This window comes from Mytilus edulis, chromosome 13 (genome assembly GCF_963676685.1).
Source record: "Mytilus edulis chromosome 13, xbMytEdul2.2, whole genome shotgun sequence".
Lineage (NCBI taxonomy): Eukaryota > Metazoa > Mollusca > Bivalvia > Mytilida > Mytilidae > Mytilus > Mytilus edulis.
In genome coordinates this window covers 57,308,371-57,380,459 of record NC_092356.1, presented here as the reverse complement: position 1 = coordinate 57,380,459, position 72,089 = coordinate 57,308,371, and the positions used below count along the sequence as shown (strand labels likewise).

The following is a 72,089-nucleotide window of genomic DNA, read 5'->3' as shown; positions in this document are numbered from 1 at the left end:
TATGTTGGGTTTTGTATACTGTTGCTTGTCTTGTTCGTTTTTTGCCGATTTTCATTACTGCAAGTTAATGTCTTCAAAGTAAAATAATACTAAAGGGACAATCAATATCTCAAACCATGAATCAAATAAACTTTATTAAAACAATGAACAAAATTAAATTAAAGTCAAAGAGACGAACAACAGTCCACAAAACACAGCACACCATGAAAACGATCACTGCCTAAAACAGCGAATGATCTTATGAGGTCAGGAAGGGTATTCATTTTTTATTTCACAACTGCTTATAGTGTTTAACATACACAATGACCTGCATTTGTATTTTAAAAGCTTATGTTGAAAATGATCAAAGCATCTTTAATTCAAACAATTAAAGCGATTAAACTTCTAAACACATTAATATGACTAACACGATTTTAAACTAAATAAGAAGCAGCAGAATTCTATTTAGTTCGTTTACATCCCGCTTTGGACAAGCAAGTGTTTCTTTACAAGGTTACTTATTTCAATGTTGCCTACGATTCAGTCGCAAAGTCATGTTTACATTTAAACATGATTACAAAAAGTAAATAAGTTTGACTTCGTAAAAAACATATTTTTACCACAATTAGCTCGTATATATTCTTTTCGAACTTTAAATACCCCTTCTTTTATTATGAAAATCATTCTCCTCCCTGATATTGACAATAATCGATGTGCTATCTTAACATAGAATAACAAAATGATCACTATTTGCAGATGGCAGATTTTTAGGCAACTGCAAACACTTCAATACAAGGCTGTTCTATGAACAATAATTAATAATTGCATCTTAAAATTACAAAACAAATATTCCTTGACCTAAAACATATACATTTATCTATTTTTTTAGCATACAAATATCGATTCCCCAAGATATATTTTGCTTTTGGAACAATTTTTCATTTTTTTAGGATTTATGATAAATTTCAATTTTTCGGGAAATACTGCGCATCTAACCTCTTATGTTTTGTTTGATTTGGAAATAATGTATCATGTTCCATAAAGTTCATATGATCTTTTGGAAAATTTTATGGTACAAGAATTAGAAAATGGCTTTTTGTTTAGTAATCGCAAAAATTGGAATGTTTATTCATGACCTTTGACCTTGATTTAACAGAAAATGCACCGTACGATTTTTTTACGACCGGGCAAAACAGAAAGTACAGGTTATTAGCTTTCGAATGATATATAATACAGCCGTGTGTTAGGTGGGTGCATTAAAGTCGTTAACTAAGCGTCTTTTTAAAATAAGTCACTCGCCTAGTTGTTATCCATTCGTTTGATGTGTTTAAGCTTTTGCTTTTGCATTTTGAATGATTGATTAGGGACTTTCTTATTTATATTTCCTCGGAATTCAATATTTTTGTGTTTTTATTTTTTTCTATGTAGTCATTGTTTTTAACATTAAATCGATTATTATTCAACCAATTCCAACAAATATTTATGCCTTTCTGTCTTTAATTTATTTTTTTAGCTAAATGCAGTTATAGGTTGAAAAAGTAGTATGTTGACTTCATGGTTAAATGAACCGGGTTATTTTCCTGTCATTTAACTTAGCGATTCAATTTGGAAAAAAAAACACGTTGCCATTCATTCAAGTGTAAATTTGTTAAAATCCACCTGTCCCCTGGTGACCGTTAGCAATAAATTGACAGATAGATAAATAGATAGACATTGTTCTCTTAAAATTAAAATCAATTTACACCTAATCATACAATATCGATAAGGAAAAAAAACCTATAAAGTTGAAGGTATGCAAAATATTATCACACTTCCATGCTGTTTTCCTTCAGGCAAGTTGATTTTATTTTATTTTATTTATTTTTTTTGTATTTTGTCTTCATTTTCTTTAATTCATTGAGTAAGGAGATCTATTTTAATGAATTGGTGTCGATATCAACAAATCGGCAAGTTTTAAATATGAATATGTTAACTTAGGAAGTATGATTAAATGTTATATGACTCAATCAAACAACATTGATTTCGTGCATAAAAATTATCAATTCAAATCTTTGCACGTTAAAGATCCTTCTCAACAAACTATGTTTGAGTGGTCCAGATGTGACCAGTTGTTTGTCAAAATTATTGCATACTAGTTTTTACTTTGATATATTTTATTGTGGATTTTAATATAACTCTGGTACTTGGTTTTCATCGAAAATATAACTTTTGTCTAAAGTCTGTTAGTATTCATACTTTGATGAGTTGAGCTTTTGTTCAATTAATGTTTCATATCGTACTGGTACAGCACTGTTTCAGGTAAGGGTGTAGGTTGGCGCTAGATAAAACGTTCTAACCCGATGAATTTGTTTGCCCCTATCGGGATCCTGATGTTCAGTGGTTGTCGTTTGTCGTCTTTTTTTATAAAGAAATGACTGTTGGTTTTTCTGTTTGAATTCGTTTTTGTGGCTCTTTATATCTTACTGCTTGGTGGATGCCAATGCTCCAAGTTAGTGGCCGTACTTTAACCTATAATTGTTTACTTTTACAAATAATGACTTTGATAGAAAGATAACTCATACCATATCTTCTTATATCTATATGCGACAAACTATGACAAAAAATAAATTCTTAATTTCGAATATAAGAATTGGATACTAGTATACATTTTACAATTTATTAGTTTGAATGCCCTTTTGGCATCTTTCGCTTCATAGTATATATCTAATTGATGGTACTTAATTGTCTCGCTTGTGATACCAAAAGACTATTTTCTTGGCTAGTCTTGCATTGCCATAATAGTCAAATTTTTTAATTCACAGTATAAATTAACTGATTACAAATTGTTTGAATTATTTGAAATACTAAGGCTTTTCTACCTCAGGAATAGATTACCTCAGCTGTGTTTGGTAAAACTTTAAGGAGTTTTGGTCCTCAATGCTCTTCAACTTCGTACTTTATTTGGCCTTTTTTACTTTTTTGGATTCGAGCATCACTGACAAGTCTTTTGTAGACAAAACGCTGGTATCTATGATGAGTTTATTTACAAACACTGGGTCGAGGCCACTGTTGGTGGAGATTTATTTCCCTAAGGGTATCAAAAGCCCAGTAGTCAGCACTTTTTGTGCTGAAATGAGTTATCATTGATATGGTTATATTTATATATTTACTGTCTACAAAATTTTGATTTTTTTTTAAATATTAAGGCTTTTCTACCTCAGGAATAGATTACCTTAGCTGTGTTTGGCAAAGCTTTTAGGAATTTTGGTCCTCAATGCTCTTCAAATTCGTACCTTATTTGGCCTTTTTATTTTTTTTTGGATTTGAGCGTCACTGATGAATCTTTTGTTGACGAAACGCGTGTCTGGCGTATATACAAAATTTAGTCCTGGTATATATGATGAGTTTATCTATTTACAGTTCGTTTCCATGTATGGTGGTGTTTGCTTTTGTTGTATATCAATGTTTTTGTTGTTCTGGTGTATTGCCCTTATAATTGACGTGTTTCAATCGGTTTAAGTTTGTGACACGGATTTGTTTTTGCTTAGCTGAATTATGATTGTCCAACAGCGGAATACTACTTTGCCTTATTCATCGTTCTTGTGGTAATCATTGATAGTGTAAATGTTTCATTTATGAACATAAAACTAGTATATGATTACAAACAGTGCTCCACTTCCTGTCGATATCTTTAAATGAGCTTCTCACGAAGAATGAATGAAAATCCAATTATATTTATTTACACGTTCCACTATACAGATTATATACTACCACCTGATGATTCATGCTTTGATGACTACTAGTATGTTGAAGGAATCTATTGAAAAACCAGAACTAGAAATAAAACAAAATAACATACATGGCTTCCTATGCATCATTTTTAGACTTGTTACACGAATTTAACATTGCCGTTTGTTGCACTTCAGTGTTTCTGTTGTTTCGTTGTCTTCCTCTTACATATGATGTGTTTCTCTCGGATTAAGTTTGTATTCCGAATTTGTTTTCTCTCAGTCGATTTATGACTTTCGAACAGTGGTATACTAATGTTCCATTTATATCAAACAATGTTTACTGCTGTTCACGTTAAATTTGTCGTTGTCAGCAAATTTTTGTTCGTTGAGTTTTTTCGTCCTTGTCTATGTCTAAATAAACTCATCATAAATACCAGGACTAAATTTAATATATACGTCAGACGCGTAAAAAGTTAAAAAGGTCAAATAAAGTACAATGTTGAAGAGCATTGAGGACCAAAGTTCCTTAAAATTTTGCCAAATACAGCTAAGGTAATCTATGCCTGAGGTAGAAAAGCCTTAGGGGAGGGTTTGGATCCCGCTAACATGTCTAACCCCGCCATATTAATTATGTATGTGCCTGTCCCAAGTCAGGAGCCTGTAATTCAGTGGTTGTCGTTTGTTTATGTGTTACATATTTGTTTTTCGATCATTTTTTTACATAAATAAGGCCGTTAGTTTTCTCGTTTGAATTGTTCTACATTCAATTTGTCTTATCGAGGCCTTTTATAGCTCACTTTGCAGTATGATCTTTGCTCATTGATGAAGGCCGTACGGTGACCTATAGTTGTTAATGTCTGTGTCATTTTGGTTTTTGTGGATAGTTGTCTCATTGGCAATCATACCACATCTTCTTTTTTATATTAGTTTTTCAAAAAATTCAAAAACTTGTGTAAACAGTCGTGGTAATACGTTTTTCACATTTCATTTGTGTTTTATTTTATCTTAAAATAAAATGTTGATTGAATAGAAGTATATATTAAAAACTATATTAAAAGGTTTTGTTCCAGACCTTGTTTGATATCAATAATTGACAATACCTCTGCTAATTATCACTATAAAAAATGTCTATTTTCATTGTTTGAAATACATTGAAAACTTCATAGGAAAATGATTTAGATTTCAAATTAATGTTGGTCATAACTATTTTTTTATAGAAAATTAATTCTATGGAGTACTCCTTTACATTTCATTATTTCATTCCCATGAAATGTAAATGATCGTTTAAAAAAATCACTAGTTATTATTAAATTGTCTCTAGATCAAGGATGAAAGTTGTAATATTGATTTTTGTTCTACCCTGAGATTTGTTAAAACATACAAAATGGCAAAACTGATATTTGTTTCTAGTTTCATTGTTATCCTGACATACAAAATATTCATTTTCTCAAACAATCCTTAAGTTTGCATTTTAATGTGAATATGTTGAACAGATTGGTCCCCTGATGAATCACTGAGATAGATATCTATACTAGTATTTGTTATAGAACAATGCTGTTTTATCCAGGCATTTATATTTTTTCTGTCTTAAACTTTAATTGAATAAAAATGCTTGTCTCTTTTTTAAAAGTAGCTTGAATTAAAATTATGTGACAAGTAAACTTGTCAGATATACACGTCAACTTGTAAAATACATAAGTCGACTTTTCAGATTCATAAGTCGACTTGTCACATAATAACTAGTAAGTCTACTTTTCACTTGATTATGTTTACTTTTCACTTTGCACTTGTCAGACATATAAGTCTGTTTTTACATGTCATGAAATAGGCAAAAACTCTTGTACTTATTTTTTACCAAATAATTTCTTTACTATCTGATAAGAAGACTCAGTTAACCATGTTAACTGACAGGTCGAATGTTTTAGCTTATTAATGTAAAAAAGAAGATGTGGTATGATTGCCAATGAGACAACTATCCACAAGAGACAAAATGACACAGAAATTAACAAATAGGTCACCGTATGGTCTTCAACAATGAGCAAAACACATACCGCATAGTCAGCTATAAAAGGCCCCAAAATGAAAAATGTCAATTTAAACGAGAAAACTCATCAGATGGATAAAAAAAAGAAATACTACACAGAGTGGATGTGTTCGGGTACTTGTATATCCCACAACAAAAAAGACATTAGGTGCAGATCTGAGAGTACTCGCAGTTACTGACAGCGAGTTAAAAGCCACTTACAACACAACAAAATCATGCATCTAGGACAGAATTTCCGTCAGTACACATCCAACATATAATGGGTTTAGTGTAAAGACGTCATAAACAGTCTGAGAAAAACATGACCTTGTGCAATGCCAAGATACAGGTATCGACAGATTGTAGATTCGTGAATGTGTATTTGTATATAACAATAATATTTAGTTTGGTTTTAATTTACTGATAACAAAATCAATAGTAATACCAATAAAAGCAAGTTTAATGATCTAATAATAGTGTTGAATTGGTAAACTTTTAGAATAAGTTCATTTAAAGGATCGATAAGTTCATTAGGATTGTTTCCAAAATTCCGAGCACGGTCAACAATATTTCCGTAAAATGAGGATATGCTAACCCGTTTGAAATAAGACACAACCAAACTTCAAAACCAAATCTTTATATCTGTTGAAGAATTTAGTAAATGTTTTAAGTAATTTGTGGTAACGAAATCCCTGGTTTAGTAATTTGCCAGTAATACATAAATTATGTTCGTTAAAATCAAAAACATCACAACAGACATGGGCATAGCGAACGATTTGGGAAATATAAACACCGTAAGATGGTGCCAAAGGAAATTTACCATCCAAAAAGGAAAAATTACCGTTATGGAACGAAAATAAAGCACCATCCAAAAAGGAAAAATTAACAATGTAGAACGAAAAGAAAATCACAATCCAGAAAGGATTAATTAACAATATAGAACGAAAAAAATCGTCCCTTTTGTCGTAAATGTTAGTGTGGAGTTTCCTGCGTAAAACCGAAATATCTAACTCTAGGAATGGACTGCTATTACCGTATACAGTCGATTTATTTGAAGCAAGTTCCTTTGGGTATATTTTGGCAGTATATTTAGAAAAATTCTTGATTATTTAACGACTATTCTTGATTATTTAACGACTTATCTTGAATATTTAAGACGACTTAACTAAGTGACAAGAAGGGGCAGATATTTGACACCATACATAGATTTCTTGACAGATGTTTTTTTATTAAGTTAACTTAACATTTTAAGTAATATTCGCTGATTTAATCTTTTTGCAATACTTAACAAGAGGAAAGCTAAATAAGTGTGTAATACTAGTTAACCATTTTGTTTTTCTTTAAACCAGGAGATAACAGTCATTACAGCGTACAACGCATTCACTAAAGATAGTATTTTGAACTAAATATGGCAAAGATAGTTTGGTTCCTTGTAGCATTTACGTATCATGTGTTTGTTTGTTTGGGTAATTCACAAGAATTGGACGGATATCAGAAAGTGCGACAACTAAAAAGCACCCTCATGGAAAAGTATTCTAACCAGCTCATACCAAGAAAAAGTTTATCTGATGAAGTAATTGTCAGAGTTTCACCGTACATTGATCTTTTATTAGATTTTAATGAAAACGTTGGAACATTTTCAGTAATTGTACGCTTCAAGTTGATGTGGGATGATCATCTTATAAAATGGAATGTAACTGAAAACAACATATATGTAATTCATTTCCCAGTGGAGGAGGTCTGGTTACCAAAGATGATGATAAGAAATACAATAGAAAAACGGTCCATTTTTACTTTCGATGATCGCTTGGACCAAAAGACTACTTATGTTAGTCATTCATATGATGGTTATGCCTCGGTTAAGGCTGGCGGTATAGTGGAAGCCATTTGCATTACTAGTATGTATTACTTCCCTTTTGATTCCCATGTGTGCACAATTGAATTATATTTTGAGAGCAATCAAGTATACATTGGAGACTACACCTACGGCGATCAAACTAAGCCAGCATTGCAAGGGTTTATGCCACATGATGGGTGGGACATTACAAATGTTACAGCTGTACAAGACGGTTATGATCGAGCAACGTATTACCTGCAAATCAAACTTGAGCGGAAACCATTATTTCTGTTCGTTAGTCTTGTCCTTCCTGTTTTACTTGTAGGTTTTGTCAATATATTTGTGTTTTGTTTACCAATAGAATCTGGAGAAAGGATATCACTTTCAGTAACCTTATTTTTAACATTTGTAGTTATAATGACAATGGTTGATGAAAATCTTCCTGAGAGTAGCGAGGTTAGTATTTTCATCTTGATTTTGTTACTGAAAGTGATAATCAGTGTCCTGACAACTGTGATGGCTATAATCACTATAACTTTATATTACCGACATGATGATATAAAAATAATTGAAAATAAGTCACTGTTGAAATGGTTTACATGTGCTCAGATATGTAGACATAAGGGAAATGTTAAAGACGAGCAGATAAGCCAAACGCCGTTGCCCTCTATAGCTGGTAACAACATGGGCTGGAAAGAAATCGTACAGATTATAGATCGATTCTGTATAGTTGTGTTAGGCTTGGAATTTGTATGTGAAATTGTAGCTGTGTTAATTTTATTACGGGGTCGAGAGTTGTAATAATAAGTGTTAATTATTCGTATATTTGTGTCACGAAATAGAGGTAGATTTGTTCCACCTAAAAGAAGTTCAACTGCAAAATTTGTTCTAAACAATGTAATAGTATCTGTTCCTGGTTTTTTTTCAATGTGGAACAAACATTATGAAAGGAACTTCTATTTCGTGTCATAGACCCCATATAGCCATATATCTTAAAATAGGAGTCGTGTGTTATTGCTTCACAAAATATAGTTTTTCATTTGTTAACGTACCAAAAACATGAAATTCCTTTCGAAATTGAAACATGTCAGGAAAATATACTCACTGAATTTATAATAACCACATCTAATGAGTATAAAGAAATTCTATAAGACCTTTGAAAAGTTGACATAAACATAGTTGAAAAATAACTGGGTAGCTTGCTTTTAAACATAATTGTATGCAGTAGATAGCTATAGCCTTCTTTTTTTTAAAATTATAACATTTTAATAAGAAGATGTTATTTCACATCACATCATAGCGCTACTAATTCACCTCATCATTTACGTCATGTTAAATTAAATTGAATGTTTACTTTGACAAACTAGAATATGGAGTCGAGGGACTACACAAATTAAAATAATATTCATTCAAAAGTTAATTTATTATTATTGAGTTTTGTGACTATGTCATTATGTACCTTCATTCGAGTGAATTTGTACGTTCTTTTCACTTGTTATATGCATGAGTCATGAGGAGAACAACTAATGGGAATAATCTCATAAAATATATAGCTAGTTATGAATGACCTCCCCTTGAAGACCTCTCCATTGTTGTGATGTAAAGTCCCTCGCTGCTGTGCACTGGTCACGAGGAGAATTACTATAAAATGAGAAACTATATTGCTGGTTCTATTATTTCCTAGTTAATATCTATTTCTTCCAAAAAAAAATTAAATGGACCTCAAAAATAAGGTTAGTGAAATACATGTAAAAGTGAGTTGTTTTCAGATCTCAGTACAAATATAAATTTAAAAGTAAGGTAGAAATATAGTTGCATTACTACTGTTAACAGTAATAGAAGAATTTGATTACGATGATATTTTTAACTATATAAATAGTTTTGTCTGGGGACAGAGATGTAGTTGTTGATTATATGGAAATCAGATAAATCATAGCATAACAATATATTGGAACAAAAGCATGTTAAACAGCTGGATAGTTTTTACCTGTGAAATGTTATATGTCTTATTAAATCAAGTTGTAAGTCATCTTTTTATATAAATGAATATATAAAAAATAAGATTCAAGGAAAAATTTCACTATAAAATAGATCCAGAAATATATTATATTAATATCTTTAAAATATAAATTGCTCATAATTACCTCCCTTTGATAAATTATGCAAATTTGGTCTACCTTTGTGAAACATTTTATAATTATAGTCAGGTATATATTGATTGTGAGTAACTTGCATAGTAGTTAATGGGACTCTATTTTACACGGTTCTGTGAAATATAGTATGGCAAATATATATACCGGTACATACTAGCCGCATAACACAGATAGATTTTCACTCCTCTGGAAAAAATCAACCTGTGAAATACCATGCCTGGAAAAAAATTACTGGGACAAATTATCCTCAGGATAAAATATCCCAGAGGAAGAAATAAACCGTTACAATTACACTTAATGCTTTATATATATGGTAACAATATGATCACTGCTCATATTTTCACTTTACTTCTTTGTGCATTGTGTATTATCAAGGCCGTAGCATCCATTGAGGCAAATGACCAAGTATGGTATTGATGTTTAAAAAAAAATCATTTATATATCCAAATAATGAGCGATGACCAAAACTAATCCTAAAAAACGTGTATTTCACTAAAACATTGCATGTTTTTTTCTTATAATCATTGTATTATGATGTACAAAATGTATGTATCTTGCCCGACAAGGGCCTATGGTTGGTAAAATAAAATAATGTCTATTGTCAAAACTGGACTGTCACAACTTCATGATAATGGTTCATCTAATATTGAAGTCAAACATCACTTGAAAAGTACCATAAAATTTGTATGAGTCGTGCACTTACGCCCCTTATAGTCACAGGGGCGGTTTCAGCCATTTAAAAAGGGAAGGGGGGGGTCCAACTACATGCTCTCATTCAAATGCATTGATCGTCTAAAAAAAGGGTGGTTCGTCCCTGAACCCAACCCCCTGGATCCGCCACTGAGTCAGCTACATTAGAATATATTTTAGAAAATCATACAAAGAGAGGCAACAGACTCAAAAGAAATATTCAAACTGATAACACACGAAAACAAACTGACACAATCATGGAAAAACACGAAAATCATATAAAACAACATAGACAAGTAGAGACTGAGTAACATGAACCCAATCAAAAACCAGGGACAATATCATGTATTCCGGAAACTGCAAATAATTTGTTGTTAGCTTCAAGTTGGGCATTGATCACACCATGAAAGTTGGCAATACATACAGAATAAATGTATTGTCAAGCAAGAAATGTATAACTTATATGAGGAGTTCAATCCTGTAAGTGACATGTACGTGCGACAGTCTTATTTGACTTTAATTGTAAGTTTTCGGTGGTTCTCTTATCACTCAGATTGCCTCTACCAATAAAAACTGACCGCGTTGCCAATAGTGCAGAAAATGACGTTCAATATAAACTAATCCAAGTTTCAATCAAATATCCACGCACGTATAATAATGTATAAATATGAAATTCTAGAGCCGTACTATATTGAATTGCATGAGTCTTAAACATTGAAACATTACATCGAATGTTTCTAAAATTATAAAACATAATTTAATACTATTTAAACAAGAAGAATGATGTGGTATGATTGTAAATTGTAAAAAGTGGCAAAACAGTACAATATAATTATAATATAAAATATTTCTACGTCTATGAAAGAAAACCGTTTTATATTGATGAACAAAAACATTTAAGTTTAATGTCGGTAAATAGAAACACTAATTTCTGTTTTTCACATTCGACTTTGAAAAGCTCTCCTTTCCATTGGAACACTTTGGGGAATTATCTTTTTATTCCTATGCATGATAAATGGAACGAAAACAATTCTTTAGAAGGTATCTACCATATCGTATTACAGAATTCTGATGAAAAGACTAATATTTTCTGCAAGTACAAAGTATTCCCTAATGACTAATACCGACTCCTTCATTTAATGGTTACTAGTAAATACGGTTATGAAATGCAGCAAGTCAAATATTTGTATTGACTCAATTTGAAACAATTTATATTACTTTAAAGTATTTATTCATAACAAACATTGAATATTGATCAATATTCCGGTTGGAATATTTAGACTGAGTAGCCTTTCTTTTTGTAAGGCTTTATGAAATAATAAATACTGAAAACGTTTTAGTAGCAGGCACACTAAATTTGTATTAGGGAATAATATTTCAAAAGAGAAGAAACTATTTACACAGTGTAGATACTATTCTGTACGCTATCCGCAATTTTATTTGAATCGACCATTGAACAGTTTATACCAGTCATATGTAACTAAATTAATTTTTTTTTTGTTAAATGTACATTTTTTTTTCCGTATTAATAAACTTTATATCATATTCTTTTAATATTAAATCGATCTCATTGCACTCAATGCCTCTTACCTTAATTATATCCTACATTGCTCATATTATCAATTTATTATTTGTGTATTACTTATTGTGTATTTCACTAATGTTTATATAATCATTTTATTGTGATGTTTATTGTATCTTGCCCGACAAGGGCCCATGATTGGTTTAATAAAATAATGTCTAATGTCTAATGTCTAATGTACCTTTATTACCAATGTAAATTGTATGCCACACTCCGCTATATATTAATGCTGTATAAGTATATGTAAACTGTATAATTTGTGTATGTATTTAATCCTACGAGCTGTATATTTGCTTACGGAATAAAGAATTATTATTATATAAATTCACGTAGAAAAAAATTTAGTGTATATGCTCTGATTCGAACTCAAGACCAATCCACGACACATACCACTACACCAGGACGACTTGATACGAACTATCAGTAATTTAACATACTTAAAGGAAGCAAGATAATTTTATAAGTTGGACGAGTTGGCAGACCTTTTATTCAGTGGGGTTTAAACCCTTTTCGTTAATAAGCGAGTTGTCAGACTGATTGTTAAATTTGATTTTACACTTTTTCAAAAGTTGGGCGAGTCGGTAAACAAGAGTGGGGCGATTTTTTTTATAAAGTGGCGATATAGTGTGGGCCGATTAGCCAGTGGGGCGAGTTGATATTGTTTGATATCTACTCATCGTGTTCGGGGGTTATAAAGGGTATACATCATATAGTAATATATAAAGTATATTATAATGGTTGTGTAGCGTTCTAACTAGATTTTATGAATTTTAAATGGTTTTTCGTCTAATCTAAAACAGCTGGGATGTAAAATACATGTAGTTATCCCATTCGGACTTGGTGTGTCAGTGGTAGATCATCATCTGGCCTCCGGCCATCGGGGTGATCTTACACTGACACACCGCGTCCTCGTGGGATAACTATTAAAGACATGCTTGCTTTATGTTATCATCTATTGGTCAGCGGCGGACGGTGTAAATAATCTTTAAAAATGTAATAGCTAATTACAGATAACTGCAACGATTCAATATTACAAAGTCCACAAGCGAATCATGTATTGCTTTTTAGGCATTTGATTTTAAATAAGACTGACGGAATAAAAATACAATTATTTTGCCTTCTACAAAAATCATCAGAAATATATGTGTATTGCCTGATGAAAAAAATGGACAGTTCATAATATCACATAGACACGTATATGCCTTCAAATAGCTATTTTTTCTTTCAAAGTCACGACTGGCCATACAGTCAAAAAATCTGAAATCGCTTCTAGAATACAGTCAGTTCTAGACTGATCGTACAGTAATTTATTTTGGGATCCTCAAGGAAAATATATCTTTTTTATGGGAAATACGAAAAGAATATTGAATCAGTATATATTTAACTGTAATCTGATGCAAATATTTGTAATAAAAGATTATAGCTTTGTACTACGAGAGCAGAATTGTCCATCGATTTCACTTTTTTTCTATCAAGTTGGTGTGATGCACACGTATATTTTATATTTTTATGCATGTTTTTATTACAGTTACTCATATTTATGATGCTTTACATACCTTGCAGATGTTAAAAGCACTTTATAGATATACGAGTGAACAAATGATGAGAAAAGTCACCGTAGGCAAAACCGTTCTGTTAGCCAGTTGGAAATCATCGCTTCGAAAATCGCGAATTCCGGATAGCGTAGAGAATAGTATCTACACTGTGATTTGTATTATAGCTTCCTGTGTCGTACTTAATGGGTCTAATCGTTCTCAGTTACACAATCTAATTAAAATATTGATCTCTCTGATTACGTTATACTACATATGCTCATATGCTCATATGTAGTATAACGTAATCAGAGATCAATATTTTAATGCTCATATGTAGTATAACGTAATCAGAGATCAATATTTTAATGCTTATATGTAGTATAACGTAATCAGAGATCAATATTTTAATGCTCTTATGTAGTATAACGTAATCAGAGAGATCAATATTTTAATTAGATTGTCAGTTACACAAAGTAGAAACTATTTACCAATAAAGTTGAGTACTGTGCATCTTTTGCTCCCTGACCCATTGACGATAACCCTCTATATCTTATAATTTATTAAATAACACCCTCTGGGTCCCTGGTTATCTAATAAAAATAAAGGACAGACAGTAGAGCTATAGATTTATATATCGTACCCTCAGAAATGGAAGAGACTCTATAATCATGGGTTTAAAAAGCATACCCTAGGCATCAGGGTTTCAGAATCATAAACAGATAACAGATTGTTTGAATATGGATTTGTACACCGTACCTTCTAGGTCTCTGCTTAACTAACACTGATAGATGAGGGAAGGTACAACCTTGGATTTATAAATTGTACCCTTTTGGGTCCCCGTTATATTAACACTTACAGAGAAGACACGTATAACCATGTATTTATCCATTAAACTATAGGACTTCACGAACACAATAGAGAAGATACTGTATTGCCATAAATGTATAATTTGTACTCTTTTGGGTCCCCGTTATACAAGGACCGTATAACCATGGCTACATCAAACGTAACATAGGTACAACAGAGAGAGTTAGTGGGGGAACTACATGTGAAAAATATAGTTTGTTAATTATTTGTACCTCCATTTCGAATACATTGTACAATGTTTCTGAGTTTATGATCATAGTAAAATTGAGAATGGAAATGGGGAATGTGCCAAAGAGACTACAACCCGACCATAGAGCAGACAACAGCAGAAGGTCACCAACAGGTCTTCAATGCAACGAGAAATTCTCGCACCCGGAGGCGTCCTTCAGTTGACCCCTAAACAAATATATACTGGTTCAGTGATAATGAACACCATACTAAACTCCAAATTGTACACAAGAAACTAAAAGTTAAAATGATACAAGACTAACAAAGGCCAGAGGCTCCTGACTTGGGACAGGCGCAAAAATGCGGCGGGGTTAAACATGTTTGTGAGATCTCAACCCTCCCCCTATACCTCTAGCCAATGTATGCTGGATTGTTGTTTCTCTGCATGTACTATGCAAACTTTTATTCGTACTGAAATCTGAATATGTCAAATTAAGTCGCCGATTTCTCAATACCAAGCAAGAAAACGGATTTCCTTAAAGATAGATAGATAATTTATCCCACTGGTTAAATTCTTGTACCTTTAGATAAAAAAGTGAAGGGGCTTCACGTAAAAGTAATTTTAAAACATCAAACATTTCTACGTGCACTCATCTCTATAGGGGTGATAAGATATGAAAAATATTCGTACTAGTGTACGTGTATCATGTTCAAAATTGATATCACATGATAACGTTTAACACATGATTATAGATACATGTATTTACTACATATTAAAAATTACAGTAATAATTATTGTGATCTAAAATGTTTAACGTTAAGAAACATCTTCCGCGTGTCTTGGCGTTGGTTGCAGGATGTTTAGGAATGGCGATTGCAGGATCGGTCTATGCATATGGTGCCTATATAGTGGCAGTAAAGAAACATTTCAACTATACCCAGCCTGAAGGTATTGCCATTTTACTTTTATGTTAATTTCTGCGTGTATCTTGATACAAACTAAATGTTTTTAAAGGAAGACTGTTGATTGATTGACCGATTGTGGTTTAACGCTGTGTCATTACAAATAGTTTACTTTTGCGAACAAACTCAATTTCAAAAAGAAATAAAACAAAAGTATAATGTCAGATAATTTCCAACGAAATAGATTCATTGTTGACAAAGAGATTTTACTTTTAAAATTTAAAATAAAATTTTATAGAAAAACAAACCTTAAAACATAGGAAAATATTAAATAACAGCAACCGGAAGATGGACTCTATATCAATTAATATCGAATATTTACCGGATACAAGTTGATTAAAAGATAGACTGTGTTCAACGAATATTTCGAATATCATATTTATATTTAATATAAATTGAAAACGTCATACTAAGTTGGGAAAAAGCAAGAATATGCTTAAAATTCAAATAAAACTAAAAAAACTACATATTTGAAATATATTAACATCAAAAGTGTCCACTTTTTCTTCGTAAAATGAACATTATCTGTTATACGTGAGGTTCCCCAAGGGTGACTGGGGAAACGAAATATGGTCACTTGGTCTTTATATACCCTCATTTTCCAGTGGCAGTCCAAATTTCTCCGACCATCATCCCGAATGGCCTCTATTATGACAAGACCTACCTATTGTATTTATTGTTAACCTGTTCTCGTCCTGAACATGCATGAAATATTTGCCACTGGATGAAAAGCAACTAACAACAAATCAAATAATGTCATATGTGTTTTTTTTTTGTACGTTCTGTTGTGAATTAGGCCGTTAAATTTTCACATCTTTCTTACTGTCGGGACTTTAAACAGATGACCATACGATATGCTGTTTTTAACATTGTTGAAGGCCGTACGGGTGCCTAAAGTTGCTAACATTTATTTCATTCTATCTCAGTGTGATAATTGTCTCATTTGCAATCGTTCCACATTTACTTACTTTTATATTGATATATGTTTTTCTTAAATATGTACATGTATACAACCCAATTTAATTATTCGTTCAGACGATTATTGTATCGTACACTGTACTATATATTTGTATTACAGTTGAATTATTTGGTTCGATGTCAAACTTTGGAATATCTCTAGGATTTCCTGCTGGTATTGTTTGTGAAAAGTTCGGACCTAGAATAGCATCTTTATGTGGGCTTATCATAGCTTCGGCTGGGTTTACATTATTATGGAGTGCTACATTAACGGAGGAGTTTTATTCTAACAAAGCAGGATTACAAGATATATACTATTTCATTTCAGGTAAGTGGTATACTTAGTACTGTATGGAATAATTATAATTAAAGGGAGCCACCATTTAACTTTAAAAAAAGGGGATGTTATGGTTTTTCTTCTCGGTTTGATTTGTTTTTAGTTTTTCGACGCAATCAATCAGATTATTTTTTCAAAATTTACCACTACAAGGTATGGGGGAATTTGCAAGCAGAATATTTTTTTTTTTTTGTCATCTGCTTGATGAATAATCGAAAAGAAATATATATCGTATAAGTTTTTGACACAATTAAAGTTCATACTCTTACTTGTCAAAACAAATTAATCAAAAGAACAATCACTGTTCTTAAACTCAAAACTTACAGTGAGACCTTTAATCCCGAGCAAAAGTTCAAACCTCACTACAAGTTCAAGACGAACCAATAGTAAAATTGCGAATAGAAATGGGGAATATGTCAGAGACAACCACCCGATCAAAGATCAGATAACAGCTTAAGACTACCAAACAAGTACCGATTTGAACGCAATTTGTTGCTAGATTCCTCTCATGTTGCAACGCTATCTTATACAACTGCTCGTTAATACCAATACATATTGTATTTTTTCTGAAAATCTCACAAAAAAGTACACCAACAAATCTAACACTTAGACAATCAAAGGCACCACAACAATATATGTGTAAGATAATTTGAATTAATGTATAAACAGTTTTATAATTCTTATGGACTGCATGTAGTATGTGGCGTAAAATTATTAACACATTAACATAGGGAGGGTGAATGTAAGTAAACAGATAAGAACCACTAAATTCAAGATTTATTTTTTGAATTAAGCAAAAGTTTTTTTTTCTCGTTAGGATATTTAACAAGAAATCGTGTTTTTCTAAATGTGGCAGTTACATACATGTATTTTATAATCTCATATTCTGATCAAATTGTGTAATAAAGTACATGTCCGACATACAGGATTGTTACACAAAAGAGTATACTTGTATTTCGCAATATTCCATAGCATACTATAGATAATATAACCAGGTATTACAGCCTCATCAATTTCGTCATTGCAGAATCGTTTTGTATTATCATTACCTTTCAAAAAAAAATCTTTCAAAGGATATTTACTGTTTGCTCTATATAGACAGTATATTCTGCATTTTATGGGTTGTTAATTCTATTTTCAGGTTTTGGAGCAATATTCTTGTATATGGCTGCCATGACAACTAACGTCATCAACTTTAGTCCGAAACATCGTGGCAAAATAATTGGTTTATTAGACGCTTCATTTAGTGGAGGACCCGCAGTGATGTCATTTCTGTACGGTGTTATTTTTGCAAAAGGGCGTAATGCTGAGGACCAAAATCTAACAGGTTTTTATCTGACATCAGCAATATGTTTTGCCGTTATAGGAATATTCGGAACAGTTTTTCTCAGATTTTATCCATATAACCCGGACCCAGATGAAGAGATCATAATTAATACGGATGATTCTATCAAACCAATGACACAAGAACACGTCATCGAAGACCTCACTGGATTGTCTCTTCTTAAGAGATTTGACTTTCATTTTATAGCATGGGGGTATATTATGTGTGCTGGATTACAACTGATGTTCCAGAATAATATTGGAACTTATTTAGCGTCATACGACATTTCAAAGTTTACGACGGTGTTTACTACAATCAATCCAATTTGTGGTATATTTTCCAAATTTTTTGCCGGTTTTTTATCGGATGCTCTTGTAGATAGATATCCTAGGGTCGTCGTTCTTTTTGGATTTAACATCATGCAGACAATATTTTTAGCGCTTTCTATATTCTTTTCTGACAAGTTTGCCATGATTCTAGTCGTCAATTTAGTCATTGGTTTTTCAAATGGTGCTCTTTGGTGTCTAACGCCGACCATGATCAGCGAATTTTATGGATTGAAATATTTTGGGCGCAACTGGGGTTCTATTATGCTTGGTAACGCATTTGGTGGACTTCTATTACAACAAGCTTTTGGGTGGTTGTATGATAGTAGTATTCGGTTTAAAGGCCAAACAGACTGCAGTGGTTTGCATTGCTTTACGCTAAGTTTTACCTTGGCTGCAGTGTTATCGTTCTGTTCCTGTATATTTAACCTTGGTCTTCTGCAAGGTGAATTAGACAAAAAACACAAACGCAAACCAGAAGCAAATTAAAATTTTCATATTAAAAAACACGATAATTACTCATAGGAAGATGCCAGAATTTACAGACCTTTGTTCCGAATGAAAACTGAAGTTCGTGCGTCTGGTTCATTCTGTATTGGAGGAATTTACTGTGGAAAAGATATACATATGAGCACGGCTGGACCTTGATTGATATGAATTATATTCACTTAAATGAAATCTAGAAGACCTTGAGGTGCAAGATGTATTGCCAAGGCTGTTAAAGTGATTTTTTTAATTGTTTTATATCCTCGGTGAGTCCTTAAAACAAACCTCCTATAGAACGGCCATTTAACTTCAAACGGATGGTAGGTGAGGTTGGGAGAAATGTGTTTTTCCTACAATAATATTCTGATCCCCATTTTGATGCAAAAAAAAATATTGTGGCCGAGCAGATTACAAATAAAAAAAAATATTCTGAATCCTGATTTTCCCAATACTTTATAATGTTAAATCTTGAGAAAAAATATATCATTTGTTCGATAGCGTCGAAAGATTAAAAAGTTCGCATTTTGCGAGAAAACTATTTCTGATACAGACAAAAATCAACAACAATTCCCCCCTTTTGAAGTTAAATGGTTGCTCCCTTATAATGTCTGATATTGCTCAAATCCGTCCTGTGATGATCATATATGATGTGTCTTTTTTGTTTTAATGAAATAAAATGTGATTGAATAGTACAATTAATTATAGTTACTTCAATTCATATTGCCTACATGTGAATAAAATGGTTTGAAACTATTAATTCATATAAATATAGAAATTATAATTTCATTTTTATGAGCTTTTCAGTTCGTCTTCGACTTACACTGTACGAGTTTTGATATACACTGACTTCGTCCTTCCCTTTACATATAGTTATGATCAGTTATGCATGCTATATGTGCATTTCCCTCTCATATAACTAGAATGTTACAAACTTTGTTGGATTTGCAGATAAACAAAAAAGTGTAACGGATTCACAGTGTGTTGAGAAAAAAGAACTGTAAGCTTTACAAGTTAAACATGCGAATACATTTGTCCCTCATGATAAGGTTTCGACTTCGTAAAAATTTCTATTTTGTAAAAGCTATTGTTGCTAGGTGTGGATATTTAAGATTTTTCTTTTCAAAGTAGAGTTTTAAGTTTGTGCTATTGATTATAAATCCAGATATGATTAGAGTTTAAAGTCATATGAAACGAGTGACCGGTGAAAAATAATGTTATTCCAATTCTTGAACCAATGCATACACACATAATAAACTTAATCTTCTGTGCAAGATTTAATCATTTTTTCGCATAAATTTCGTATAATCGTCATTTTTTTATTCTCAATCGGTCAGTATTGTTGTGAAAATATGGCAGGTAATTAAAATTCGTGTTTTGAAGCCGATGTTTAACGATTGTCACCTGTTTGTCAACAATCAACAAAAAAGCATGGATATTGAGCACGTGTTTAACATGTACAATTAGATAATAGTTTATACTAAGGACATCCATGCGTATTGCGATGACCTGATTTTTACGAGATGGGTCACACTGAGGTCACTTTGCATACGGAAAATATGTCGGGGAATTGCTTCGAAGGAAGCAATTAGAATAAAGTAAACTTCTTCTAAATATGAACAAATTAAAGAATTTTCTTCAAAAAAAAGTATATATACATAAGTTTTATAATGAAAACTTTCCGTGAGTTATAAAAAAAAACATATTTTTCCATTATTTTATTTTAATTTGAGGTTTTTTATGACTTTAAATTAGCACAGCGACAACAAGCAATCTAGGTTAAGAAAGAAAAAGATGTAAGTTGCTAAGTATTTAGCTTTCTATGATGTGTTTGTCTGTTTGTTTATCTCTTTAGTAACAAAGGCGCTGTCAATGATGTGTATGTCAGTTTGCTTTTTCTCTTTGGTAACCGAGGCGCTGTCAGTTTGTTCTTCTCTTTAGTAACCAAGGCGTTGTCAGTTTGTTCTTCTCTTTAGTAACCAAGGCGCTGTCAGTTTGTTTTTCTCTTTAGTAACCAAGGCGCTGTCAGTTTGTTCTCTTTAGTAACCAAGGCGCTGTCAGTTTGTTTTTCTCTTTAGTAACCAAGGCGCTGTCAGTTTGTTTTTCTCTTTAGTAACCAATGCGCTGTCAGTTTGTTTTTCTCTTTAGTAACCAAGGCGCTGTCAGTTTGTTTTTCTCTTTAGTAACCAAGGCGCTGTCAGTTTGTTCTTCTCTTTAGTAACCAAGGCGTTGTCAGTTTGTTTTTCTCTTTAGTAACCAAGGCGCTGTCAGTTTGTTTTTCTCTTTAGTAACCAAGGCGCTGTCAGTATGTTTTTCTCTTTAGTAACCAAGGCGCTGTCAGTTTGTTTTTCTCTTTAGTAACCAAGGCGCTGTCAGTTTGTTTTTCTCTTTAGTAACCAAGGCGCTGTCTGTTTGTTCTTCTCTTTAGTAACCAAGGCGTTGTCAGTTTGTTTTTCTCTTTAGTAACCAAGGCGCTGTCAGTTTGTTCTTCTCTTTGTAACCAAGGCGTTGTCAGTTTGTTTTTCTCTTTAGTAACCAAGGCGCTGTCAGTTTGTTTTTCTCTTAAGTAACCAAGGCGTTGTCAGTTTGTTTTTCTCTTTAGTAACCAAGGCGCTGTCAGTTTGTTCTTCTCTTTGTAACCAAGGCGCTGTCAGTTTGTTTTTTCTCTTTAGTAACCAAGGCGCTGTCAGTTTGTTTTTCTCTTAAGTAACCAAGGCGCTGTCATTTTAATGTCTTCTCTTTAGTAACAAAGGCGCTGTCAGTTTAATTTCTTCTCTTTAGTAACCAAGGCGCTGTCAGTTTGTTTTTCTCTTTAGTATCCATGGCGCTGTCAGTTTGTTCTTCTCTTTAGTAACCAATGCGCTGTCAGTTTGTTCTTCTTTTTAGTAACCAAGGCGCTGTCAGTTTGTTTTTCTCTTTAGTAACCAAGGCGCTGTCAGTTTGTTTTTCTCTTTAGTAACCAAGGCGCTGTCAGTTTGTTTTTCTCTTTAGTAACCAAGGCGTTGTCAGTTTGTTCTTCTCTTTAGTAACCAAGGCGCTGTCAGTTTGTTCTTCTCTTTAGTAACCAAGGCGCTGTCAGTTTGTTCTTCTCTTTAGTAACCAAGGCGTTGTTAGTTTGTTCTTCTCTTTGTAACCAATGCGCTGTCTGTTTGTTTTTCTCTTTAGTAACCAAGGCGCTGTCAGTTTGTTTTTCTCTTTAGTAACCAAGGCGCTGTCAGTTTGTTCTTCTCTTTAGTAACCAAGGCGCTGTCAGTTTGTTTTTCTCTTTAGTAACCAAGGCGCTGTCAGTTTGTTTTTCTCTTTAGTAACCAAGGCGCTGTCAGTTTGTTTTTCTCTTTAGTAACCAAGGCGCTGTCAGTTTGTTCTTCTCTTTAGTAACCAAGGCGTTGCCAGTTTGTTCTTCTCTTTGTAACCAAGGCGCTGTCAGTTTGTTTTTCTCTTTAGTAACCAAGGCGCTGTCAGTTTATTTTTCTCTTTAGTAAACAAGGCGCTGTCAGTTTGTTCTTCTCTTTAGTAACCAAGGCGCTGTCAGTTTGTTTTTCTCTTTAGTAAACAAGGCGCTGTCAGTTTGTTTTTCTCTTTAGTAACCAAGGCGCTGTCAGTTTGTTTTTCTCTTTATTAACCAAGGCGCTGTCAGTTTAATGTCTTCTTATTAGTTTGAATGTTTCTTTCTCTGGTATATTTCGCCTCTCTTTTCTTTAAAAACATAGACTAAGGTTATGTATTATTTGTCTATATAACGACTCAGTGCTATTTAAAGTTCTAACTTTGACCTGCATATTATTTTTTTCAATTCGAACTCGCATATCTATTTAACGATTAACTTACATTACAACACAAACTCATATACCAACTCGAACAAGTACTCAAATTTTTCAACTATATGATCTAAGTTATCTGCTAATCTAACTGAACAAGAAATTATTATAGTCTAGGAGAACGCAGGTCAATGTTAATATACTTATAATCTTTTCTTGGGTATAAAATTCTTCTGTGGGAAGAAAGTAGCGAGAACACAATGACGATTAACGAATGAGTGGCAGTACAGAAGGGAGATTAGCGAATGAGTGGCAGTACAGAAGGGAGATTAGCGAATGAGTGGCAGTACAGAAGGGAGATTAGCGAATGAGTGGCAGTACAGAAGGGAGATTAGCGAATGAGTGGCAGTACAGAAGGGAGACGAAAGAAACCAAAAGGATATTCAAACTCATAAGTCAAAAATAACATCGACATGGCTAAACTGGACAAAAACAGACATAAAACAGTTACACAAAACATAGCTTGTTTTCGTCGTTGTTATAATTTGACTTCATAATAATTGTCATCTGAAGATTATGCTAAGCTGGTCATATATATAATGGCAATTAAGTCTTAAATCTGTTATAACAATGAACAATTTTGTCTTCATTTGACTTTTAATACTGTTGTTTTCGGTTGTATACATTGTACAAGTGATATCCCCAGTTGTAAATCATGTCTGTGTTGCTTTGTTTTTTGGTTTTCGATGTTGTTGTTTTGTACTGTTAGTTGTTTTTCTGTTCCTTTTCTGTCATGACGTTGCCAGTTTATTTTCGCCTCTCTTTGAGTAATCAAATGATTCAGAATGTATTATTTTTTCAAATATAGCCGACACGGACAAGGATTCACAGCTATGTACGGAGGCTGGTTAGTGACAGGGTGGATTTATATTTTTAAGTCGTTGTAACGACCCAGCTGAGGTTAACAAGTTAAATTACTTCGGACACCAACCATTCAGAAAAGTCAGAGAGACTTACGTCAAATAATAACATGGCCATTTGAAAACTCAGACAAACAGAAAATTACATAATTGGTATATTCATTTGATGTTATAAATCATTTTATTGTCGTGGCGGTTGAGTATCATTAAACTTTTGGGTCAGGCCGGGTACATTAAAATAACGGACAATTTGAAAACAGATAATCCAGTGATGTAGCCTTTTTTTATAATTTTATAGATTATAAAGTTGAGATGACCAATGATAATATTCTGTTTATCACTATTTTACCTATGACGACGTTGCCAATTTCATGTCAATTTCATTAGCCACGCCACGTGCGTCCTTAGTTTCTAACGATAATTTTCCATCTCAAGCGAGTAACATGATATGAAAGATTATCACAAAAAAAATATCAAAGGACAAATGCACAAAATAGCGAGAAATATATATATAGGTAGGTATTTCACAATTATTCAATATATGAATAAGGGGTGGGTTGTTTGTTTTTAAATCCCAGCTGCACAACTGTACCCAAAATCCCATGTTGTTCAATAACAGTTTCCTACAAAATTGATGGCAAATGTAAAACCTGATGGGCTTTAATAACTAAGAACAAATTAAAAAAAGTAATGTGCCTCATCCTAGTATAAAATAGTTGAAAGATAATTGATTCTTTATTTCAAATTTAGCGTCACTTTCTACATACGTAATGGTATCATATTCAATTACAAAACACATAATTTTACTTAGATAATAAATAAACGAACAAAAAAAGAGAAATAAAAGACAACACTTATGTGAAATTTGTGAACGCTTAATGTTTTATCATTTTGAATTTGAGCTAAAATGAACATTATTTTCGAGCTTCTGCATAAAAAACCAATAGCATCCAACATTGAATGAAAACTCTATGAGGCTTAAATTAAAATATTGTTTGTTTGCCCTTTTCCGACCGACCCTATAAATTCGTTCCGCCTGAAAATCTTTTATTTGTATTTACCAGCAAGATTTAATTTTATTTTATTTTTTCGTTCCGACCAAAAATTTTATATTTGTATTTCCCGCTCAAAACATTTTTACCGGAATCCTCGGGTTTTATCTTTAACGGATAAGGTCCGGTCCGTTTGGTATCACCTGAGCGTTTGACATGAACACTTGCATTTGAAGTTTCAATGCATTTGTTTGAAATCGATGTCGAACGCTTCCTGAAATCATGATATGACGTACGTTACTTTGTACCTTTATACTTTAAGAGCAGGGTTCATTTACAAAAAAGTTCGTTTGATACAATATTATCAACGTGTGTACAAACTAATTTGTAAACGGACGTTGTGTTCTATGTTGGGATTGCCTTTTGTAATTAGCAGATCAGGATGATTATGTTAACGATGCTGATATATTATTTATATCTGACATGAACCAAAAGAGACAAAACCCTGTAAAGTGGAGAATATCTGGCAGTAAAATCGCCAAGTTTTCCATACAGATCATTTATAAATGTGATGTAAAATACGTGAGTTTTAAGTCTTTTTATTGGAAACCAACTTTTAGGCACACATGAAATTTTTAACACTCTAGGGACTTTTTCTACTAGTAATGTATGACTTCCCGGACTTATCTTACCAGTACAAAGTTATCTCTTACAGAAAACCTTAAGGTAAGTGTACAAGGTACGTAGTACAGAATATGAGTGCAAGTTCAAACTCTTCAAAGTTCCAGGCATATAAACGTTGAAGATATGCGGCACAGGTCTATATTTTGATATTTGAAAACAAAATAGTAGTGCATATGAATTAGCTTCACATTCTACGTGATATTTTTTTTTCAAAACTAATAGTCCCAGAAAACTTATTTGCAAAAACAAAACGGACCAAAATGACATTATGCAGATTTTGTATCTATAAAATAAAATATAATACCTACCTGCCTACCCATGACAAATAATATACCGAGCCAAGTTATTTTATTGGGGAAAAAAATAAAATATTTTACCTACCTACCTACCCTGTTTCAAAACATAGGGTCGGAAAAAGGCAAACAAACAATATTTTAATTTAGGCCTGATAAGGTACCAATAGTTTTTTAGTTTTTTCTTGATAAAACAAAAGTTTTGAAAACGAGTGACAGGGCACAAAATGTAATAGGCTATCAGTTGTATATCTACACATTACATACTGAAAGATAAATATCTGATAAAATTTGTCACTATAAACTACCCTATATTGATACTAGATATATACTATTATCATTTAGAAATAATTTGTATATTTAATAGTGTATATTGTTATAATAATAAAATCATATAAAATGGTACAAATAACTGCGAACGTACAGCGGGCTGTTGCCTTGGTGGTAGGATGTCTTTGTATGGCTATCGCTGGGTCTGTGTATTGTTATGGAGTATACATTGTGTCTGTAAAGAAGCATTACAACTATACCCAGTCGGCAGGTAACAAATAATATTTTGATTATATTACGCTGAAAAATCTGTCAAAACTGCATCCTTTTTCTGATTTTCTGAGACAGTTTTCAGTGTATCTTTTTTAAATGCAAATGAACGAATCGTTCGCACTAGAAACTCATAAATCTATCATATTCTTAAAAACCATTGAAATTGCTTTTGAAGTCAAATAAGAATATCGCAATATATGAATCAAAAGCATAAAAAAAACATTATGTCCAAAACAAAAAAGACGGAACAGACTAGCATCAGTCTACAAACCACCACTTTTTATTGAGTCCACTAAAAACAGGGATGAAATCGCTTGCATCGTTAAAGAGAGAAAAAAAGCCCATCCTGATATTGATGCATGCGTCCCATTGCAATATAACCCTATTGATATTTCACATTTAGATATTCAGTGATGGATAAACAACAGCATCAGTAGACTACTAGTATACCGCTGTTCAAATGTTTATAAGATAACAACTGACATATTCCTGACTTGGTACAGGACATTTAAAGTAAGTTAACCCTGGTTTTGTGGCTAGCCAAACCTCGCGCTTTATGGCAATGTTAAATATACCGCTAAAGTGACAACATAACATGAGAGGAATACAGTACAAATAAATACAAGAATACATTATTTACCATTCTTATCTATTATTTTGTTTACCAGGGAAATGGGCTGATAATTGCAGGATTATCCAGGATATTTCACTACAGTTATATATATGCAGTATATAAGCCATTTGTAGTTGTTTAATAAAAATTTAAAGTTCACGATATAAAGGTTGAATTAAACTGGGGTTTTTTTTTATAAAGGAAGTATTTTTTATCGAACCTTACCATCGATTTAACAATGTTGATGTAAGTCATAGAGTGCTTATATATAGTAAGTTGTTGACTGGTTGTAGTACCTTTTATAAGAAAATTCAGGGGTTTTACTTACTTTGATACGAAAATTAGAAAATGTAGTATGATTGCAAATAAGACAACAATCAATATAAGACCAAATAATGTTGATGTAAGAATCTACAGGGATAGAACTTTTTGGCCATTGATGTTAACAAAACTTTCGAATTGTTTTACAATGTGGGTTCTTTATGGACATGATATAACAGTTGACCATTCCATAGTATATACCTACATGTATATCCACAATCCCTTCATGTATATAAACAATGCAATTTGTTGGTACAAACTAACTTCAGTTTTTACATTCTTAACTGTTCCTGGTCTCTTTCTTTCCTCTTCCACCGTTTTTTTTTAAATTAATTTTGTTGTTCATTTAATCACAATCCTTTATGTCTGTTTAGTTCACGCATCATTTGTAAATATAACGGAATTTCATGACACTGTCGTACAAAGTGAGAGGTTTAGCGCTATAAAACCAGGTTTAATTCACCATTTTTCTGTGTTTTTTTGTCATTTGATATTGCCATGTGATTATGGAATTTCCGATTTGATTTTCCTCTGAGTTCAGTATTTTTGTGATTTTACTTTTTAGGTATATAATTTTTACCTATTTTACCTTGTCTTTATTTTGATGTTTTCATCGGAAAGGAAAATTGATAAGCAAAGAAAGACAATTCACTTCCAATGTTTCAATAAGTTCACTGCACACACCTCTATTTATTTTCCATTTTCAGTTGAGCTGTTTGGTTCTACGTCAAACTTTGGGATATCTTTAGGTTTCCCTGCTGGAATGATGTGTGAACGATTCGGCGGACGTTGGGCATCCCTCGCAGGGCTATTGATATCATCATTGGGCTATATGTTGTTATGGAGCACCACTCTAATGAGTCATTTCTATTCTACAAAGTCCGCTCTTCAAGCGGTTTACTTTTTTGTTGCAGGTATATTATAAATTGTTTTAAGATATAAAAAATCGGATTTGAATATTTAATTACATGCATTTATTTTTACCAGTATTAAATACGATATTCTAAGTGCCCGCTGTCTCATATAAATCTATGCAAATTCACACAGAACCAAGGTTACATGATCATCTTCGTACTCTTGTTGCAAGGGAGATCTATTTATGTAACAGATTGAGAAAAAAATCCCAAAACTTTGAGGATTTGCCTTTTAAATTCAATTTACTAGGTTCAATATGTTCACGAATACAATTCTCGTTTCCTTTTTTTTCTGCTGTGAAATGTCAATATGTAATTCGGTAAAAATCCGCAAGAAACTAAAACTTAAGGAGAGCCTACTCCGTAGTTTGTTATTATTTAACCAAAGGTTATCTCCAGATTTCTGGAATTATCAGACACGCTGAAACGAAAGACCGTCCATTTCTAATTTAGGATGAGCGTAGTTCACGCTATACCGTCTTCATATACAGAAGTGTGTTCCTTACGCAGAAACAGCTCCAACAGAGTAATAACGATGAAAGATTAGAAATGATACTACGTACATTTAATGGACACCATCCCGAATTGATTGATCTATACGATGTGCCTGTGTAAATAACTAATGACATTTCGACATATTAACATTTATATCGTATGTCTGCTAACTACCGGACGTGACCCATTCCAGAATATGATTGTTATACTGAGTAGGAATTTACATTGCTATACGACGTGTCTCTGTAATGTGTACATCCAACATTCATGCATTTATTTTTATGTTTTTGTCATGGTTTCGGTTGAATAATGTGTTAAGTATTAGCGTTTGTTGTTCAAATATTTATAATATTGCCTTTCAATACCATCATTGTCATATTTTCGAGTGTGAATTTACATGGCTATAAAATTTACGGTACCAATTTTCTTGCACCACGTGTCTCGTTATTTTGTACATTAAATATTCATGTTTTCTTTTTTTTATGTTTTTGTTATGGTTTCGGTTGAATAATCTGTTATGTATTATCGTTTGAAATCAAAATATTAATTAATAAATTGTCTTTCTATAACATCGTCATTAAAAGTCCTTGGACGAGTATTGTGAAAATAATTGTATAAATTACGAGATTGCATGTTAGTTACGTAGACGCGTCACTGTTTTTGTATCCTGTGGTGTTATTGTTATGCGGTTTGCATGTTTTGTCGACTATTGTATTATGTGTTTGTGCGTTTTTCTGTAATGAATGTTCTTGTGTGAGTTTGTGCTGTATTTCTGTCACATAATGTCACGTCATTTCAGCGAAATATTATTTTTATCATTTTCATAAAGCGGGAGGTTTGACTTACCATTAAACCAGAGTCAACCCACATTTTTTTCTTAAAATGTCCTACAATAAGTCAGGAATAATATTGGTGGTTTTGTTTGTTGCACTTCAGTGTTCCTGCTATTTCTTTGTTTTCCTCTTGAGGAGGCTCGTGGGTATAAAAAAAATAGAAAAAATTAAACATTTGTTTTTTCATTACAAATTTTATTTATTACACTATTAGTTATTTCTTTATAATATCGTAAAAAAAATCAGCAAGACAAATCGATTGGTTTGGCCACAGATGACTTTAAAAATGTTTATATCATTCAAAAAGCTCCGAATTATCTCCCTTTGGTGCAAAAATGTCATTTTTTTACGTTTAGTTCGAAATATCTTTTTTTTTTAACTAATCGGTGACCTATATTTTTTCATTATTGTTTCAAACAAGCTGTACATAAACTAAATAATTGTTATATTTAAGCAATTTCTGTAACTTAGTTAACTTTTTTATTTCGATGTTACCAATATTTCTCCTATTAGTTCAACAGAATAAAAAGGACATTAACAAAAATGTATGTTTCTTACGGAGGCAGATTGTGAGCTTAAATTAACGGTGACTCCATATTTTTATTTTACATTTCTATTAGATATAAGAGAAAGTTTAATCATAGAAAAAAAAAAACCTACATGTATATTAGAACAAAAAAGTTGATTTAGACCCGCGAGCCCCCTTAAAATTGTAAGTAACCCGGATTTGTTGTCTTTCAACCGATTTATGATATTTGAACACCGGTATATTACTGTGGCCTTTATTCAAAATAGAATATTAAGGTCGGTGGTCATGTTTCGACTTTGTTTTAAAATAATGAATGCCTGATTCTTACAAAGACTCTAGACTGGCACTTTAAAAAGGTGTCCCCGATGCCGACGCCGTAGTTTGATATATCTTTGGATTACATGTTTTGCTTTTCACGATCGTCGTCGTCAACGTCACCCTTTAAAATAATCCTCAACATCTTGAAAATTGGTTGACCGAATTCACAGATTCTTAGATATTAATGACATCAAAACAAGGAATTGTTTAGTTCTGCTTTTATTCGATTATTAATCGATTTTGTTTAAGGCTTTTGTGTTCCAAACATAACCATTTCTGCTTAAATCATATGTATACAAGTAATATATAATGCATACCTTAAAATACAATAGCGTATTCAACTGAGGTTTTTGTTTTGTCCCACTTCTCATATACGTGAAATTGATGTTGATATGATTTGGGCTTCATAACACTTTTACGATTCAAACATAAATTATTTTTCATATTTCATTCATAGGTTTTGGTGCTATTTTCTTGTACATGGCAGCTATGACAACTAACTCCATTAACTTTAATCCAAAGCATAGAGGCAAAATAGTTGGTATTCTAGACGCTTCATTCAGTGCGGGACCAGCAATAATGGCACTTCTGTACGGGAAAATATTCGCTGCTGGACATGTTCATGATGAAGAAAATCAAAATCTTGGCGGTTTTTATCTTACGACAGCAATTTCGTTTTCGGTTATTGGAATAATGGGAGTTTCTTTCCTTAATAGCCATCCGTATGAAGGAGAGAGACAGATTGATGAAATCTCTTTGAGGGTAAACGAATCGACAATAGCGGGAACATTCGAAGTTGTCGGTGACACCGGTCCACCAATCAGAAATGTAACAGGATTAAAATTACTCCTTAGGTTTGATTACCATTTTATCGCATGGTCATATATTTTCTGTGCAGGTCTGCAACTAATGTTCCAAAACAACATACAAACCTATCTTAAAACCTTTGATCTCGAGGAATATACTACTTTATTTGGCACGGTTAATCCAGTTTGTGGTGTTTTATCAAAATTTGTCGTTGGATTTGTTTCTGATATGATAGTGACAAAGGTACCACGTGTAGCCCTGTTACTTATTTTTAACATCGTCCAAACTATCACTCTGACATTGTGCATATTCTTCTCAGACCAATTCGTCATGTTAGTTGCTGCTTTATTAGTTATAGGTCTTGCAAATGGCGCTGTTTGGTGCTTAACTCCAACAATGATCAGTGAATTTTATGGACTTAAATATTTCGGTAGAAATTGGGGAGCAACAATTTTCGGAAATGCAATAGGAGGGTTTGTTGTGCAACAGGTTTATGGTTGGACATATGACAATAGCATTCGAATAAAAGGTGCAACCGATTGTAAGGCAGGTGTCCATTGTTTTACCTGGAGTTTTGCCATGGCTGCAGTTCTCTCTTTTTGCGCATGTATATTTAATATTGGACTTTTACAGTATCAAAACGACATAAAGAATCGACAATCAAGAACACAGAACGAACCAAGAACTGAACTATAGAAATAAACAATCATCAATACTTTCAGATTGAAAATGAAATAGAGTGTTGAATGAAACGAACAAAAGGAGTTGTCTAGTTCACAGTTCTATATTTAGGCGATTTCTCGCTCTTATATCTGTACCAGAATTCGTTTTTTTTTTTTCGTCGTAAAATTAAAGGAGAAGGCTCTATCAGATGCATATAATATATTTTACTTCCTTTGATAATTTTCATGTGGAATATCTATATATATGCACGTACTATATTGAAATATTGCTATTTGTGATAGATATATCCCCCGAGCGTTTTACGACAAGAACTTGAAAACCCTTATTTGGTAATACGGCAAAATTACACAAGAACGTGATCGTTGTTGTCATATTCAGAGAAATAATATAATTGTTCTTGCTGGTAAAATTGGTTTTCGACAGTTGGACTTTCGATCTAAAATAGCTTATATTTGCTATATATTGGATTATACCTTTTCTGAAATTGTAAAACAGGCTTGGTTTATTTTCATTTATTTTTGGTAGATTTAATTTACAGAAACATATAATACATGTAAGCACCAACACGTATATTGGGCTTTTTTTATGGGGGCTGAATGCAGCTCAAATAAATAACAAAATAAGATATGCTTTTCTTATTATCTTTTTAGTTGTAATTGCTACTAGTGGTTTGACGTATGGTCTACTTCAAAGAGTAAAGCCATCTATCTGGCAACAAGAGTTGATGTTGAATGACTCATTTCAGTTTTAATGTTTAATTTCTTAAATAACGTATATTAATAAAACAATACTTGTATCCCTCGACGGAAAGCTTTATTGTGGTTAGTTTCTGTAGCTATCTGTGCTGTTCTGAAGCTACCGTGTAGATGCTATATGTAATGAACACGACATTGTGCTAAATGTGACTATTAGTATAACATGGTGTGCTAGTGACCTACGATATATATGGGGTCAGTAAATTCCAAATGGGTTAGAGCAATAATCAAACCCAATATGGAATTTACTGACCCCGTATATATATCGTAGGTCACTAGGACACTTTGTAACGAATTTATCTTACCAACTAGCTTTATTTGTTGAGTTTTGACTAGAGTTGTCTTAATTGCAATCATAAAACCTGTTTATTTTTCTATTAAAGTTTTCAAGTGTTCAATTTTCAGAACCTACTCTCATTGGTCTGCACAAAAAAGTTAATGTCAACAATAACAATTTAATATCAACAACCTTGATGTTAATATTAAACAGAACTTTCAATACATTTAAATAATCAAATAGTTCCAAAGTCGTAACTTAACTACTAACCGTGTATTGAAATAAGCCCCGCCTCCCTACTAACCTAATATGGAAAATACACGGTCTCCACGCAGACACTTTTAACCAATCATATTCCTAGAAATGTAAAAAAAAAAAGGTACGACAATCCTGAATCTACATGGGAAATATTCCCTTAAGTCATCAAAAGTATCATTTACCTTATCATTCACTTTTAAAAGAGATGACGAATTTACCTTGTGAAAGATAACTGTATTGATTATGTGTCTTGCTCTTCGGGAATTAATTTGTCCAATATTTACAAATCAAATGAAATACAATTGTTTTTATTATATTGTAAAAACTATTTACATACATATGTATAGACAATGATAGAATTATGAGTAATAAATAGAAATAGTTGTTCCGTGTCTCATCCGTAACCTTCTGGTTGTTGTCAGGCATTCATTATCGTAGATTACCTGTAAATTAAAAGGTAAAATTTGTAAGTGATATACATTGAATAGATAGTCAGAAGATATCAGAAAATTACAGTAGTAATCCATAAGAAATAACCAACTTGTGATCATCACACAACTGCATATTTTAAATACTAGTAATAATTTTAATTTAATTTTAATTTTGGCAGACCGATGTCTTGACGAATAATTACCTCCTATATATCACGTCTGAACCGACTAAATCGTGATTTTCCCTCAATGCAATATCAATTCTCAAATTCAAAAATGCAATTCCGTTTTGTATTTCATATACAACTCATTTCTGCCAAAACTTCCAAACTGACAAAAACATGCCCAGGTATGATGCTAGTTTGCAAGTTTGTGTACGTATTGTTGAGGTTGGGTTTTTATCAGGAAGAAAGCATTCGAATTGTTATTTAATGTATTATTTTTGTGCACTTCACATATTCTCGCCTGCGGTGAACATGTCTATTGAACACGAAATGTGTATCGTTTGCTAGGTGCATATTGACTTATATACTAGCTTCTATATCTTGTTTATTTTTTTCACAGTGCAATAGCATCAGTAGGTTCATTGTTTTGAATATAAGCAAGGTTAGGTACTAATAACTATCTAGATTTGAACTTATTCCGTTATAAAAACAATGTCAATTCATGATGGTATACATTGATTAAAACTTCTGTTTTTAGAATGACTATAATGAAAAGATCCTATTAAAATCATACCTGGATGTATTTGCACCTAATTGAGTACTACTTAATTTTCATATGTTTTAATGCTAGTATTTACATCAGGTCTAACATATAAATTGATTGAAGCCAATCCCAAGTAAAATATGTTTATTCCAGAAGGCGGAATATTAATATCTTGATCTCAAAATGTCTTTTAAATCAGAGAAAATTTAAATATATAATGGAAGAACTACGTTAAAAACTTTGTGCTTTATAAATGATTTTTAATGAATTAGATGGATGTCAATAAAGGTAGTATACCTATAATCGTATATAGTAAGGTTATTACGTCGATGACAGGTTTATAAGAGGAAAGACAACATAACTGGTCCTTTAACTTATATCTCTCGTACCAGGACTTTATAAAACATAATAAGCAACACTAGTTCAGAAACAAATAAACAAAGTCAACTTCATAATTACGTTTAATGTTTTGTTGTTGTTGTTTGGTGATACCCTCCTTCTTATTTTGTATTTGTTTTTGTGCAATTTGTCCTTGACTAGTGCTATGATAGTACACATATATTATTTTATAATTAACATGTTTATATGCGTCAAAAGAATATGTTTTCTTTTTCTTTTCTTAACTAAACAAAATATTAACTAAAAGCAAATCATTTAAACATTTTATACCTCATTTCTTGTATGACCACAAACAATCACTAACTTTTCAATCTCAAAATAGTATATTTGTACATGGCGATTTGTTACTTTTATATAGAGAAATGATATTTCATATATTCTTTCTACGATCTTTCAAGTGAATCATAACATCATCCCTGTAGCCTCAGAACAAATATTGGAATCACAATAACTTGAAACATCTGAGGTAAGTTTTGTTTAAGTATAATTGCTTTTTTTACGTGAGGTCAGTTTTGTGAATTATCAGCTAAGAACATGGCAAATCGTTTATTGCTGGTGGAACGCGAGGATATCCTTTGAAAAAATGAAGATTAATCAACTATTACATGTATTAAAATCACAATAATATATTCGACCACATCGATATTTTGACAGTCGTCACAGTATTTTTAAACATGACGGGAATAACATATAATTTGCATTCGTACACATTTGCGTTGTAAGGAAAAAGGAGGTATGTTTTTTCTTTCTTTAATCTAATCCCAAATTTGATGAAAATAAATATGCGATTAAGCAGATGAAAAAAAAATTTAAATCCAAACATTTCTGAAATATGATTTGATAGACAGCAATGAAAAACTGTAAATATGTGCACGAAGAAATTTGTTTACTCAAAAACCGTAAGCTCTCCTTAAATTTAAATGCTTAATCCCTGAAAGCAAATGTTATCGTGTCAACATCATCCTTTCCATACGCTTTATTTATCGTGTCAACATCATCCTTTCCATGCGCTTTATTTATGTCTTCTTTTTCAAATCATTATACGTGTACCTTTTTGCATTTAATAGGTTTCATTTATTTCTTTTAGTAACTAGCGTCTAATGAGGAATTAATGTCAGAACAAGTTTTATACCAGTAGAGAAGCATGTTATTACTTATAAGTCTAGAGAGAGATTTCAATGTTATTTACGCACCGTAAATGTATGGTCGCGTCAGTTCAATTGCTGTTGTTCAACTTTCAGCGGCAATATTATAAAACAATATTTGAATGCTCGACAATATCTATATTTTTTTATATTATGATGTATAATTTACTTCTTTCAAAATTTGTGCATAATAATGTTTAAACCTTTTTGTTCGTTTGATGTGGTTGAGCTTTTGATTTTGCTATTTATTAAGGGACTTTCCGTTTTGAATTTTCCTCGGAGTTCATTATTTTTGTGACTTTACTTCACATTAACTAAATAGGCTACAACAATAGTTACCTTTCCTCTTCTTCGTTTTATTTTCACCTTCCACGTGTGGGTACCAATATTAGGAATGTCTAAGGCACTGATAATAATATCACAGTTTCTATTTACATCGTAGTCAAGTACTACATTGTATGGATTACTCTTCGACGGAAATTTAAGGTATTGTTGTAATGCAGCTGAAAATATGGCGTTGATTATGTCTAAATTTGGTCTTAATGGAATTGTTGTGGCGAATAATAGTTCTTCCTGGTCAATGGGATCTTCAGCCTTTATCTCAATTCTAATTATAGGCTAAAAGAATAAAGGATATAGTTACTGTTAATTATAAACTATTATACTAGGATAACCTCGACAATGTTGTTTTCTCATATCTTGTCAAAATTGTTTTAAAGAGTTGATGTAAATATTTTGAGCCAAATATGTGTAATTAGGGTTTCTTTTCAAAGCAAAATATAGGATTGGTATAAAGTTTGAATTTACTTAATCTATTTTTAGTTACAATCCCAAATTTATTGTATTTTTCATCGAGTCATCTGGTAGATAGAACACAAATATATGCGTTGGTCATGTAGCTATGCGTTTGTTTTTGTACTAATACATTCTTCGATTTCAAATATTTGACTTTGAGCATTCAAGATGAAATTTAATCTGGAATCTGTCGACACGACTGCTACCTTTCTTAAATTATCCGATTACAAATCGGGAAATTATTGAAAAAACTAAGGTTATCACTCCTTCAGGCACATATGACCTGAGATAGATTTATCTATAATTTGTAGGTACCTTTAGTTATATAGTTTATCGCTCGTTTCGTTACTTAAACATTCTTGGTTTTCAAAAACTAAATATTTTGTTTTCGGCGTTTTTTTAGGAAGATATATCCAGAAAAAACAATTTTATGTTCCTGATGTAATGAGCTATGTTTTGAAAAATTTGTTTCCAATTAATTGATATATTATCTGCACTCACTCGTATAAACAAATATGTGTTAAGGGATACTCGTTTTGAACCTTTTACAAATCGAAAAAAATAGCAATTCATTTCTTAATCTTTTCTGAATTTACCTTCATCAGGAACGCTCAAAGCCGAACATTTGAAAGTCAAAAATGTATAAAGACAAACAACGTTTGAGAGATATAAAAGGACATGAAAAATAGCCAAATCTATCTAAGGCCAACTTTGCCTGTGGAAGTTGAAACCTTAGTTCTATATTAATCCAACATTCATAAATTCTAGATATTTGTTATAAATCATTTCAGTAACGTAGATAAAAAATAAACACATCGAAGAGGAGCTGAAAACGACATGGACCACTGACTTATCTCAAAAGTTATTACAAGAGACACGTGCACGGTGGTATTTCTATTGTGATCTGTAGGCAAGTTTTATCCTTCTTATTCAATGGCTTAGTAAAAGATGTGTTCTTTTTATGTGACATCATCAGATATGGTCGTATTTTTGACGACGACGCACCAGGAAATTAAAATGAAAGCAAACAAATTTGACGCAACAACCAAATTTTAACAGATGACGAACTGCGATCATAAAAACCAAACCTTGGTCATAAGACCGGTCTGGAAAGTATAAATTGGATAATAAATATCTCATAATATCAACAAGGTTAAATAACAGGTCGGTTTTATTTTCCCCATGTATCGCCATTATAATGAACGCTGTTCTGTGAGGTTATCTTGTGATATGTTCGACTTTGCAGGGAACGGAAAGGGTGACAGGTATTTTAATAATGAGTATTCATGTATTCTTATATCTAGTTAGGATAATTTTAATATAAAAAAATAAATGTATATTTCCTTTTACTTTACTCTGTAATATTTATTGATGTCTTAATAGAAGAGAATTAATAGTATCTGTAATAGTGATATGTATTGCGTGGCATGGGTCTCTCCCATGTATAATTGTCTTGTGTCATGAGTCTGTCCATTTACTTTCTGTAAGTGTACGGATTGATTATATTATCGACTTAACTTAGCATGTATGACATATGGAAACCTTCTGATTACGACTTTTATTGTGTTTAGAGTGTTACACGGGATTCATAAGAGTATTAACAATTAATGCTACAAGTAGAGAATTAAAACCAATTAGTCATGTCTGGTCCATCTCACAGGATTGTTAAGGAATTGTAAGGTGTCATATGGATCGAAATGAAGTCAGTAAGATATACATGTATATAGCATCAAAATTATATCAAATAGTACAAAACCCGAAATTCTTTCCTAATCAAATGTAATGTTTAGCTGTATGATACAAATAAGCAATACGGATATTTAATGGCCTTTAAAATATAAATAAATCGTATTTCAGATTGAAACAAAGTCAGCATCGTGTAATATGTTTGGTTTTCTAAATAATTCAAAGTGTTAAACATTTAACAAATGACAAAATACTGTTTGAAAATGAAATGTTTGTCCTTTAGGTGTCTTGCATTGTGTTGGTTGATACAGTTTCGACGCGGAACATGGTTTTAAAAGGGCTAAGATTAAGTAAATAGAACGATATTTTTCCATGAGTATGAATCATTTGAAATATCCTTTCTAGTGAAGGTGCCTATATCAGAGTTATTTTTTAATAGAACTAACTTACTCGAAGTGACAAACGGCTGAACACCATTCCGTAACTGCGGACAGCATTGAAGGACGTTCTATCCGGAATTGAACGTGGCGACTCCTCTATTTCGTTCCCGACATGATTAAAACCGTTTGATTTATGGTTCATGCGTTTCTGCGGATTCTCTAATAAATCACTGCCTGCAATGTTTTCAATTGTATCTGGCAGCGGATAATCATCCTGAAAAATAATATAAAGGAATAAATGTAAATGTATTAGTTCGTTACAACAAGGAAAACAAATTTAAATATATACAACTCGTCTAAACATCAACCCAACAATGTAAGATCTGTAAATTTGATTTCGCAATTTTTTTGTTCTTCCCTCGCCTGGATTTGAACCCATTCTACTGAGATATCGTGACACCAAATCGCCTACACTGTAGCCGTCCCGCTTGACCACACGACCACCTGGGCTTCATAGAAATGAAGCTTTCGATGGCCGGGTGTCACCTTTCCACGTCAGTTTTAATCTAGCGTCGTACTACAGTACATGATATATAAGGCATGGATATATGTAGTTAGGTAAGTTATACGGCCATCCAATTACCGTTTTAATCACTAACATCACTGAAGAGATATTAATTGTCGAAATCAGGATATGGTGTTCTTACTTATGCACCTCATGTTGTGGTTTAAAATTTTTGCGGCTAGTTTATTGTTTTGTGTTTAGTATTAAATTAATATTAAGATTCATTTTGTTACATCTTGTGATCAATTTATGTGGCAATCGTCAATGCCAGTCAGCAGGGTATAAGAACATCAGTTGTTTGACCTACTAGTCAAATCCGTTTTGTCAAGATATACTTTTTCACTCTTTTGGTCTTTTGGAAAATGTTGTTTGTGCTGTATTTAGACCCCTCTACAACGAAATTTGTATTACATGCACACGTATAAAAATTGCGGGTTTTATCCAACGCGATCATAGGTTTGAACGTTGTTGTCAATTTAAACTTGTTTATATATATAAATATATTTATATCCTACTATACAGTTTTCAATCGTGTGAATTACAAACAGTCCTGTTCGCCTGCAGTTAGGCATTTTTTAGTCGGATATTTATATTTAAATTCAAATTTATCTCAAGGAAGTGTTTTACCTACTTGCAAGTAAAAGATAAATGGAATAACAATAAAACAGCAACAAGAAGACAGCTAAACAAACCAAGAGTATTCTCAGATTGGTACTTTGTGTCTTTATTTTTTTATTTTTTTTTTAATTCTCTTTTGTAGGAAGTACTTTCAAACTGAGTTTTACAGTCTGTGTTAGTATCATGTTGTAACACCACTGTCCCATGTTTGTGGGAGGGTTGACATGTGTAACTATGTCATATTCTTAATGCGCCTGTATAATACAGGAACCTGTAGTGATACTAGGGTTGTGGTTAGTTGATGTCTTTAATATCTATGTTCCTTATCTATTTGATATAAATGAAGCTTTTGGTTTTTCTTTTGAACTTTTTAATATGAAATGTCAACGCTGTATGAGAGAAACGAGTATATATTATCAATCAGGAAAAGAAATCCAAAAGAAATATAATGACGTAAAAGTCATATCGCGTCCAACTGTCAATAAGTGCGCAAATACAGAGTTCCTCTGCCGAGAGAAAATAAGATCTGTCAGTTGTATCTATAATTTATACAATTTGTAGGAAGAGTATAAGCAAGTTTAGATGAAGATTAAGATGTTTCAGTGGTATCTTAAATTAGTAGCTACCCAATATTGATATGATGCAGGGAATCTTTAAACCTGGTTAATTATAGAGACTTCGCCATCTGCATAGCGGAAATTGAAGAAAAGGGATTGGAAAAAAATCTACGTTGTATAATCATGATCAATCAAGTATACTACAACTTTAAGAATTTTTTCTGCAGACAATCTTTAATAATAAACTTGGTTTTTAAATATGTTAATAGACAATCCCTATTATAAAATTAAAATAACAAAAACAACGAACTCAAAGGAACGTTAATTTGTCACACGTGTGAGAACTCTATATTACCCTTATTACGTTTATGGAAATTAAATCTTCAGCTTTGACTTCAATTTTAATTGAATCGAAATTAAATCAAAGAACTTTTGTGTTAGGAATGATGGATGGATATATATATATATATATATCCTGTCACGTTCGTTTTGTGTTTTTGTTTGATGTTTTCTTTGTATCGATCTGATTAATTACGCCTTTTCTGCTGATTTTTTATACGTTTTAGTTTGTTCGTATGGTGTGCTGTGACACCAATGTCACAGGTTAGGGGAGGGTTGAGCGTTCACAAACATGGTTAACCCCGCCACATTTTTGTTGTACCTGTGCAAAAAAAAACTTAACCCCTTGAAGTTAAATGGTTGCTCCAAAACAGAGCACAAACCATGTTTCAAATTTATATTTTCACATTTAAAAAAGAATTAAATAAGAATTTTAATTTCAGTTTGATTACAAAACGTATGTTCAATAAACGAATGTCTTGCCAATTTTTTCCATTGTGTTTTCTCCATTTAGATCAGTTATTAAAGTCGTTTCCCTTCATTATCATGCTTGTTTTATCATTTTTCTCTCTGTTTTCTAAACTGCACAATAGTAACGTAATCGATATTAACCTGAACAACATTTTACTTTGAACTACTAGTATTAAACCGATAATTTTTATAAAAAAAAATATAGGAGATACTAAGTGGACATTCTAAACTTGAAAGCGGAAATCATATTTTATACACCTTGGTAAAAACTGGATCTTTCTCTTCTGTATTGGATACTTAAACTGCATACGTGTCCTGCATATCAGACTCGGACTTCTCTTGAACTGAATTTTAATGTGCGTATTGTTATGCGTTTACTTTTCTACATTGGCTAGAGGTATAGGGGGAGGGTTGAGATCTCACAAACATGTTTAACCCCGCCGCATTTTTGCGCCTGTTCCAAGTCAGGAGCCTCTGGCCTTTGTTAGTCTTGTATTATTTTAATTTTAGTTTCTTGTGTACAATTTGGAAATTAGTATGGCGTTCATTATCACTGTATATATTTGTTTAGGGGCCAGCTGAAGGACGCCTCCGGGTGCGGGAATTTTTCGCTACATTGAAGACCTGTTGGTGACCTTCTGCTGTTGTTTTTTTCTATGGTCGGATTGTTGTCTCTTTGGCACATTCCTCATTTCCATTCTCAATTTTATTGCTGGTCTTCAAAGTGTTTCATGAAACCTCTTTCTAACTCTTTTAACATTAATTGTATCAGCAATTAATGCCGGGCTTCAACATTATTGTGGAACTACCTATACCTATTGAACGAGTTTGTCTTGCTTTGTTTCATACAAAAGAATGACAAGTGTAATTACAAATATCTGATCTTAGGGAGGAATGAATTCTATTTTGTAAGAAATCACTCGGATATAAACAAAGGTTCTCTGAAACTGACGTTATCAAGATGCTTCATTTCTTGATTGACAACATATTTGTACGTGTGGAGTACGTGTTTCAAAAAAATCTGCATTCCCATAGAAACCAACTGTGCCTCTTTTCTTGCCGACTTGTCCATTCATTATTATGAGGCTGACTTTAATAAGGAACTTCTAAGGACGAACGAAAAGAAGTAGCACCCTTTAACTTTACTTTCCGCTATATAGATTATGTTCTCTCACTAAATGATTCAAAATTTGGTGACTATATTGAATGAATCTATCCCATTTAACTTACGATAATGGAGAAAAAGTTAAGTCTTTTGTAGACGAAACGCGCGTCTGGCGTATATACAAAATTTAGTCCTGGTATTTATGATGAGTTTATTAATTATGCCTATTATCTTGACTTACATCTAGACTTGACAATGAGGTTCGGTTGAAAACTAAATTTTACGACAAAAACAAATTATGCTAACTTTCCAATTGTGAACTTTCTATTTCTAGGTAGAAACATTTTAGCTGCGCCTGCATACGGGGTATACATCTCCAAATTGATACGATATTCCCGGGGTTGTATTTCCTATCATTTATTTCCTTAATAGAGGGTTGTTGCTCATAAGGAAGTTTTTAAACGAAGAATTCAAAATGGTGAAGTTAAAATCATCCCTTTGTATGTTTCATGGACGTCATCACGAGTTGGTTGACCGTCATTGAATATCCGTTTCACAGATGATTGCGATTATGTTCCTAAGGGGTCGAAGCTACAATTACGTCTCCTTTTATCAAATGTGACGTACCAACTTATTTCCGGGTTGTTCCAACATAAGCAACACGACGGTTGCCACATTTGGAACATGATCTGCTTACCATTCGGGACACCTGAGTTCAACCCCAGTTTTAGTGGGATTTGCGTGTTCAGTCTTTAATTTTTTATATTGTGTTTTATGTACTATTGGCTACTTGTCCTCTTGTCTTCTTCTTTTACAACCATGGTGTTGTCAGATTATTATCGACTTATGAGTGTTAATGTCCCTCTGGTATCTTTCGCTTGCATTTGACATTAAGTCAAAAATATCTAATTGTTTTATAGTTAGTTCGAATACCACTTCGGCAAATAGCGTTTGATCTTCATTGACTAGGTCTGTAAGATTTCCCGCCAAATATATATGGTCTTCTTTGGATATGATATAACATGGCCGCTATGAATGATAAAGCTAAAATTATGTTAAACATCAATAATCAATTAATCAAACACATTCCAGAGCTACTTACTTTTACATTTGATAACAATGTAAACATTTAGATTTTTTAAATTAAAGACGGAGGTTTTATACAAATTATAGACAGGGTCTGTCCTTGTAAACTCATGTTTTATCAACCGTCTTCGTCTTTGATTGACAAATATACGTTAAACCTTCAAGCTGAAAATTCTCACGGGAATCAGAGCGCTCGCTGCATTGATTACAAACTGCTGTCAATCTTGGGATGGTTGATCTTTAATACATTGTTTATGCTTTTGATGATCTTTAAGTCTGTCATTCCTTTTAGGTTCAGTAGGTTCTAATGACATTTATAGGGGTTTTCGATTTCATACAAATATTGCATTTCGCATCAATCTTTTGGGTTATACCATAGACTACGTACGTGCTTTTAAAATAATCACATAAAGATGACTCGTCAATGTCGTCTATTTTTGCCAATAGAACATTTTAAGTCATAAAATTACTGCAAATTCAGGTGTAAATCGGAAAAGCAGTGGAATCTAAAAAGAGTAAGACCATTTAAAATGATAGAATCCTTAAAGTATTTCTAAGATATTACTGTGTAGGAAAATGACGAATCCTTCAATTTGCTATTTCATACTTATTGATTGTAATAGAAATACATAAAATGTAGGCATATTATAGATAACCAACTCGACGGGGCAACCGTTGAAATTTTGAAAATGTAATATACTTTTAATATTAAGAAACAAATCATTGTTTTTTTCTAAACATCTATCCATGTTTGTTATGGATAATTAGTTTTCTTTTGTGAGCTAATAAAACATATAAACGTATTTCAGCAATATAAACACAAATTTCTAAAGTATGTACATTGCGTAGAATTATTTTCATCGTACGGCCTTTAACAAATGTAAAAACACATTTGCTGATTTATCATATACAAAACAATTAACGTGAACAAATCTGACATACAGCATCAAACGACAACAGCTTACAGATTCCTGATCCATCAAACGACAACAGCTTACAGATTCCTGATCCATCAAACGACAACAGCTTACAGATTCCTGATCCATCAAACGACAACAGCTTACAGATTCCTGATTTATCAAACGACAACAGCTTACAGATTCCTGATCCATCAAACGACAACAGCTTACAGATTCCTGATCCATCAAACGACAACAGCTTACAGATTTCTGATCCATCAAACGACAACAGCTTACAGATTCTTGATCCATCAAACGACAACAGCTTACAGATTCTTGATCCATCAAACGACAACAGCTTACAGATTACTGATCCATCAAACAACAACAGCTTACAGATTCCTGATCCATCAAACGACAACAGCTTAAAGATTCCTGATTTTGGCCAAACGCATAGAAAATGTGGTAGTGTCAAACATATTTGCGGGCACCTAACCTTCTTGAAATATGTTTTCGAAAAATTCAGTACCTATTATTTACTTGTTTTGAAAGTTATCTTTCAACGAACATGGCGATGAAAAAGACCATGCAGAATTGCTGCGTGCTAGCGAAAGATATGCATGTTTACCTATACAAAATTGACTTAACAGACAATTAAAAAGTTCAGACATTTTTGGACAGATTCAGACACATATATGAAAGAGGGAAGAAAGATACCAGAAGGAGTGTCAAAATAAACTGACAACGCCATGGCTAAAAATAGACTAACAGACAAATAATAGTACAGAAGACACAACATAGAAAACTAAAGACTGATCAACAAGAATCCCCACCAAAAACCTCGGGTAGTCTCATGTGCTCCGGAAGGGTAAGCAGATCCTGCTCTACATGTGGCACCCGTATAAGTGCAAATCTAACATCTTCTTTCTCTCCTAAACTGATTGTTAAATGTAGTGTACATATTAAATAAACAATCCATCCACTATGTCCTGTCCATATGACATTCCTCGTCACCTTAATACAGTCTTTTTGTTCTAATCGGGCGCAAAACAGCGGCAGACAATCGACCATTCATCCATTGTCTCGCAAATCATATTACAACAGTTAACTGGCGTTGTATAATTAACACAACAGTAGTTTACCAATGTAAAAAACTCTTAAATCTACTAAGAAGAGTTATCATGGTAACAACAAAAACTGAGTAAATCGCATGAACTTCAAAAGGAGCTAGTCCGAGTCAAAGCAGTTGAAAGAGGAGCTTTGAAGTAAAACAAGAATAGAAATGTGTGCCAAATACGGGTAAAGCCATTTGTGAATAATTGTAAAAAAATCCTTGTGTTTCAAATAATTCATTCGAAGTATGCAGAAAAAGATAGTAATAATATTACATTTCAACTCAGAAGTGCAAACTAAAAGACTTATGATTTCGTCCAAGAAGTAACTTCAACAGCAATTGCATCGACCAATTGTTTGAAAAACTCATTAAATATACCAGATTTATAATTTTTCACGCATCACAGGCGTCCTATCTACACAGGATCCATCCATTACGCTCGAATAAAACAGTTTCAGGGTAAATTAAATTCGATATCGAAATCTTAAAAATCTGAAATATTGTGTCAAATACTTTGCACACTTCGATCGATTGCCGATTGCGTTAAGGCTCATCAGTAGTACAGAACTGTATCGCGACGAAGCTTTTTTTATGTTTATCAGGAACGACTGTAATACTTATGGTTTTAATTTTTACGGATACTTTTAAGCTGCCATACTAAGTATAGAAGTTACTCACACTAAGGTGCGTACCTTAAACAAAATTGCTAATATTTTATTATAAAATGTTTATAAATACAGTTAAAATTGGGCCTTGTCATTTTCAGTATCTAGAAGATATAGATTTACTTAAAAGTATCAAGTTTTATTCCATTATATGTTCCTCCATATTCTTCTCTGTCTTTTACGACAAATTTATAAAGAGAAATACTCGAATGTTCATCAAAATGGCGGGGTAAATCAATAAGTCTTAAATATATATCTAATCAACGCATCGTGATTGTTTGCTGGATCATTTGATACTATACATAGAATGAAATTCAAAACAGTGTGGCTTTGGCCATTGATTGACACATTTAATTCATCCATTGACTGGGACAATTTACGTGAACGTTTGTCTGTAACGACCACTGTTCACGACGTACCTACGATAGACATTTAAAATGTGGGGTCACCAAGGTTTCTTAACGCCTTTTATTATAAAATAATTCGAAAAATTAATCAGAAATAACCTTTATGTTTTGATTTATATAATTGATATAAATCAAAACATCGTGTTATTTCTGATTAATTTTTTCGAGTTACTTTATTAAGGTGTTGAGAACCTTTGGTGACCCCATAGTTTAAGTGTCTTTAAAAAGTACACAGTGAGCAATGGTCGTTACATACAAACGTTCACCTAAATTGTCCCATTCAATGGATGAATTTAATGTGTCAATCAATGGCCACAGCCACACTGTTTTGAATTTCATTCTATTCTTGTTTAGAAAAATTAGTAGATTATTAAATGGAATCATGTCCATTGGAAAAGTTAAAGTGTTTAAAGAATCTATTACTGAAAGGCCAACAGTGGATAATGCGTGGTTCACCAGCTAATGTTATATTTTAAAAGAAATGTAAGTTTACCAGCTGATGCTATATTTGAAAAAGAAATGTAATTTATAATAAGTCAACACTCGTCATAGATACAGTTCGCGACGCTCAAATAAAAAAGTTTAAAATGCCAAATAACGTTCAATATGATGAGCTTGCTATATTGTGTGCGGTATGATTTTCGTTCATTGTTAAAGGTCATGTTGTGACATATAGTTGATAATCTATACGTAAGTGATAAATCTATTACTGAAAGGCCAACAATGACACGTGCATGGTTTACAGGCTAATGCCATTTATTTGAAAAGAAAATGCAGTTCATAATAAGTCAACACTCGTCATGGATACAATTCGTGACACTCCAAAAAAAAGTTTAAAATGCCACATAAAGTTTGGTACATTGTATGCTGTATGGTTTTCGGTCATTGTTAAAGGCCGTGTTGTGACTTATAGTTGATAATCTATACGTAGGCAATAAATGAGGCTAAGGTTGTCTGATGTTTAATGCTCTCAACCATCTCTCTAACCTGTGACACTAGTGTAACTAAACAACATAAGAACAAACTTTCAAATTATATTTGATATCTTTCAACTCATCAAATTGACGCAAAGCACAAAAATCAAATAACATAAAGAAAAAAGTGCCGATCTATTAGTACTCGCAGTGACTGAAAGCGAGTTCAAAGCCGTGAATAACAACAAACATTAAATCACATTTCCCAGACTCGAGGATATGACGCATTGAACCCATTTGTCCGGATTTAAATTCCATGTAATTATAAAAAAAAAACTCAGCTATTTATTTTAAGTAAGCATGTGTTTCATACAATTACCTTCTAAAAAAATATGAAATACTTTTAAGCAATGAATGACATTTACGTATTTTCATCTAATGACATATGTGTCCTTAAGTTTATGTAATAAATTTCATTAAATGCTTAAGAAATAGGATGCGCTCGTTTACAATATTTTTTCCTGGATATAGGATGCGTCCGTTAATAATAATGTTGTCTAGGAAGTTCGGAAATTAATATAGGTTTAGCTAACTTTCTTTGGATGACTTACTAAACGGACAAGAAATTGATAAATTACAAATCTTCAAAACAATCTTAAAGCAAAAAATAGCATTTAAAAGTGCAATTCCTCCTACCATATGTATTCATTATAACGTAATGTTTTAATATATAATGAAATAGATAATTATGTGATGCCTTCTTGAAGTTTTTATTATTCTAATGTTCTGAACATATCAATACTTGACGCAATGAATGGACTTTATTTCATCATTTCAATTAATAAATGCAGAAATTCAAAAAGTGAAATACCTGTTATTAAGGAAACGACCATTGAACTTCAAAAAAGGGCGGGTTATGTTGTTTTTCCTAAAGAAATATTCTAATTCCCAAGTTGATATTTTGTTATCCATTCGTTTGATGTGTTTGAGCTTTTGATTTACCCATTTCATCAGGGACTTTTTACTTTGAATTTTCCTCGGAGTTCAGTATTTTTGTGATTTTATTTTATTCAAGCAGAGGACCCAAAAAAATATTCGAAATTTAGATTTCCCCCTTACCTTATAATGTTAAATTTTGAACAAAAATAATAAGATTGATTGCATTAAATTTTTAACTCAAATAAAAAAACCTAACCCCCTCCCGTTTTGAACTTAATTGGTTGCTACCTAAGTTTGATGCTCCCCAATCAGCATACAGAAACGTATAATTTTATTGACTAAATTCGCCTTTTATCGCAGAGCTGCTTTAATCGCTTACATATACTTCTACTTCCGCTTTTACTAATTGTACTAATGACATTTTGCTATAACCTTTTTGATTTCTGATAAAACATTAAAATATATAGATATAACAGTGTTCGATAACAAGATGCCTGATTAGAGAATTAATGTGCTTCTAATCACAATGAAACTAGTTAATCACTTCAGATACAACCAATAAGAGTTATCATTTCGTTGAAGCATTAAATTATTTTTCATTTAATTTATCGTTTACATTTACCATAAAGGTCAAAGTTATTGTTCATAAATGTGAATAAATAGTCGTTATTTTTTTTTAAATTGGTATTACAGGTATAACAGTAAATTTACAGTTCTTAAACCTTTACGTTTGTATATACAGTACTGTGTTAAAACATAAACAACAACAACGTAAAATGAAATGCCAATGTAGAAATCGGTATCAAAGAGAGTAAAATAACAAACATACACAACTCCAAGGTAAAGTTCCTAATGCGGGGTTCACACATTGCCGATTATTGCTCCCGTTTGAGATCAGACAGCGATACGACACGAAAAGTGAAAAAGTCGGATTAGTATCCTCAATTATCTGGAATGTCCTATTATTGTCTGAACGCAGTCGTTTTAGTTCGTAACAAATTCCTACTGGTCGGGAAGGGTCCGAATAGATCGGCAAAGCACCCCGACAGTTAGGTGCGTCCCGTAACATTCGGGGAAACTCAGCCGATTTTGTCTAGTCGGATTACAATCGTGCCTATGTCGTGACAGATTCTGCTGTATCGGATCGAATTCCTAACAATGGTCTGTGTATTCGGGACGGTGTCCTGTGAAACGGGAATGATCTGGAGAAGTCCCGACAATAACAGAATACAATACGACTGAGACCAGACAAAGCCGTTTGCAATGCGATAGAGCGGACCGTGATAGGATCACGTTCCGACAGTACCTGATCATCCCGATTATGCCGACAGTTTTCGAACGGATAACTTCCGTCAGCGTCGGTTCACTGTCTTGTCACTATCTGATCTCTGTCGGATAACATTCGGTAGAATCGGGACGCAGTCGTGACAGACTCGGTCGAATTTTACCTGGCGAAAGATACAAATCGAATTTCCATCCACGATTCACAGGATCTTGATCAGACTTTTGACAAATTTTAATCGGGAATGGTCCTGTCAAGGACGGCAGTAAAAATCGTGAATGTGTGACCCCAGCTTAACCAAATAGCAAAATCAAAAGCTTACAAACATAAAACTTATGGATAACAATGTCATATTCATGACTTCACGGGTACGACATTTCGTATGTAGTAAATTGTGGATTAAACCTGGTTTTACAACAAGCTTAAACCTCTCACATGTATGACATTCGCATATAACGCCATTATATTGATAACGATATGTAATAAAAAAAAAACCCAGACATAATAGGTATAAATGTCAAAATTAGTAGTACAGCAGTCATTATTGTGTTATAATCTTAATCACTATAAAATAAACAAAGGGGAAGTTCAAAGTTCACATTCGGATAGGATTCCTTTTTTATAAACCCATTCTATGTAGCAACATTCCAATAGAGATATTCCACAGATTGCGTTTCCTATAGGGATAAATTTAGTAAATAAATATACGTCATCAGGGACCGCCCGTTTTGGGGAGAGCTTTCTGTCTAAAACTGAAGTCGTGTGCTCTTCTGATTGGTAGATAATGTTTGTAATGAATATTTTTTGGTAGATGGATCAGAACTAGAGTTAAAAAAAAATAAAAAAATAATGCTGAATGTACTATTTTTTTTCTTATAGGGTTGAAAAGTAATGAGGGTCAGTATAGGAATTCAGTGCGAATCAACATTGTTTGTAAACAAGGCCATGTAAATGTCCAAAAAAGGCGCATGACCCTATGTTTTTATTGACTCAAAAGATAGGGCTACATTTGTACTTTCATGAATGATATATGAAAGTTTCTAATTTCTAAAGGTAAATCAGGTATAAATTTATTTCCATACATAGGTTAGCATTATAGTCAATGGGAGATTTTTTACTGAATTTACCCCTATAATGATTTCCCTGGTATGAGATTGTCGCTTATGGTTCCAAACCGTACAATTGAAGTCATAAATTCGAAAAATGTACGTACGCAATCTCGAGTAAGTTGACTGTTATCATAATGATAAATGACCACAAATTTATTCCAATGGACATAACTTCAATTCCGTCCAATTTTTATCGTTTGTGACAATACTATATGAAATGTATCACCAAATGTGTCAACAAAGTGAGCAACATGATTGAGGTCGATATTGGATCTTCTTAACCTCACAAAACATCTTGGTTAACCATCAATTATTGGTGGGGTTTACGTTTCATGTTTTTTTTTTGGTTTCTATATTATGTTTTGTCGCCCTTGGTAAGAAGCCACACACAAATGAAAATTCATATTTTCTAAAATGATTCAATATATAAACCAATGATATGGTTTGTTAAACGCAATGTTATTAAGAAAAATTTGTTATTACTCACTTGAACATTTGTTCGCGATACTTATTTCAGTTTATTAACCTAGTTAGCAGATGGTGTTTGGTCAAAGGTAAAAAAAATCAAGAGCAAAAATGCACCAAACATTATAATGAAAATAAATGGGACCAATTTCCCTTTTAGAGCGCTAACTCATCATTCTTCGTATATTTTAAAAAGCATCCACATCACCTGGGTTAGCACCTATATGCATTACATTGAAAGATTGATGTGCCTATTAGTATGTTGTCATTGATTATTAAAAGTAAAATCACAAAAATACTGAACTCCGAGGAAAATTCGAAACGGAAAGTCCCTAATCAAATGGCAAAATCAAATGATAAAACACATCAAACGAAATGGACAACAACTGTCATATTCCTGACTTGGTACAGGCATTTAGAAAGTTTTAATCGAATCAGTTTGTTTTGCTTTTTTTTAATATTCCAAACATGTTTTTGGTATGAGAGCATATATTTTTGCAAGTAGAAAGCTTACAAATGAAATAAATAAATTGGCCAAGACATCACATTGTCAACGTGACGTTTATAGGTGGGATGGAAATGACGCCGAAATGTGCTCTGATAGGATATGAAAGTGTTAAACGTCTAGAACCTGTAGCCTGGAACATAAGGCAATAACTATATGTTGGTATACACATAGTACTGTATTGTAGGTCCAAATTCAAATATAATTTAACTTTTAGCGGGTATTTATTTTCTGTATAATGCTGACTTGGTGTTTAGATGAAACCTATTTTTCCAGTGAATGGTGTGACGCATTTTTTATCGGACGTTGTGAACGAAGCAGTTTTCCTTAGCATTAATTTAGAATTTCAATGATCTTCGATAACAACACATCCTTTTATACAGATTTTCTTTAGTTTCACCAGGATTTACAATTCATATTTCAACATTCCAAATACTTGAAGCTTCCTTTAGAAATATATACTACCATGGACAATAGGAAGCAATGCAAGTAATAAAAATATGGGGTTCAATGTACAAGCCAATTAACAAAGTTTTTTAACAACGAAATAAACAAGAAACAAAGACTTACTATTATTTACAGATGCTTGCCCCAATTTATTTGTATGGATATAAGAAGCGAAGGCGAGAGAGATAAGACGTTACATTGTCTGTAGACATACGGACAATTATTTTGATAATGCTTCGATCGCGTAGTTTAAAAAAATATATTAAATAGGACCTAAGAGAATTTTTGAATCAAATCTAATATTTAAAAAGATATCAGCAACCAAAATGGAAACGCCGATGTTTCCCTCTCTATGCTAAGTACTTTTAAAAATATCAAATACTTTTACAATAAACATTCAACGTATATCCTTCGACTTTAAATATTGGATAATCATTTTAAAATTTGAGAACTTGAATTTGATCGATTCCTTTTTAAGCATAAAATCCTGACTTTTCCCCGTACAAGTATAATTATCATATGGGAATTGTTTAAGCAAATCCTTCCCAAACGTATGCTTCAAAACATGTAATAATATAATCAGAAACATTGCAATAAAAAAAATATTAAATTAATTTGAAATACTTTAATAAAAGTTATCAATAATGAATAAGATTGATAAATTTCAAATTATCAACAATGATTAGAGATAAATGAAAAAAATTAGATACGATTAATTTGAATTGTGAAGCAGACCTCGTTTCTTACATGCAAAATTCAAATATTTTAGGTGACCATTTAATGACCAAAAACCCAAACCATTGTACAAATATTTGACTACAAATATGTGGAAGGACAAACATGAACATTTACAACATCTGACTTCAAACTTACATTATATTGGTTGTCTAAGTCGTACAAGAGGGTATTAAATACACTTTCAGTGTTCCGTGGGTCCAATAGACCTTGTGCTAAAATTCCGTGTGGATTTCCGAAAAGTTCATTCTGATTACCTCGGTCGATATCTGATGAATCGTCCATTGTATCTACTGAGTAACACATATGATAACATTGGTAAAAAAATAATAATTCTAAAATCTTCATGTTATGCTTCTTATCAAAAAGTTTGAATATGAATGAAAGACTATACGGATTGTAATAATATTAAATATTTACAGTGTGTAATAGTTTTATTAACTGCCGCCTACTATTCTCTCGAGATCAACTATATCAATTTATGTTAATCTGAATTATGACACCGAACATCTTTGTCTATTAACAAAGTATGAAATGCTCAACTAATTAACGCAATTTTTTCCTTCCGGCACAATATCCATTCGGAAAACCAATATCTATTTATTTGACTGCCTTTATCAGCATAATAGGTCTTGCTAGCCACCCACTATTGAAAGACTTTGAGATAAAGAGTGGAAAATCTTTGGGTTAATCTATGAATGACAATTAACCTTCTATTTAACATTAACTCGGCCATAATTTCTGATTTCAACAGTTTACCAAAGGTTTAACATTCTTGCAGTATGATAACGGTCCATGTAATTTGCTTTCTTTTTTTAGTTTCTATTGTAAAGTCATTGTTTATGTAACAAGTATCATTTTACTTATATGACAATAAATAATAATGGATCAATAAAGGAATAGTTGTTTCATTCGTAATAACTTCCTCTTTATTTAATAATTTAGTAGATTGCGTTCTAAATATATCTATTTTACTTAATTTTAGCTTTTTGTCGATTTCTTATTGTTGATGTCTAGTTCTCAATTTTAAACTGTCCGAGTTTTTTCCGCTGCTGACCTACTGTCGGGTGTTCCAGATAGTCACCAACATGGAGGCGCTGGTCAAATTGGCTGCCGTTTAAATGTTAGACAGTTCTATCTACATTTTCATATAAACTTGTAAGAAACAACTTTTTTTATTTGATTAATTGCTGTATTAAGTTAAATGTTTAATATGTGCATTAAGATTATTTGTTTTGCATGCGTTTTATATTAAGAAAACAGCTCATCAGAGCTCATGTCGAATTCAAATAAAACTCTCTCTCTCTCTCTCACTCTCTCTTTGAGGATTGTCAACGTACGGCCTTCAACAATGAACAAAGCCCATAACGCATAGTCAGCTAGACATTTGTTATCGTGGAGATAGTGAGAGAAGTCATATCCTTTTGGTATACATCAATGTGACAGCAACCTAACGATTGCATTAAAAACCTTAAACAACCTAGAGCATTGTAAAGGTCACCATACGAATTTCAAAATTATATACAATTATATGTTAAGATCTAATACACTCCGGGAACGGTATGCCTCTACAGTTATGTAACAAAAAATTATGTAAAGAAAAACTTTGTTTTATACCGTTTTAATTCTAAAAGTATTCTTGATCCAGTTGATTCAGCGTTACACGACGTTCCCAATAAAACGACGATTAGACGTTGTTCCACGGGAAGTTTTAAAAACGTTGACCCTAATATCTATTCTACTCATGTAAAAATGCCGCTAAAAGTGCAGACTGAGGTTTTCGAAGCTGCTTCTTTATATGCTTTTATTTTTCAAGCCGGTGCAAATGCATTATTCTATTGAATTGAAACAAATTTTGAATACATGCACATTTTTTAATTTTGCGAAGAACTGTCTCAAACAATAACACAAAATAACAATTTGATGTCTTATAATTAGGGAAGATAAGATAAGATTTAAAGTCTGTTTTTGTATAATTTTTGGTGTTTGTTATCTTCAAAATGATTTGAAACTTTAAAACTTAGTTTGATATTATGAGTGAAACAAGTGCAGGACAAATCTGAGGCTAACCTCAGTGGCTCTTTATTCTTAGGACGAGCGTGTTTACAACATATCACATTGGTTGTCTTTGCTTATAACCTTGGATGCCTTATTTTTTTTTTTTTTTTTTTTTTGAACTATTTACGTATAACCAGTTTCTTCTATTTCTTAAAATTCAGCAATGTTCTCTCTGCCAGAAGATGTCTCCTATCGTGGCTAGTTTTTTGGTTTCTTGTTTCTGTCTCTTATGCATATTTATTGTATAGGATAAGAGCTTGAATTTGAATAATACGCCATCTAACCCATGTTTCCAAAGTGACACCAGTATCGTGCGCAACGTCATTCTCAACCAGTTTTAACAGGAAATAGCAGGGAAATCCTCATATTTGTTTTTGTTTTGGTAGTTGTAAAGGTGATAGAGTTCAACCTATCCTTCGGATTGCAATAATTGCCTCCCTATACGAAAAAATATATTTTTTAAATTTCTCTTCACAAGCAACAATTTCATCTTAATCATCCGTTTTTCAAATTGTTCAATATGTTGTCTTATTAAATTAATATGCAGTGTAAAATTAGCCTTTGGTTAAACAATGATTGTAAATCAGCATATAGAATCATCAATGGAATTGGTATAACCCGCGGGAAGTAATTTCTCAATATATATTGAATTAATATCTAAACATCTCCAGCAGAGTGTTAAATAGTATAACGGTTTGTTATGTATTATTGTTTTCTAAATTTGATAGGAAAATAGAAACATGTTCAAAACAAGTCAAAAAAAAGGTTGGAAAGCAACGACTTAATTTTAGGGGAGGGACAATGAATTTATCTGGATTTCTAGACTTTTTTCCCCATCAATTTACCGCCCAATGTTGTTTTTTTATAATATTGTGTCATTGATTTTTTTCCCAAACAAAATTTATATTAGTTGTACTTACAAAACTTTATACAAGAGTATTAGTAGTTAGTACACTGAGTCTTGTGTAGTTTTAAGTGAATTGCCAGATATGTTTGTCTTTAGAATTGTCTCCGACTTAATTTGTTTAGACAGAATGACCAGGGAAGAAATAACAGTCATACTTAAACACCAAAATAAATTCATTTATGTTTTTAAAAAGTTAACGGTCAAGTTACAGTAAATAGATAATATCATATTTGTCGTTAGATTTAGTATGCCAACTCGCGGCATGTTAAACTCATTCGAAAACATAAAACATTTATCATTGTTGTCGTCTAGATATTATGGGATGAATTTTCTTCAATTATACGCACATTTGTATGGATTGATCGTAAAATCCTCATTAATTATTAAAATATCTAAAGAATTTTTTAAAGAAATAAGTATATATTATACCAAGATGTATTTCCGGTTAATTGATGAAAGTTAATCATAATGTTTGTGGTTATCGACTTTGATTTGTTTTGCTCTCATGTAAACATTTGTATGCTTGTGGTTAAAAAGTCAAAGAATAAACGTATATATGGACAGCGTTGAAGATCTTACCGAATAATTATTTCATTTTCATTTGGAACTCTGTAAAATAAAGAGTCGGACATACCAAAGGTACAAACACAAACACAAACGCAAACAGTAAGTCGATGAAAAAAGATAATACAACGATAAAAATATAATATTTGAGTTCCAGCCTATCCACAAGGGAGGGGGGGAGACCTTGGCGGAATCGATTTGTACGAATCTCTTGTACCAATCTTTCCTTGTTCGAGTCCAACGCTGGATCTTATATAGTTCAGAGGGGTCATCCATCAGCTTTCAACAATAGCCATAAATGTCAACAGTTTATAGAGTAGTCTGCCTATTGAATAATACATGTACTAGGTTGGTCAGTGGACATTGTCATTTACTGACCGCAGGGTATTTGTCTATAGTATTCGTGCACATTGTTATAATGTGTCTAAAGGATAAATGTAGTTGTTTAAGTTATGTCATATTTTAATACACCTTGATATTTATAGATATGAAACACATTGTGTTACAAATGGTCTTATTGGTATTCAAACCACATCTTATTTTTTATATATGCACATGTAACCTAAACAGGAGAATATGAATACAGCGTACAGCAGTGCTTTTACACAAAACGTTATAGAACAAGAAAATATGGAAATTATATGAATTTATAGGATTTGTACTGATAAAAGGCGGGTTGTGAATAATTTACATGTTTACATTCTAAACACATTTAACGTTAACATACAATTAGACTAAACACTTCGAAGACGTTTAGGTGGTAAGTACATGCAACAAACTGGTTACCATGTTTAGATATGTGCTGAGGATCTAAAACATTTTGTAGGGAACCAGACACGTTCATAATAACGTTTCTACAAACACATTATGATATGTAACAATGTAAAACATGGCTTTAAAACCAAACGCATCTGACCATTATACATTGCATATAGTTATGTGAAATATGAACCGAGGAAGACATAATTAAAAGAGGCAAAACCCCTCGCTCTGGATTTCATAATAATGTATGATACCTTTTCATTAATCAACCGTTCCATGTATCCACTGGTATTAATTTTCATTGATGAAACAACAACGAAAATAAGCTAATTAGTTCATACACCTTGATTCAACCTACACCTAGAGGCGATGTACTTTTATATATAGTGCATTAAGTATGCTATTAAGTTGAAAGGAAATGAAGGATGGTAATCTGTAAATGAAGGATGGTAATCTGTAAATAAAGGTACAATGAATCAAACAACAAATATCTGGAAACTAAAAACAATTGTAGAAAGTTGACGATGCAAGGCTTTCGGAAGTGCTTAGTACCATACATGCCTAATGATGACAAGTCATTGTTAATTGTCAACACAGCCTCGAAGTGAATAATTGTGGGAAGTCATTGTTAATTTGTCAACACAGCCTCGGAATGAATAATTGTCGGAAGTAGGTAGCTGAAAACTAGAGGAGAGAATAACAGTGCAAATTGTTAAAATTAATGCATATAATTAAAGATATATATTGATAATAACATTCTATGGATATTTACTTTGTATTACTAGTATATCAACTTACTTCGCTTTTGTTTTTTTTTGTTTTTTATACGACCGCAAATATTTTGCGGTCGTATATTAGTATGACGTTGGCGTCGTCGTCATCGTCGTCGTTGTCGTCGTCGTCCGAAGACACATTGGTTTTCGCACTATAACTTTAGTTTAAGTAAATAGTAATCTATGAAATTTAAATACAATGTTTATTACTACAAAAGGAAGGTTGGGATTGATTTTAAAAGTTTTTGTCCAAACAGTTTAGGAATTAGGGGCCAAAAAGGGGCCCAAATAAGCATTTTCTTGGTTTTCGCACCATAATATAAATAAGAAGATGTGGTATGATTGCCAATGAGACAACTATCTACAAAAGACCAAAATGACACAGACATTAACAACTATAGGTCACCGTAAGGCCTTCAACAATGAGCAAAGCCCATACCGCATAGTCAGCTATAATAGGCCCCGATAAGACAATGTAAAACAATTCTACTTTTGTATAAGTAAATAGAAATCTATGAAATTTAAACACAAGGTTTATGACCAAAGAAGGAAGGTTGGGATTGATTTTGGGAGTTTTTGTCCCAACAGTATAGAAATTGGGGGCCCAAAGGGTCCAATTGAACTTTGTTTGATTTCATCAAAAATTGAATAATTGGGGTTCTTTGATATACCGAATGTAACTGTGTATGTAGATTCTTAATTTTTGGTCCCGTTTTCAAATTGGTCTACATTAAGGTTCAAAGGGTCCAAAATTAAACATAGTAGTTTGATTTTAACAAAAAATGAATCCTTGGGTTCTTTGATATGCTGAATCTAAACATGTATTAAGATTTTTGCTTATGGGGCCAGTTTTCAAGTTGGTCCAAATCTTGGTCAAAGTTAAACTTTGTTTGATATCAACAAAAATTGAATCCTAGGGGTTCTGTGATATGCTGAATCTAAACATGTATTTAGATTTTTTTTATTATAGGCCCAGTTTTTAAGTTGGTCCAAATCGGGGTCCAAAATTAAACTTTGTTTGATTTCAACAAAAATTGAATATATGGGGTTCTTTGATATATGCTGAATCTAACCATGTATTTAGATTTTTTATATTTTGGGCCCGGTTATCAAACTAGTCAACATTGAGGTCTAAGGAGTCCAAAATTGAACTTTATTTGATTTCAACCAAAATTGAATTCTTTGGGTTCTTTGATATGCTGAATCTAACCATGTATTTAGATTTTGGATATTGGACCATAATAGGTAAATGTCCAATTTAAAATGTTTAAGTTTTTAAGTTTAAGTTCTTAGACCACATTCATTCTGTGTCAGAAACCTATGTTGTGTCAACTATTTAATTACAATCCAAATCCAGAGCTGTATCAAGCTTGCATGTTGTGTCCATACTTGCCCCAACTGTTCAGGGTTCCAACTCTGCGGTCGTATAAAGCTGCGCCCTGTGGAGCTTCTGGTTGTTTATGTTTTTATTTTATTTAAAAATGAGAATCGAAATTGGGAATGTGTCAATGAGACAACAACCCGAACAGATAGAAAACAGTCAAAGGTCACCCATTGGTCTTAAACAAAGCGAGAAAATCCAACCCCAAGAGACGGGCTTCAGCTAGCCCCTTTAAAAAAGATATTCAGTTCAGTGAAAATGGAAGTCACATTAAACTTCAAAACATGTAAATGAACTAAATTTAAACAAAATTTTACAAGGCTAACAAATGCAAAAGGCTCCTGACTTAGGGCAGGGGCACAAATATGTTGGGGTTAAACATGCTTTGTGACGTTTCAACCCTTACCTATACCTCTAGCCAATGTAGAATAAACAAAAACACAGCAATACTTACAGAAAAACTAAGGTTAAACGAATTCCTAGTCCGATGTCAGAATCAGAATCAGAACAAACAAAGCAAAACGACAAGGAAATATCAATTAACAAAGGACTACTAGCAGTTACTGACATGCCAGCTAAATTAACAAAGGACTACTAGCAGTTACTGACATGCCAGCTAAATTAACAAAGGACTACTAGCAGTTACTGACATGCCAGCTAAATCGGCAAACGGATTGAAATAAAACGTCTTCATCATATTAACATCCCTTTCGTTGTTCGTTATTATTGTTACCATTTTGCAATGTGAATATTAGTTTTAACAATTTTTTGTTAGGAAATTGGCAGAGTTAAATCACAATACTACAATAGAAAGATGCGGATCAAGGATTTTGATCGGGGATAGCAGGTGACCAAGACACCGTTAGTAGTGATTTTGATCGGGGATACCAGGTGACCAAGACACCGTAAGTAGTGATTTTGATCGGGGATACCAGGTGACCAAGACACCGTTTGTAGTGATTTTGATCGGGGATACCACGTGACCAAGACACCGTTAGTAGTGCGACATGTACAATGTACAGATGCACTAACCATATATTCAGGTTGAAGGGAATCAAGTGGATTGCGATTAAATGTCAAATTAACATGGATTTTTTTTTATTTGTGACTTAGACTATAAAGGTTCAAATAGGTATTTAATCTATAATATTGTCAAATATCACTTACATCGTAAAAGCACATTATTTATGAGGGAGAAAGAATACATGACATAATATCATAGAACATAAAACATAATTACGTAATCAGTAGATAGTATAAAATGGAGAGTTCGGTTTTTTAGACAGTGATAATGATTGTTTAAAAACTTGATAACGAATTAAACGCATTATCACAAATACTTTTATTTTATTTTGATTAGTTATTCACCTGTCAAAGATACAACTGTTATGTATGTATATCATATGACATACTCCAATTCCCGTATTAAACAGATTTTTTTTAAATTAAATTAATAATACACGACTCATTTAACGGTGTAGGTTGAACATCAGATTAGACTTATGATTGGTTGATAAAATAAATCGCGGTCTTCCTATTCTGAACATGCGGCACCAATCAAAAGTTATTTGGTATAACGGATAAAAATCAAAATTCAGACATCTATCAAAGTCATATGAAACCTCAAATTAAAATAAAGTGATGCGTATGTTTTTTATAACAAAATGGATAGTTGTCATTATTAAACTTATGTACATATACTTTTTTCTGAAGAAAATTCTTTAATTTGTTCACATTTAGAAAAAATGTTTACTTATTTTAATTGCTTGCTTCCAGGGCGCAATTCGCCGACATATTTTCGGTATTCAAAGTGACATTAGCGTGACCCTTCTCGTAAAATTCCAGTGATCGCAACTCGCATTGATCTTTCACTGTAATAAACTATTATCTGATTGTACATGTTAAACACGTGCTCAATATCCATGCTTTTTTTGTTGATTGTTTACTATAAGGTGACAATCGGTAAACTATTTCTTCAAAACATTACATTTAATGAGCTGCCATATTTTCACTTCATAACAGACAGAGAGAGAGAAAAAAAATAACGATTGATCGATATTTTCGCGTAAAAAAATGATAAAATTTGCACAGAAGACTAAGTTTATGATATGTACATGCATTGGTTTAAGAATTGGATAAACATTATTTTTTTTACCAGGCACTCGTTTCATATGACTTTAATACTGGACTAAATGTACATTTTCTTTTCGCTATTTCTATTTCACTTTCCTTATTTTAATACAGCCATGGTACAGTGATGCCAGTAATAAAATCTATGCTTCCCTTTAACGAGCAGCACAAAAGGCAGCAATCATGATCTCATATTGTTTGTTGTTTTATCAATTAAAGTAGCGCTGTGCATGACACATTTCATCTTTATTATCGAAGGATTAAAATGCATCTGTAGTCGTCCTTCATTGTGAACTGACATGTTTATTGTTCGTTGTTGTAACGGCTGATATTTTAAGTGACACAATTACGTATCGGTTAATTTATAAGTGTAAAAGCGAGCCGTCTGTGCCTTGTCATACTTGTTTTACGTTTGATTGTTTTTAGCAAAAATGAGGCGGTTTTTTTTTTATTTTGAACTGAACCAATTTCTATTCTTGCTTTGTCCTTTTTTTTTTAATCATATTTTACGATAATAGAAGGGGCGAAAGATATACCAGAGGTACAGTTAAACTCATAGATCGAAAATAAAATTGCAACGCTATAACTTAAAAAGAAAGACAAACAGCAGATATACTAAAAACACAACACAACATAGAAAACTAACGCCGACAAGAACTCCACCAAAACTGGGGATGATCTCAGGTGTTTCGGAAGATTAAGCATATCCTGCTCCACATGTGGCACCCGTCATGTTGCTTATGTCATTACAAACCCGGTAAATAGTCTATTACATATCTAATATCACCTGTGAAACGGTTATTCCATAATGGTCAACCAACTCGTGATAGCGTCCGTAAAATTTACGAACGGATGATTTCAACTTCACCATTTGGAACTCTTGGTTTAATAGCTTTCTTGTGAGCAGTAACCCTTTATCAAGGAAATCATGATAATTGTAGAAAATATATGTCCCGAAATATCGTATTGATTGGGAGATATACACTCAGTATGCAGGCGCTGCTGGAATGTTGCTACATAGAAATGGAAACTTCACAATTGGGAAGCTGAAATCATCTCTTGTGTCGTAAAGTTTGGTTTTCAAACGACCCTCATTGACAATTTCTAGATGTAAGTCAAGATATTAGACAGACTTAACTCAAAGCTCGATACAACCATATATCATCCTTTCCCTCTGCTAAAACAGATTGAGTATTTAGTTGCTCAAATTTCTTGGTGCTTAAACCTCCGCAAACCTGGGTGTGATGTAACTGCAAAATTACGAGCATATGATACAATAAGTTAAAAAGGAATCATCGTTTCGATACAAAACGACTAACAAATAGACAAAATATTCAAGGTTATTGGCACAACTTTTTGGAATTTTTGGTCCTCAATGCTCTTCAACTTTTACTTGTTTGGCTTTACAACTATTTTGATCAGAGCGTCACTGATGATGTATACGAAACGCGCGTCTGGCGTATTAAACTATAATCCTGGTACCTTTGACTATTTACACCACTGGGTCGATGCCACTGCTGGTGGACGTTTCGTCCCCGAGGGTATCACAGGCCAGTAGTCAGCACTTCGGTATCTTGAAGCGTATACAACGTGCCCTAAACGCGTCTCAAACTTATCTGTAGAGCGTTAAACGCGCTTGTAGCGTACAGGTATACGCTAGACACATGCTTGTGCTGCGTGAAAGTTTGTATGCTGCATAAACATTTCCTCGAGTTGTAGAGTTTACCAAGCGAATACCTTTGCTTTTCGACGTATTTCAAACTTATGCAACGCGCGTTTTACGATTACTTACCGTTTCTCTGGCGTGAAACTAACGTAAACCGTCTTTCTTTGTCAATTTTTTCTGTATGTTTGGTGCACGCCGGTCTATACGCAAATGTGTGACGCTGACATAATGATGTAGACGAAACGCGCGTCTGGCGTATCAAATTATAATCCTGGTACCTTTGATAACTATAATGTACTGGTCTAAGCTTCAGAGTACAATGTATATTGCAACAAACAAATAAGTCATATTTCCTAGGCGGAAACATCAATCAGTAAACATTCAATGGACTAAGAAAAATGCGTCATAAATCGTTTAGTAAGTATAATCCCTTCTTGTAATAAACATATTAAAACAATCGTTTCTTATTTAAAACTATACTTAAAAAGCTCTGAACAAAGATATATTCATTTTGCAAAAACACCGAACAGCAAGCTATATAAGGCCCCTAAAATGACTAGTGTAAAACTATTCAAAAGGGAAAACAAACGGTCAAATCTATATAAAAATGAGAAACACTTATGAACCACACCAACAAACGACAAGTACTGAACATCAAGTTCCTGACTTAGGAAAGGTGCAAACAATGCAGCAGTTTTATTAGGTACCAAAAAATAAATCACAAAAATACTGACCTCCGAGGAAAAATCATTCGAAACTTCCCAACATTCACTTACCAGAAACAAAAAAAACTAGAGTAACATCACAACATAGAAATATACACTATGAAATATCAATTGAAATGGATTAACTCAATCAGAAGACATATAAACACACGTGAACATACACTGAAATGAACAAAACCAATAAACTACAGGTTCGTTACTTTATACGTGCTTATGGAGCATGTGGCGTGGTTAAAAATTTTTGAATACTAAACCTCCTATTTGTTAGGATCTACTAGTTACTAGTAAATGCAGTTACTGAAGCTTGTTCAAAGTTCGATACATTAACAAATCCAAAAAAAAAATATTACAGCAGATTTAGCGTTACACAATTTTCTGCGCGATTACCCCCCCCCCCTTTCCCCCCTCCCCCTTTTCCTCCCACCTCATTGTGATGTAACTGCAAAGCATACGAACATTTGATAAAAAAAACGATTTATCGATTCAATACAAAAAACGACTAACAAATAAAGCCCATATCCAAAGCCAATGTACTGATCTAAGAGTACACACAGGTAGTTCAAAGTAAATTACAATAAAAAAAAGTCATCTTATCCCAGACAGAAATACCAATCACTACACATTCAATGGATTACGAAAATGCGTCATAAATAGCTTAGTAGGTATAATCCCTTCTTATCATCAAGACATTAGACAAATCATTTCATATTTGAAACTTTACTAAATTGATCTTATCAAACAAAATATTTTATTCTGAAAGTTTCCCGCACGAATTAATTCAACTTCAATGAACATACGTGATTTCACTAACATTTGGTTTGCATCCGTGTTTGAGGGCAATTAGTCCAATGAACAATGAATCTACAAGCCAGCGTTGTAATTTAAATGAATTATTATGACTTCATTCAGCCTTTTCATTAAAAGTGTAAACGAACAGTTTATACCTTTTGTAAATAATTGAACTAAATCTAAGATTGCAAAAACGTGAAATAGAGTGACTGTATTTGGTAACTAAAGGAAGATGGCAGTATTTATATACTATAAAATTGAGAAAGGAAATGGTGAATATGTCAAAGCGACAACCACCCGACCATAGAGCAAACAACAGCCGAAGGCAACCAATGGGTCTTCAATGTAGCGAGAATTCCCGCACCCGTAGGTGTCCTTCAGCTGGCCCCTAAAATATGCATAATAGTACAGTGATAAAGGACGTCATACTAAACTCCGAATTATACACAAGAAACTAAAATTTAAAATCATACAAGACTAACAAAGGCCAGAGGCTCCTGACTTGGGACAGGCGCAAAATTGCGGCGGGGTTAAACATGTTTATGAGATCTCAACCCTCCCCCTATACCTCTAGCCAATGTAGAAAAGTAAAAGAATAACAATACGCACATTAAAATTCAGTTCAAGAGAAGTCCGAGTCTGATGTCAAAAGATGTAACAAAAGAAAATAAATAAAATGACAATAATACATAAATAACAACAGACTACTAGCAGTTAACTGACATGCCAGCTCCAGACCTCAATTAAACTGATTGAAAGATTATGTCTTCATCATATGAATATCAGGTACAATCCCTCCCGTTAGGGGTTTAGTATCATACTATCATAAAAAATATGAGAAGAACATAACCCGTGTCATGCCAACAACTGTTTTTTTAGAAATAAATGTGTTTAGTTCCGATGCAAAGACCCTATCAGTGAATCAATGTTAAAGCCAAAATATGCAATCTTTAATGACCTGACAACAGTATCGTAACTATATCCCCTTTTAATAAGTCTATTTAAAGGTTTTGTTAGTTTCTGAGGAGAATACTGACATTTTTGTGCTTTATAAAGAATATTTCCATAAAATTTTGGATGTGAAATACCTGAACGTATAAGATGTCTACATGTTGAGTTATATTTACGAATTATTTCCTTATACCGGTGATAAAATTTAGTAAATGTTTTGACCAGTTTGTGATATCGAAAACCCTGGTGTAATAATTTTTCAGTAATACATAAATTTCTCTCGCTAAAATCTAATACATTGTTACATACACGAGCGAATCGTACAAGTTGAGATATATAAACACCATAAGATGGTGACAAGGGAACGTCACCATCTAAAAATGGATAATTAACAATAGGAAATGAAAAATCATCTCTTTTATCATAAATTTTTGTATTAAGCTTCCCGTTTATGATATAGATATCAAGATCGAGGAAAGGGCAGTGGTCATTGTTATCATTAGCTTTATTTAAAGTAAGTTCTACAGGATAAATTTCTTTAGTATACATACTGAAGTCGTCATTATTTAGAGCCAATATATCATCCAAATATCTAAAAGTATTGTTAAATTTTTGTATCAAATGTTGTTTTGATGGGTCTTTGCTAATTTTAGTCATAAATTGTAACTCATAACAATACAAAAACAGGTCCGCAATAAGTGGTGCACAGTTAGTCCCCATTGGAATTCCAATAACTTGACGATATACGGAATCTCCAAAGCGAACAAAAATGTTATCAAGTAAAAATTCAAGTGCATAAATAGTATCAAAGCATGTCCAATTGACATAGTTCTTTTGTTTATTGCTACTAAAAAATGATCTAAAAGAGTTTGAACATATGTACTCGCATTCCGACTTTTTAAATGCCCAGTTAATTAGGGATGTGAATTTTTTCTTAATAAGAATATGAGGCAAAGTGGTATATAGGGTAGAAAAATCAAAACTTTGAACAGATTCAAAATCACCAATATATGCATGCAATTTATCAAGTACTTCCAACGAGTTTTTGACACTCCAAAAGTAATTAATTCCACTATTTTCAAAGGCCTTATTTGAACAATTTATTATCAGGTTTTTAATTGTACCAAGTGTACTAGTAAGTAAAACAGACAATTTAGTAGTTGAACAATGGCTGGAAGATGAAATAAATCTATATTTGTAAGGTTTTTTGTGCAGCTTCGGAAGCCAGTACATAGTTGGGACTTTCATTGTGTTTGGTTCTGCTTGTAAAGAAGTAGCTAAAAGTTTATGTTTGTTACAGATGTCATTTTCTGAAAATGAAGTCAGTTGGAATGTTGGTGAATTCGTGATTTCCTTTTGCAGAACCTCTATATAAAATTTACGTCAAACAATAATGATATTATTAGCAGCTTTATCAGCCGGGACAAAAACAAATTCTTTGGCTAGTTCTGTTAGTTTATTTTTGATACGCGAAATAGGGTTTTTATAGTTTTTGTTGAGGGTAAAATGTTCTTTAAAATGTTGTATTCGAATATCAACTATCTTCATTACTGAATTAAAAAAAGAGTCCAAAGATTTTTTGTCAGCTTTTTCTAGTATTTCAAAGAATCGTTTTTCTGGGTTTTTTTTGTTTGTGTTATTCAGACTTAGATAGCAGAAGATGTGATATGAGTGCTAGTGAGACAACTCTCCATCCAAGTTACAATTTGCAAAAAAAAACAAACATTAAAGGTCAAAGTACGATCTTCAACAGGGAGTCTTGGCTCCCACCGACTAGCAAGCTATAATTGACCCCAAAAATTACCTAATGTAAAACCATTCAAGCAGGAAACCCAACAGTCTAACTTATATAATATTATAAAAACACTTATGAACCACATCAACAAACGACAACTACTGAACATCAAGTTCCTATGCATTTGTACGTATTGTATAAAATAAAGGAGTTCTAACTATTTGCATTAATAAAATTTTAAACGTATATAAATACAATGTTAAAATCGTGTTCCACTTTGGAAAAAAATTTGAATCGAGTTGGTTATGTTCAACATATTCAGATGTGTAAATAAATACATGTATAAAGCCTGACATTAGCAGCCTTAAGTTTAATCAAAAGCCTGCATTAATCTGTATTGTTTATAATGACAATTGTCATCATGTTTTAGGTAAAGGCACTGATATCTTGTATACGATTCGCAATATATCAAAGTTAAATGAATTGATGCAGGCAGACATCATATTGCCTCATGGAACGTTACCGTGGACAGATAGACTCTTTATACTCTTTAACCTTATTGACGATTGTTAAACTTTTGCTCAAAACCTCGTACCTCTCTGTGAAAGATCAAGCCTTATGTACTGTAATTGATTCTTGTTGAGTCTTGTATGACAGCTAGACATTTACATACACTTCTATATTCAAGACTGCTAGCAGTAAACATATTTACAACTGTAAGAATTGAAATTGTATAGATCAACGTGTGTTTATAGGCATCAAAACAATCATAAGACAGCTACCATTTGATTTTTATGGGGGGGGGGGGCTAGGATGAAAAATGTTGTCCTGCATTTTATTTTAGCTGTAATCTCTGTCCTGCCTTTTTATTTTTCACTCTGTTCGGTCCTGCTTCTTTTTCTTTTTTTTTAGTTTATCCTGACTTTTTATTACCTAAATTGTAGTCCTGACTTTTTTTTTTTTGCAAGTGTCTCATCCTGACTTTTTTTTTTACTCAAAACTCCTGTCCTGCCTATTTTTTTCAAATTTCATCCTAGCCCCTCCCATAAAAAACAAATGGTAGCTCCCTAACTTTGAACACAGTACAAATTTATATGACCATGTTCTGTGTTTTTCAATATTTCATGCAATACCAGAATGTCCCACAGGGAAGTCATGATTATGTTATCTCGTAAAGATTGAAATAAAAATACCAATAGAGGCAGTGAACTGTAAATCGATCATACTATTTAATCCCTTAAGTCAAAATTATCGGTGATAACTAGATTTATGTCTTTAGACAAAAGATACTAACTTCACAAACACAGATTGAATTGGAATAAATTATATCATATTTCATTATTTTCGTTCCCAGAATGCAATTAGATTTTCTAAGAGTAACTAATATAATCATATTTGTCGATATAGATTAATATTTTTCAGTTTTAAGACGAAAGCTAACTGTGATGTTGTTAAAAAATGTTTTGAAGGATGGTGGAAAATAAAACTCAACTTTGGAATATTTGTCTTTCTTCCTTTTGTTTAGTGACCTCTAGTTTACCATAATTTGACAGGATTGGTGGTCTCGCTATGATTCTTAGATGTTACCTTACCGCTGCTGAGAGTCTCGAATTTTGTTATTATAATACGAGATGCTCTAAAAACAAATTTTCTCACATTTGGTTAAATTTGGCCCTGCAACGTTTCAGGAGCAAATTTAAATTCAAAACGAGTACGAAAACGACGTTATTGCAAAAGCCCGTTATGCCTGGGCCAAAAATGTGGAAAAAATGACAGAACATTACCGTGAAAACTAAACACTAAATAACACGAAACGATGCAGTTAAAAAAATTGAGGCAGGCCGAATTCTGCAGTTATTCTATATGAGGCATATGCATGCGTCATGTAGCTTATCAAACAATAAAATCCTGAAATTAAGAACGTTCTATGAAAAGAATCTGGGTTTTGCTACTCAAAAATGGAACATTCATATGTTAATCTGTGATACAGATATCCTGTAACGGTCGGCTGTTATAGCGCTATACAACAAGGTTCAATCCAACATTTTTAACATTTGATTATGCCTGTACCAATTCAGGAATATGACAGCTGTTGTCCATTCGTTTGATGTGTTTTATCATTTGATTTTGCCATTTGATCAGGGACTTTCCGTTTTGAATTTTCGTCGGAGTTCAGTATTTTTGTGAAAACCTTTTACTATTGCAAATAGAAATCTATTTTTTACCATCCAACTTATAAGTACCACCAATCTGTCAAGTGAATTGTGATAGGAATCACTATCCCTGTGATATCGTTAAACTGAGAGTATATACTGTGAATGAAGCTTCAAGTGCTTGAAAAAAATATCAAGGTGAAAGTTTATATCATATATTCCAACCTTATTGTCGTTTTCCTAGTTCTATATAAGCATATACACAAAACGTTGGGATAGCAATAAAACCAGGTTAAACCCACCATTTTCTTTTCTTAAGATGTCCTGTACCAAGTCACGAATTTTACAGTTGTTATCAAATTTTTTTTTTTATTTATGTTGCATTGACATTTGTTTTTTTTTGTTGCACTTCAGTTTTTCTCTTTCGAGTTTTAGTTTGTTACCCATATTTGTTTTCTCTCATTCGATTAATGACTTTTGAACAGCGATATACTATTGTTGCCTTTATTTAGTCAGTAGATACGATATTTGAGAGCTTGAATATCTCATCATGAGTTCATTGTCAGTCCGGTTTCGAAATATGGCTTTGGCTATACAAAGACTCTCTTTTCATTGTGTATTGTCTAAGTTCAATGAGATTGATCAATTGAAGTTATCATTGCCACTTAACATTAAAAGTTCTTCTTTGGGAACCTTCTTATATATTCTGCTTAATACGAAAAATGAAACGAGTTGGTGAAAAGATTACCAGCTGGTTTGCTGGCTGCTTGTTTGTGTACAACTTCGTATTGTCAATACAATAATGCAAGTGACATGTGTCAGTTACAAGACCGCCTTGTTTATTTCACTTTTTTTTAAAACACGAAATCGTGTTGGTTTTTCTTTCTCTCATAACAATAACCAACAGCTTTTGCATCAGTAGCATTGGGATTAATGCTGATAATTACAAGTTTGTCGACTTATTCAGATCCATATGAATAAGAATTTTCAATATTGCATGTGAATTGAAATTAAATGTATGTAGAACGATTTCAATGTCTCGACGCCTTTTTATAAATCAAACCTATTATAGTAGTAATCCATACCTTACTTAGGATTAACTTCGTCTGGAAACTTTTGAATAATCCCAGGTGTATAGGACCGAGTACTACTGTGTTGAATACATGCTTTTTTAGGACTTAAAAGCAGACATAATAAAAGCTTCGTGATAAATGATGATAATTATGCAACGTCAACTTATTTTGATTTCTTATAATATAATTAGTACTATTGGGTTGAAACAGACAAACAGCAGAAGAATAGAAATACATGAACGCATTCACATTGTCTTTTTATCAGAACATATTATAAGTCAACAATAACGCTTCATACAAAGGCTAGTGGATGAGTTATAGTCTTAAATGGTCATTTTGAACTAAAAACGGAAAGGTCTTTTCAATTAATTATAAAGTCATGTTCAGTCGATTTTATTTTTATCATCCTTTATAATGATTCTAAATAAATGTATACAAAACTATCCTTACCTATGAATGGAGGGTAACAGCAAACAGCATTTTTTGTAAAACCCTAGGTTCATTACACAAATTTATGTTTATATGTAAACTCCAATTGTATTTGCTGAATAACAACACTGATTGTCAAACTACAATGTCAATTACCTTATCGAACTCTTGCTAAAATACTTTGTACTTTGTTAGCAGTGTCTCTTATAAAAAGTTAATTGGTAAAAGTGTAGTCGATGATTCCTTCTCGTTTATATTTTCATTAAAATGAACATTAAGTCACATCTAATGTCTTCAGAACACAGTTTTATGCAATTCATTTTATATAAATGTCTGTCCTATTAGTTTCAGCAGGATATAGGGATACAAGGGGAGATGATTTAAAGTATGAGCATAAAAGGAGAAATAAGGTAAAAGATATTCAATTTTGATCCACGCGATCCGGTTACATTTCATTAAAGCTACTTCCTTTTTTGTGGTCGGTAAAAACAGTATTATGCTACTCATAAACAGTAAGTCAAAGAGAACTATACGTGTTTTGATTTGAGATGCTTATCCGATAGACAGGGAATGGAGGTCAAGGACAAAGATCAAACTCATGTTTAATTTTTTTTAAACTTTGTTGTTATTGCAACTCATGTTGAACCGTTAAGGCTATCGACATGATTTTTTTTGTAAAATTATAAGTTACTACTTGACGCAACGCCGATACATTTCTGTTGAAGCGCTCCAGTGAATTTTTATTGGATTTTTCTACTATAAAATATCAAAGTGATGCTGTTTGTAATAAAATTGATAATTGAAATTGGGAATGTGTCAAACAACACGACCAAAGAGCAGAAAAAAACAAAATGCCATCAATGGATCTTCAACACAGTGAGAAAGTCTCACACCAACCCACGTGCATCAGCTAGTCCCTAAACAATCATGCATACTAGTTCAACGAAAATAAAGGTATTTTGTTTTGTAATTGATATTAAGTTCAAAGGAATACATGCGTTCAACACATTAACCTTTGAATAATCAATTTAGAGGATTTAATTTCATCGCTATGTCAGAAGTTAAAGGATACTGCTAACATTTTTTTTCATTATTCCTGAGTGGATACTGTATGAAATTTGCCTTACATAAATAAATAATCGGAAAGATGAAGAGCACAGTTGGTACTAATTGGAATGCAAATTATTTGTTTTTGTAAAATAGCAAAAATATTATGTGTATGCATTGATAACTTTATTTTTGACTTATGAGTTTGACTGTCCCTCTGGTATCTTTTGTCCCTCTTTTATGTCAAGTACC

General features: G+C 32.6%; 4 protein-coding genes across 4 annotated transcripts; 3 read left to right on the top strand and 1 right to left on the bottom strand.

The window, feature by feature from the left end:
- Window positions 1-7,120: 7,120 nt before the first annotated feature.
- On the top strand, window positions 7,121-8,350 carry LOC139500426 (acetylcholine receptor subunit beta-type acr-3-like). Its single transcript, XM_071289163.1, has one exon. The coding sequence runs from the start codon at window positions 7,121-7,123 to the stop codon at window positions 8,348-8,350; it is 1,230 nt and encodes a 409-aa protein (XP_071145264.1).
- A 6,920-nt stretch (window positions 8,351-15,270) lies between these two features.
- On the top strand, window positions 15,271-19,627 carry LOC139501113 (uncharacterized). Its single transcript, XM_071290095.1, has 3 exons — window positions 15,271-15,493; window positions 16,586-16,792; window positions 17,943-19,627. Exons 1-3 carry the CDS (start codon window positions 15,352-15,354, stop codon window positions 18,938-18,940), a joined length of 1,347 nt encoding a protein of 448 aa, XP_071146196.1. The 5' UTR covers window positions 15,271-15,351; the 3' UTR covers window positions 18,941-19,627.
- Window positions 19,628-25,958: 6,331 nt separating this feature from the next.
- On the top strand, window positions 25,959-33,123 carry LOC139501322 (uncharacterized). The gene is made up of 3 exons (XM_071290355.1): window positions 25,959-26,122; window positions 27,766-27,972; window positions 30,605-33,123. Exons 1-3 carry the CDS (start codon window positions 25,981-25,983, stop codon window positions 31,648-31,650), a joined length of 1,395 nt encoding a protein of 464 aa, XP_071146456.1. The 5' UTR covers window positions 25,959-25,980; the 3' UTR covers window positions 31,651-33,123.
- A 97-nt stretch (window positions 33,124-33,220) lies between these two features.
- LOC139501323 (uncharacterized) lies at window positions 33,221-53,075 on the bottom strand. The gene is made up of 4 exons (XM_071290357.1): window positions 52,833-53,075; window positions 38,543-38,746; window positions 35,951-36,229; window positions 33,221-33,371 (listed from the first exon to the last, which is right to left on the bottom strand). Exons 1-4 carry the CDS (start codon window positions 53,040-53,042, stop codon window positions 33,288-33,290), a joined length of 777 nt encoding a protein of 258 aa, XP_071146458.1. The 5' UTR covers window positions 53,043-53,075; the 3' UTR covers window positions 33,221-33,287.
- Window positions 53,076-72,089: the final 19,014 nt, after the last annotated feature.

Coding starts and splice junctions, on each gene's coding strand:
- LOC139500426 (XM_071289163.1), top strand. CDS start 7,121: ATGGCAAAGATAGTTTGGTTCCTTGTAGCATTTACGTATCATGTGTTT.
- LOC139501113 (XM_071290095.1), top strand. CDS start 15,352: ATGTTTAACGTTAAGAAACATCTTCCGCGTGTCTTGGCGTTGGTTGCA. Junction 15,494..16,585: donor CAACTATACCCAGCCTGAAG/GTATTGCCATTT, acceptor TTTGTATTACAG/TTGAATTATTTGGTTCGATG. Junction 16,793..17,942: donor TATATACTATTTCATTTCAG/GTAAGTGGTATA, acceptor TTCTATTTTCAG/GTTTTGGAGCAATATTCTTG.
- LOC139501322 (XM_071290355.1), top strand. CDS start 25,981: ATGGTACAAATAACTGCGAACGTACAGCGGGCTGTTGCCTTGGTGGTA. Junction 26,123..27,765: donor CAACTATACCCAGTCGGCAG/GTAACAAATAAT, acceptor TTCCATTTTCAG/TTGAGCTGTTTGGTTCTACG. Junction 27,973..30,604: donor GGTTTACTTTTTTGTTGCAG/GTATATTATAAA, acceptor TTTCATTCATAG/GTTTTGGTGCTATTTTCTTG.
- LOC139501323 (XM_071290357.1), bottom strand. CDS start 53,042: ATGAAGATTTTAGAATTATTATTTTTTTACCAATGTTATCATATGTGT. Junction 38,747..52,832: donor ACTTAGACAACCAATATAAT/GTAAGTTTGAAG, acceptor ATTATTTTTCAG/GATGATTATCCGCTGCCAGA. Junction 36,230..38,542: donor TCAGCCGTTTGTCACTTCGA/GTAAGTTAGTTC, acceptor TTATTCTTTTAG/CCTATAATTAGAATTGAGAT.